The sequence below is a fragment of the Bufo bufo genome, chromosome 1 (assembly GCF_905171765.1).
Source record: "Bufo bufo chromosome 1, aBufBuf1.1, whole genome shotgun sequence".
In the NCBI taxonomy this organism is placed as follows: Eukaryota; Metazoa; Chordata; class Amphibia; order Anura; family Bufonidae; genus Bufo; species Bufo bufo.
Window position 1 is genome coordinate 752,588,024 of NC_053389.1, and position 72,089 is coordinate 752,660,112.

At 45.7% G+C, this 72,089-nt stretch overlaps 1 protein-coding gene and 1 long non-coding RNA gene across 2 annotated transcripts; one reads left to right on the forward strand and one right to left on the reverse strand.

The window, feature by feature from the left end:
• Nucleotides 1-1,727: 1,727 nt before the first annotated feature.
• On the reverse strand, nucleotides 1,728-59,910 carry SNRNP200 (small nuclear ribonucleoprotein U5 subunit 200). The gene is made up of 45 exons (XM_040414477.1): nucleotides 59,866-59,910; nucleotides 56,143-56,306; nucleotides 53,036-53,207; nucleotides 52,704-52,896; nucleotides 52,445-52,500; nucleotides 52,261-52,359; nucleotides 51,865-52,017; nucleotides 47,027-47,126; nucleotides 45,939-46,075; nucleotides 45,352-45,435; nucleotides 45,080-45,253; nucleotides 44,844-44,981; nucleotides 44,410-44,565; nucleotides 44,150-44,320; nucleotides 43,847-44,040; nucleotides 43,592-43,715; nucleotides 43,313-43,462; nucleotides 43,117-43,227; nucleotides 42,804-42,935; nucleotides 42,512-42,700; nucleotides 41,570-41,767; nucleotides 41,228-41,380; nucleotides 41,050-41,130; nucleotides 40,879-40,962; nucleotides 40,625-40,731; nucleotides 40,428-40,546; nucleotides 39,890-40,044; nucleotides 38,031-38,220; nucleotides 37,064-37,237; nucleotides 33,344-33,504; nucleotides 28,778-29,005; nucleotides 27,942-28,133; nucleotides 18,586-18,764; nucleotides 18,339-18,490; nucleotides 17,732-17,840; nucleotides 17,546-17,654; nucleotides 5,908-6,097; nucleotides 5,645-5,809; nucleotides 5,430-5,551; nucleotides 5,182-5,325; nucleotides 4,616-4,792; nucleotides 4,356-4,516; nucleotides 3,116-3,197; nucleotides 2,822-2,914; nucleotides 1,728-2,156 (listed from the first exon to the last, which is right to left on the reverse strand). The coding sequence occupies exons 1-45, from the start codon at nucleotides 59,908-59,910 to the stop codon at nucleotides 2,013-2,015; spliced, it is 6,411 nt and encodes a 2,136-aa protein (XP_040270411.1). The 3' UTR covers nucleotides 1,728-2,012.
• LOC120986128 lies at nucleotides 16,404-22,520 on the forward strand. The gene is made up of 3 exons (XR_005775644.1): nucleotides 16,404-16,413; nucleotides 21,714-21,720; nucleotides 22,297-22,520. It is a non-coding gene; the product is annotated as an uncharacterized LOC120986128 (long non-coding RNA).
• Nucleotides 59,911-72,089: the final 12,179 nt, after the last annotated feature.

The following is a 72,089-nucleotide window of genomic DNA, read 5'->3' on the forward strand; positions in this document are numbered from 1 at the left end:
ACTTAAAGTGACACTGGTCAGATTTTCAAAAAATGGCCAAGTCCTTAAGGTGAAATAGGGCTGAGTCCTTAAGGGGTTAACAAAAACTTACATAGCGCAGGATAGTAGGCAACAGGAGTGATAGGAGGTGACCGACCCCATATAAGATCACTGACATTAACCCGGTAGCCTTTCGTCTTGAACTTCCTCAGGCTTTGAAGATTCATAATGTGTTCCATAAGTCGTTGTTGAAGAGATATGTCAAACCTGTTGAACAGTCCTCCTTGCCTCCTGCTCCTGTCATGGTGGAGGGTAATCTGGAATTTCAGATTGCCAGGATAGTGGACTCCCGAATTCTCTGTAGATCCCTCCAGTATCTCGTTCATTGGAAGGGTTACAAACCAGAAGAGAGGATGTGGGTTCCAGCGGCCGAGGTTAATGCTAGTCGTCTGGTGAAAGCCTTTCACAGAGCTCACCAGATAATGTCGGTCCTGGGTGTCCGGAGGCCACCAGTAGAATTGGGGGTACTGTCACGGTCTCTCCTGTGACAGGGGTCAGAAGATCTAAGAGACTGGCTGCACGTGATGTGATCTGACAGCCTCTTTGGTTTCTCGTTTCTGTGTTGTTGCTGGTTATGACCACACCTCTTGTCTCAGGTGTAGCTTAGGCTACTGTCACACTCGCATTTGGTGCAGATCCGTCATTGATCTACACAAACGCTTCCGTTCAGATAATACAACCGTTCAGAACTGATCCGTTTGTATTATCTGTAACAGCCAAAACGGATCAGTCTTGAACTCCATTTAAAGTCAATGGGGGATGGATCCGTTTTCTATTGTGCCATATTGTGTCAGTGAAAACGGATCCGTCCCCATTGACTTACACTGTGTGTCAGGAAGCATCCGTTTGCCTCCGCATCGACAAGCGACACCAAAACGCTGCAAGCAGCATTTTAGTGTCCGTCTCCAAAGCAGAATGGAGCCGGAACAGAGCCAAACTGATGCAGAATGCATTAGGGCAAAACTGATCCGTTGTGGACCGCTTGCGAGAGCCCTGAAACGGATCTCACAAACGGAAACCAAAACACAAGTGTGAAAGTAGCCTTAAGTGGTCATTCTAACTCTTCTATTTAGTCTGGTCTCACCCATCATGCTATGCGGTTGATAGCTCCTTTCTGGTTTTGGTAGTGCTGGTGTTTGGTTCTCCACTGAGTTCCTGCTCATCCGCATACTTCGGAGTTAAGTGTCTTTTCCTATTCTCTAGTTTGTTGTATTCCCCTATCTTTTGGTATAAGGCCTGAGGAAGTCTCCTGTTCCTTCAGTTGGGAAAGAACAGGTCATCTTTTGTCCTGACACTATTTCCAGGGCCCTTTAGGGTCAGATAGGGCTCTAGGTTACGGCGTACGAATACATTCCAGACATTGAGGTCTGTTAATACTGATAGTAGTCAGGGCTCGGTTTAGGAATTCACTAGGTGGTGACCTTTCCCTAGTTTCCAGGCCTAGTACCTTTTCCATTCTGTCCTGTGTGGAGTACTTTATTGATTTTAATTCTTGCTCTTCTATGCTTATGAGTTGAGTGGGCACTCCCATCAGAGGCAGCCTTCCCTGTATGAGGGTGGATATATAGAGATACCCCTCAATCACCGGGTAGGACTGCCCACTGGACTCCCACTTACAGGAACAGGGATTGGGATATAGCTCTCCTCATGGTGAAATCAAGTGCAAAATTTTTCATAGAACATGAACACAACTTACAAAACCAAAGTTTATTTTATAAACTAGTAAAGAAACAGAACAGGAACACGACTTGTAAAGATTTTCCTCAGTCATTACATAACTACTACATCTTAATGGCATCCCTGCTGTGTTGCTCATTACATATTCACTTAGGTAACAATGTTCACGAAGGTCACATTTAAAAGCTCCTATATACATTAACATTGTCTCTAAGTTGTGCACACACTTTCTTCGTGTCAATTACTGAGTAACTTAGAAGAGACTGAAATCAACCCTTCATGAGATTGTAAATGTCCTAATCGGAGTCACTGTCACTTTCAGCCTCCTTTATATCTACACTGAACTTGTACTCCTGGTCACATCCCATGTAAGCGTCGCTCATGAAGTAAAGGGTGTAATTGTGTGTCCCTGTGGCTGGAGCCACAAAATCCAATTTCACCTGTGGGAATGAAAATAAAAAGTTCAATGTTTTTTGTGTATTAGATGCCCCATTAAACTTAAAGTATTATAACACCAGCAGATGTCCTATAAAATCACCATAAACGACCGAAGATATAGCGACAATTTTTTTTTTCTTATTATGCACATAGATAATAGTTAGTACTTGCAGTCATTACTCATTGGCTTTTAAATCGTTCCTTGTTATTACATGTAAAGATGGGGGACAGATGCCTAGTCAAAAAGCATGTACGAGATCGTTAGCGAGTAGATGACTCCATATTATACAAACTGATCTATTAACTAGGAGCAATGATTTTTTTCACATGCTGAAAGATTACGATGGACGAGAAACAAGAAATTTGTTGCTAGTCTTTGAATCGTTCATACTTATTACATCACACGATTCTCATTTCGCTTACATGCCTGAGAATCTGTATGATATTCGCTCTGTAATAGGGCTGTTAGAGTTTGGGTAGTATTTCAAGTAAAAAATACTTATATATATATATATATAAATTTAGTCATTGAAAACACAATAGGCCAGTTTTAAGCCAAAGCTCCGTGATGACATATTGCACCTAATTTGTTTCTATACAATCTCAGAGATTTCTACTCAAATATTCATGCCATATGTTGGTGTATATATGGATATCCAGTACTCACCTTGGCCTTCTGCTGAAGTGTGAGTCTCTTGATGGAAATCAGGCTGTTTGATTTAGCATCTCCAATGACAACCCACCACCCCTCTTCACGTTTCTGTATATAAATAAAAAAAAAAGTTATCAAACAAGATTACACAATAAAAGAAGCAAAAAAGCAAAATTAGGATTGTGTATTGTGCCGAGTCGTCACAGAAAAACAAGTTTATGTAGTACACACATACAGCTGTACAACAGATTCTGAAGTTGCTACAGTTTGTGGCAAAGGCTCTTGGAATTTCCCGACTGTAGAACATACCTGGGGGAAGAGGGGCGCAATGACTGGTCCTGTAACTTCCTCTTCTCTTTCCAGCTGCACAAGTACCACAACAGCTCCACCACTGAAAGATCAAAAACAAATCACACCTAAGACCATGACTATGTGGACATCAAAGTCAGCTACTAATACCTTAGGATTTGAAGGGGTTTTCTGACACTTTAAACTTATGACCTATCCTCTGGTCATCAGTATCTGATCAGAGGGGGGGTCCAACACCGGGACCCCTGACGCTCAGCTGTTTGAGAAGGCACTGGCGAGTGCTGCGGCCTACTCAGCTTTCCCTAGCCATGTGATGGCACAGTCATCGGTCACGTGGCCTAGGAGCAGCTCAGCCCCATTGAAGTAAATACCAAGCACAGCCACTATACAATGTACTGCGCTGTGCTGGGTAAACTGCGAGAAGGCTGCAGTACTCTCAAAAGTGTTGTTGCCTTCTCAAACAGCAGATCGGCATGGTTCCCGGGTTTCGGACTCGTGCCAATCAGATAATAATGACCTATCCAGAGTCAAAAAAAAACTTTAAACTGACCAGCCCTTCATGCAAGTCCTTGGAGGAAAGGGATAAGAGGCGCTATGTGCGCCTAGGTGAATAGGATTACTGTGACTATATCCAATCTGTATGATCTGAGTTTCGTCTGACAGGATATATAATGGGGTAGTTGGGCTATTCCCTTAGACAGGAGACAGGCAGATGAACCTCAAGTCTATAGGCAGAATGAAGGAGTTGTAACTTTCCACTCACATTGTCCAAGTTATACTGGACAGGGAGGTTAATTTGTCATCATAATTCCCTAATTCTGGCTTCAAAAATGTACAAAATTAAGTTTTTGTAACTTTTTGGGGACTACTAGTGAAAAACATCTGCAACATTGTGCATTTTACACCACTCACTCCAGTTTTGCAAAGTGAATGGGTATGGTTAGCCCATTGAGGTGATTTAAGCCAAATTTATGCACTGTAAATTTTAACCGCTTCCCCCCGTGCATGCACAGTGGATGTCGGGTCTTTAAATATGGCGCCTGCTCTGTAGCAGAGTGGGCGCCATACACACTGCGGGCCTGCTGTTTTACATAGCAAACATTCAGTGGCAAAGTCTATGTGATCACAGATGCCATGGTCAACTGCAACACTGAATACTCATGTTATCCTTATGATAAATCTCCTCCAGTTATTTTATCAATCCGAACTGTTGCATCTCTGCTGTATTACCAGCACTTACCTCCTAATGGATTCCTTCTCTGCCACCTCATAAGAGAGTTCAATATTGGGATACCGGTTACAGAACCTGGCCACATCGGCCATCTGACCATCGGAGAGTTGCAGCAGCTCTGTACGATCTTCGTCCTCCATCTCCATAATATCAAAAACACTCTCCACACCCTGCATTGCAAGAGAAATTAGCAGTCAGCAGTGTGCCCAGAATGGCATACGCTATGATAACACAAGGAGGCTGTAGTAGCGCTGAAAGTGCCATTTTACCTTATCGGTACACCTCTTGATATGCTCAGTAGTGAAGTGCGGCAGCTGTTTCAGATAAGAGTCCTTGGACCACATGGCTTGGGTGACCATTTGTGCCAATTCCATAGCAGCAAGAGCTGGGCTCAGCCAACCATTACTGGAGAGGACATCTACACATGCCTGGATGAGCCTGACTGCCTGGAGAAGAGAGAGTTTACAACCGGTAAAACATTATGATGAGTAGGGATGAAACATCCGAAGTCGATTCGCATAAAACTTAGTTCTAATACTGTACGGAAAAGGTACCTTGGAACCGAACCAGAGTTCGGGAAATGTTATTTTACTGTACAAATTAATCTATGAAGTTATTGCACGAAGTCTCGCGAGACTTCGTGAAGCAATAACTTTGGCTCATCAGAGCCAATACATTCTAATACTGTACGGAGCTGCTGCTCTGTACAATAGTAGAACGAAGTTTCATGCGAATCGACTTTGGCCGTTTCGTCCAAAGTCGATTCGCTCATCCCGAATTACAAGGAGTCGCTGTGGGAGGACTTAACGAAATTTCATTGCGGCTCATTTCTCACCTTACTAAGAATCTCCTCAGTGTCTGACTGCAGTTCTGCGCTCAACTGCATTCTGGAGAGGTGAGCCTGAAGCAGCAGGTTGGTCTTCACATGTGGGTCGTTGAACTTGGGATTAGTAAGTTTGTGTGGGACTTTCTGTGCCAGCTGGTTGTGGGAACGGTAAAAGAGGAGAATAATTTTAATCATGGCAGATTACAACACCATCAGAACTCCAGAACCAGTTTCATATGCAGTTATCCTGTGCTCACCTGACGCAGCAGGTTGTCTTCATGGTGGCGGATAGGTATGCTCTCATACTCTGCTGCATTAGAGATGATTTCAATTAATCCCCTCACTTTGGTCTTGGCGTTCAAGGACATGCTAAACAGTTCTGGGGAAGAAAATTAGAAAATGAATGAGACTGGGATGGAGCGATAGAAGTCTCCTCGAGGAAAAAAGTTTGGAGTAAGGAGGTTGTTGTCACCTATGGTGGTGTAGTTGATGTAATAATAAGCAGCTATCATGCCCAGATTAAGAGGAGCAACATCCATTTCATCTTCAATGCTGATACATTTGGACTGTTCCAGGTCGCTGAGTGTGTGTTCAACCAGTTCTGACAAATGGTCCGATAGATGTCTGTGTGACACACCTGAAACAAGCCCACAAATGACAGTGACATGTTAATTACATACTTGAGACAAAGTGGAGCCATAAGACAAATGATACCAATATTAATCCCGTGCTCACCCTGCAAATTGTAGTAATTTGGGTTCTGTGTCATTCGCCTGTACAGGAATGTCCAGGTCAGGTAATCCACTGCATCCTGCTTGTTTTCTATGGTCTTGGTGACAATCTCGGCATTGAAATGGTCGTGTAGGCAGTGATCCAAGTGAGATTCAACTGGCAGAGGCTCATAGAGGAATTTCTTGAAAAAGTCCTGGAAATTGATAAATGAACAGTTTGATAATCTTTTTTTTTTATTTCATATTGGCTAACTATATGTGAAAATTCTGTGTTTTTTAAATTAACTCCATGTATTCTATTTCATGTCCTGGCTCTTTTTCCTCTTTGTTTGGAATTTTAGCACAGCAGTTAATCTAGCCCAACTCTCAGTCAGGCTATTACTGCCGCCCCCTTGTAGTATCTCAATTACAACATTACAATATTCAATGCAATGTTGTTCTGTGGACATATTTATCTAGGCCCATCAATAGAACAATACATCTAAAACTGATATTCCAATTCTATACCCACTATTACAAGGAGGATCACTCTTCAGCTAAGGCTACTTTCACACTACATACATCATGGATCAGCAAAAACGCCTCAGTCATAATAAAACAACCGTCTGCATCAGTTATGAACGGATCCGATTGTATTATTCTTAAAATAGCCAAGACAGATCCATCTCAAACCATTGAAATTCAATGGGGGACGGATCCGTTTTCTATTGTGTCAGAGAAAACTGATCCGTCCCCATTGACTTACATTGTGAGTCATGATGGATCCGTCTTGCTCCACACATCGCAGACAGAAAAACGCTGCTTGCATCGTTTTATTCTGTCCGCGATGAGGATGCAACCAAACGGAACGCATTTTGGTGGATTCCACTTCGTTCAGTTTTGTCCCCATTAACCCCTTAAGGACCCTTGCCGTACATGTACGTCACAGCTGGACGTCACTTAAGGACCAGTGACGTACAGGAGTTGAGCCCGCCCGATCAGCGGCACAGGGATATGCAACAGGGAGTCACTGACAGCCGGGTCCCTGTTGCATATCCCGGCATCAGTGAAAACACTGATGCCGACGCATTAACCCTTGCACTGCCGCAGTCAACGCTAACCGCGGCGGGTGCAGGGAAGGCAGCCTTCCCTAGGCATCATGGCTGCCTTCCGTGAGAACCTGTGACATCCAGCCCCCTGGATCTCACAGGCAGGACACTAAGTGTATTACAGTGAGTAATACACTTACAGCCAATGCATTTCAATACAGAAGTATTGTAATGCATTGTAAACAGGATCAGACCCCCAAAAGTTGAAGTCCCAGAGTGGGACAAAAATAAAAAGTAAAAAAAACGAGATTTTTGTATAACTTACCAGTAAAATCTCTTTCTCGCTCTTTCCTTGGGGGACACAGAAGACCTTGGGTATAGCTCATCTCCATAGGAGGCGTGACACTAAGTGAAAGCTGTTAAGCCCCTCCTCCACAGCTATACCCTCAGCCTGGAGAGAGAGACTGCCAGTTGCGTGTCCAAGCAGTGAGAAAAGGCAAAGTCCAACAAGGAACCAACAAGCCAACTACCCAACGGGTAACACAAACTCGGAAACCGTGTAGAGAAAAACAATGAATGGGTGGGTGCTGTGTCCCCCAAGGAAAGAGCGAGAAAGAGATTTTACTGGTAAGTTATACAAAAATCTCGTTTTCTCGCCCAGTTTCCTTGGGGGACACAGAAGACCTTGGGACGTTCAAAAGCAGTCCAAAAGGGGAGGGACCACAGCTCCAAGGCGAAGCACCCGAAGGCATCAAGGAACCGCCGCCTGCAGACCCAGGCGGACCAAGGCAGCATACGCCGAAGCCAGAGTATGCACCCTGTAGAACTCTGTAAAGCGTGCACGGAAGGCCTGTGGCCGCCCTGCTCAAATGCATGGCCGAAGCCCAATGTCTCCGGCCCAGGAGGCACCGATCGCTCTGGTGAAATGAACGGTGACAGCAAAGGCAGAATCCTGCCCTCGGTGCGGTAACCTCAGCAATAGCCAATCTGATAAGGCGGAGGAAAACCACCCTGGAGTCCGTCAACTCTAAGTGCGGACCTCCAGGAAACCCAAGAGACCAAACGTCGACAAGAGTCGGAGATCTCCAAGTAAAACCGGCAAGGCCCAAACAACGTCCAAATCGGTGAAGTGTTGAAGCGAAAGGGAAACACCACCTTCAGAAGGAAGGAACGGGATGTAGAACAGCCCTGTCCTGGGAAAAGACATAAGGCTCAGAACAAAAAGGGGCCATTCAGGCACCAGTCAGAGACACGACTGATACGGAAACACAACCGTACAGGACAGACGGGGTAGAGAGAACTTCTGTAACGGCTCCAAGGACAAGATTGGAGCACCGAGAGCTCAGTATGAAGTTCCCAGGGCGATACCGAAGGACAGTACAGAGGAACCAAAGAGCCATTTCGAGTAAGAAGGTCTTGACAGGCCCAGAGGGCCGGGGAACGCTGGAAGAGGAAGAACAGCGCTGACACTTGACACCTCAAGTAAAGGAATCCCAGTCCAGGTCCAGGCCGGACTGGAAAAAAAGACAGAACCATGGGGAGAGAAAAGGTCAGAGTGGGGAATGCACAGCTTCCCACAGAACCCCAGACAAAAGAACCATAAGTCTTACGACAGATCCTGGACGAAATACAGCCAGGAGCGGACAGTAGCAAACCCGCTGGAGTCGCCTGGCAAGCGGGCGAAAAAAACCAATGTGATCAGGCGCAGACCAGTAACACGGGCAGAAGTCGACAAAACTGGTCCCGTCGGCCCCCGGGCAACGTTGTCCCGTATCCACCCTAGCGGGGGAGTAGAAGGACAGACTGAAAGGAACCAAAGGGCCCGCCCAGCATCCGCCAGATGCCAGGACAAGACAGGCTAAAGTCCATGCTGATGTAGCCATGTTCTACAGTCCCGGTGTGGGAGATCAAAGGACAATCTGGACCGAAAGGTAGTCCCCCCAAGTTACCGAGAAGGTAAGTCTACAGCAGGACCATTGACTTAGAATGGACCACGCAATCTGCACTCAGCGGGAGGACAGAACGCGGTAGACTCGGTAAATAGGCACAGCTAATACAGCCAGTGTGGACAAGGGAGACAGTACGAGGCCAAAAGGAACACCGGAACCATCCACATGAACAACCATGCTCTCCCCAGAGGGGAGGACAGTGAAGGAACAGCCTCTGAAGTCTGGCGGGACAGAAGCCACATCGGAGTGATCTGTTCCGAGCGGGAGCCAAACAGAGCCGGCGAGATAAGGTAGTCGAGACAGAGGCCGGCATAACACCCTCCAATCGAAAGGAGGAGTGGGCAACAGGGAAGCCATAGGACAGCTCAAAAGCAGAACCCTGCTACACTGTGAGATGCCCGGTTCACCGCCTCGCAGAAGGCGAATACCCTGAGAACCCAAGGTGGAGGTCCTCCGGACCTGGGTAATCGAGCACCCAAGAGAATTTGGGTGACCTTCCCGAGAAAAGCGGCCCGCACCTGGTAGCAGATCAGACTGAAGCGTAGAGGCGCCAAGAGGAAGGACTCATACCACACTACATCCGAAGAGGAGGAAATTGCAGCAGGCAAGGGAACCGCAGTCCTGCCAGAGCCAACGAAGAATTCGAGGGGCGCTCCAGACAACAGCACTCCCGACCATGTGACCACTAACGCAGGGAAGCAATACCGCGGAAGGACGAATGGGCACGCATCTAGGAACCACGAACACTCCCTGGGATGAAGGGCCAACTAAATGAATGAGTACCACCCAGCTCCGTGCAGCAGAGAGCAAGTAGAGCCCGTCCGGGTCAGGTGGACAGAATGAACTCCTTAGAGACGAGTGCAAGGCTTGCGGCCAGCATCGTATCCCAAGAAAACAAAAGTATGCCGCAGGAAGCAGGTGAGGCATACGTACGAGCAGCCCGTAAGCAGTGAGAAGGCCAACCCACCTACAGGAGGAGAAGGCATAAACGGCCCAAACAACGCACAAGAACGTTCGCTCACTGCAAAAAGGTTAATTCAGCGAAAAAGGGGGCTCGCCACAGAGTGCCACAGCATGTACGGAATTGCAAAGTGCAACCTGAAAGGGAGTTATGCACAAGCCTAGTATAGCATGCGATGGAACGCAAGCAGTCCGCCCCGAAAGGGGGGAAATTGTATCTGGCAAACTGCAGTCTGCAAGAGTGCAAAGGCCGGTCCCAAAAGGGAGTGATGCCTAAGGCCGTACCTACTTCAGAGAAGCAGGACATACCCTATAATCCAGCAGGAGGTCCACCTAGTGAAAGGGGAACATGCAAAGGGTTATCCTAGCATTAAGTGAGTGTGCAATAATACACCCAACACTGACTTAGCGAGAGTGCTACTACTCTGCCAATGAAGGGGGACATGTACAAGTCCAGCACAGCCATACGAGGACAGCCGTGAATCTCATGAGCGTGCCAAATTCTGCCCATGGAACAAGGGGTGGTCACGCACAAGGCCAGCACCGTATCCAATGGGAGTGCAAGCGTTCCACCCATGTTAGAGGGCCATGCTCATGGCCAGCAAGGTATCCGGTGAGAGTGTAGCATGCCGCCCAGAAAAAAAGGGGGGGTAATGCACATGGCCAGCATCTCATCCAGGGAGAGTGCGTGCACCCGCCATGTATGGGAGTCATACACATGGCCAGCAACGTACTGGTGAGAGACAAACACAGTCAGTGAGAATGTGTGTATGTCACCTGAGGAAGGAAGGCATGCCCATGGCAGGCAGCGAATCCAGCGAGAGTGCGTACACCGCCCACGGAATAGGGGTCATGCATATGGCCGACAGCGGATCCTGCGAGAGTGCAAGCACCCCGCCATGTATGGGGTACTTACACATGGCCAGCAACGTACCTGCGAGAAAACAACCACAGACAGAGGGATGTATTTATGCTGCCTGAATCATGCCTATGGCCGGCAGCGGAACCAGTGAGAGTGCAGCATAGTAACATAGTACATAAGTTCATCATAGCCCATCAGAGAGAGTGCAGCGTTCCGCCTATGGAAGGGGGTCGTGCACATAGCCAGTACCGAATCCGGTGAGAGTGCAGTATTCCGCCTAAAAAGGGGGGTCATGCACACGATCGGCAACAGATCCAGTGAGAGTGTAGCGTTCCGCCTAAGAAGGGGGTCACGCACATGGCCGACAGCGAATCCAGTGAGAGCGCTGCGTTCCGCCCATGGAAGGGGGTCACGCACATGGCCGGCAGTGAATCCAGTGAGAGTGCAGCGTTCCGCTTAGAGAAGGGGGTCACGCACATGGCCGGCAGCAAATCCATAGAGAGTGCAGCATTCCGCCTAGGAAGGGGGTCATGCACATGGCCAGCACCGTATCCGGTGAAGGTGCAGCATTCCGCCTAAAAGGGGGTCATGCACATGGCCAGCCGGCAGCCAGGGAGAGTGCAGTATCCCGCCTAGGAGGGGGGGGATGCACATGGCAGGCACCATAACTGGAGAGATGATGAATGCTGCCAACGGAAGGGCCGCATGCACTTGGCCAGCGCCGTATCCTGGAAGAGGGCAGGAAAACTGCCTAAAAGGGGAAATGCCCTAGCACCGACGCAGGTTGGGAGCGCAACACTATGCCGCCTGTGGAAAGAGGGCATGCAGACATGCAGCACTACTGATGAGGCTGCAGCGTCCTGCGCAGTCCAATAGAAATCTGTTATATATATATATATATATATTTTTTTTTATTAAAAACACAGCCTCTCTGAGGCTAAAGGGGGCCACCATATAGGGGCACAGATAGTCAGGAAAAAGGGGGGGGCCAGCCATACAGGCCCATTGGGAGCCGGCCTGTACCCAAAAGGGTTAACATGGATCCGGCCTGGAGGGCGGCGCTGCGATCCCCTGGGGGCGGAGGAACCTCCCGGCGGGAAAAATTCGCGCCTGGAGAAGTTCCCGCCCCCTCCACCAGAGGCCGGAATTTTGCGGCCTAGCAGGCCGTGAGGCCGGGGTCTAAATTTGCGGCGCCCGGCATGTACCGCCGGAAGCTGAGGCGGAGTGGCGCATCAAACCGGCCGCGGGTGCCCACCCCGCGGGCCGGCCGGAATTGCGGCCCAGCAGGCCGCGAAGCCTGGGCCACAATTTGCGGAGCCCCACCGACCGGCACCGACGGTCGGCCGGGGCCTGCTGAAGTCAAGCCCAAAGCCGGCCGCGGGAGCCCACCCCGCCGGCCGGAAGAGTCAGGGGCCCGGAATAGCGGCTTGCCGGCCGCGGGAGCCCACCCCGCCGGCCGGAAGAGTCAGGGGCCCGGAATAGCGGCTTGCCGGCCGCGGGAGCCCACCCCGCCGGCCGGAAGAGTCAGGGGCCCGGAATGGCGGCTTGCCGGCCGCGGGAGCCCACCCCGCCGGCCGGAAGAGTCAGGGGCTCGGAATGGCGGCTTGCCGGCCGCGGGAGCCCACCCCGCCGGCCGGAAGAGTCAGGGACCCGGAATGGCGGCCTAGCAGGCCGCGGAGCCTGGGCTAAGATTTTTGCGGCGCCCGGTCGCACCAGAGTACCAATGTCGGCCGGAGGCGAGGCCTCACTCCACAGCCGTCAGGAGCCTCAGGCCTTGAGCAACACTCCGGTAGGAGATGGGGGACCCAGAGACCGGGTGCCTGTGGTAGAAATAAACTATGTTGCCGCTTCTGTAGCTGGCTGTGGAGACAGCCACTGGCTGCATGTCTATGGGAGCCAGGCAGAGGAGGGGGGGGGGGGGGTAAGGCAGAAGGAGATTGCCGCTCTGCAGGTGCCAGCATAGATCCAGCAGGGGACTAGAGGCCCAGTATGGGGGTCAGGCATGCAGGAGACCGGGGGGGACGGGGACGTAGGGCTGGAGAAGCCTCTCTCTTACCACAGCCGTCTTCACCTTCGGTCCATTCCAGCAGGGTCGCCCCTTCAGCTACTGGCACCGTAGTGGCAGGACGCTGGAAGAGGGACTTGGCGTGCGGGCGACCCTTGCGCTGGCGGGATGCAGGGGAGCAAGGCTGCCCTGGTCCACCTTGCCTTCTGTGGGGGAGGCAGCAGTGCGGGTGACCGGCACTGGCGCAGCTCAACCCCGGGAGAACAGAGAGGTCTAGTGCGACTCTGTTATCCCTGATGATCTGGAACAAAAAGAAAATAAAAAAGTAAAAATCTAAAATTTAAACAAGGAGAATACAGCCCTGCAGAGCAGGGAGTGTCTTGCCTCCTTGGACACTAAGCAAAAAACTGGCAGTCTCTCTCTCCAGGCTGAGGGTATAGCTGTGGAGGAGGGGCTTAACAGCTTTCACTTAGTGTCACGCCTCCTATGGAGATGAGCTATACCCAAGGTCTTCTGTGTCCCCCAAGGAAACTGGGCGAGAAAACGGTTTTCCATAATAAAAAAAAATAAAGTTTCAAGTAAAAATAAAAAAGGCCCTTTCCCAAAATAAAACAAAAAATTGGAAAAACAAGTTATAAAAAAATAGGAGACATATTTGGTATCGCCGCGTCCGTAACGACCGGCTCTATAAAAATATCACATGACCTAACCCCTCAGGTAAACGTCAAAAATAAATAAAAACGGTGCTTAAAAAAACAAACAAAAAAAACTTTTTTTTGTCACCTTACATCACTAAAAGTGCAACACCAAGTGATCAAAAAGGCGTATGCCCCCCAATATAGTACCAATCAAACCATCATCTCATCCTTAAAAAAAAAAGGAGCCCCTACATAAGACAGTCGTCCAAAAAATAAAAAACTATTGCTTTCAGAATATGGAGACTCAAAAATATTTTTTTTCAAAAATGCATTATGATGTCATATTTGGTATTGTCGCGTCAGTAACAATCTGCTCTATAAAAATAGCACATGATCTAACCTGTTAGATGAAAAATAAAAACAGTGCCAAAACAGCTATTTTTGTTACCTTGCCTGACAAAGTGTAATATATGTCGGGCATATTTATATCTGCATATTAAGGTCTAACAATATTAGAACCAAAATGAAGATTCGCATTACCTTTAAGAGGCCGAACTCTGTTGGAATAAGCCAGAAAGGTCAGGATAAGTTTAACCAGTACGGAAAGTCACTGGCATGCAATGTATATTGTTTTAAAAGTTATTGCCAACAGATGTGGTATCTTAAAGAATATAATGGGTCTCACATAAACTGTCTTAACTACCGGGGTCAAGAGAGGTTATTGCTTAAGACAATGGTATGCAGCGTTATTCCATATAATGACCAGTATAAAGTATATATTCACGTGTGATTGCATATAATTTAATGTATTTTAACCAATGATATATATGTTTGTATATTCATATCCAGTTATTGATAATAGATATATATATATATAATCTATCTTATATTTATATCTATATATATATATATATATATATATATATATATATATATATATATATATTATGCCACATATGCATCAAAGAGTATATTCTTTTAGAGAAGAGCTCAGTTATCTTAGACGGCAATTAGTCAGTCATTTGGATGGCTAAGATACACAAACTGGATAAAACTTTGTAAGGACTATTGTATTCCTATCTGCCCCATAAATTCAAGGATTAGGGAAACTTCTAATACCGCCAGTCGGTCTGAGCAAAGTGTCAGAAAGAGTACCTCCTTGGTTGATGGAATGGGGAAAGGTTAAGGAAGTCATGGGAACAGGTTAGATATGTGTTCATTTGGCATTCCTGAACATTTAAATTTCATATATGAAACAGTGCCATCAAGTGGTAGATGGGCAGAAGTTTCTAAGGAATGCCAATTAAATGACATCATCCCCATGATTAACATACTTCACACCCACCTTATCTAATTGGAAATCCCTAATCCAAGAGGGGAGGGACATAGATAAGGATTAGAATATCTGATCCAGTTTTGGAGATCAGGGAATATTCAGATCATCATCATTACTTCACACGTCAGGAACGTACCATAGGACGTCACAGATCACAGAACATCTTCACCACTTCCAGTCCTAAAGAAAAGCTCCCTACACCCTAAGGAATTCTTCCAAGGACACAACTGAGACTCGCAAAAGAAACTGACAGATCTAAATCTTGGAAAGCTGGGTCCCTTCTAAAAGCTCTTTATCCCAAAGCCAGGGGTAATGTATAATTTATTTCATTTGCAGTAATTATAAATCGCTCCAATTGGCATATAGTTGAGACCCCAATATCAGTGGGTCAATAGTGTTAAAACAATAATTTTATGGGAAATTTTAATGAACATGCAAATCATTAGAATTCCTGTAATATTTCTATCAGAGTGGGATCTCTGATCGGATTTTATTATCCGTAGTTAGGCCAACGGGTCTTTGATTGAGCATAAGGGATTTTCCACAGATTCATTTCTATTGTTTTTCGTTGCATCATAATGTTTTGATAACCAGTATACTAATCGGTAATAATTTGATTAAAAAAAGGAGTAGCATTGTATTGTACTTAGTGTAGTAAATTAAGTGAGAATGGCGTAAACGGTGGAGCACCATCTTGTGGTCAATTTTGATATTGTCCTTGTATTAATTTGTATGCCATTTTTACTGTATTTATTTGCAATAAATTATATTTTATATAATTAATAGCACCCCGTTTCATTAGCTGCACGAATTGACTTTAGATCTCATCAATAAAAGAACTGGCGTTTATATTTCCGCCAATTAAATTTTTCATTTTTTATAAAAATATGAAATCATAATTTTTATGATTTCATATCTTATATGAAATAAATACTAGACATATAGAGCAACCAAAAATCATATGTACCCTAAAAATAGTATCAACAAAACTGCCACCATATCCTGCAGTTTCCAAAATAGGGTCACTTTTTTGTAGTTTCTACTCTAGGGGTGAATCAGGGGGTCTTCAAATGTGACATGGCAAATTAAAATGATCCCAGTAAAATCTGCCCTCCAAAAACCATATGGCGTTCCTTTCCTTCTGTGCCCTGCCGTGTGCCCTGTACAGCAGTTTACGACCACATATGGGGTGTTTCTGTAAACTACAGAATCAGGGCAATAAATATTGAGTTTTGTTTGGCTGTTAACCCTTGCTTTGTTACTGGAAAAAATGGATTAAAGTGGAAAATCTGCCAAAAAAAAGTGAAATTCAGAAATTTCATCTACATTTTCCTTTAATTCTTGTGGAACATCTAAAGCAGGCATGCTCAACCTGCGGCCCTCCAGCTGTTGCAAAACTACAACTCCCAGCATGCCCGGACAGCCTACAGCTATCAGCCTACAGCAGGGAACGATAGGAGTTGTAGTTTTACAACAGCTGGAGGGCCGCAGGTTGAGCATCCCTGATCTAAAGGGTTAACAAAGTTTGTAAAATCAGTTTTGAATACCTTAAGGGGTCTAGTTTCTAAAATGGGGTCATTTTTGGGTGGCTTCTATTAAGTAAGCCCCACAAAGTGACTTTAGACCTAAACTGGTCCTTATAAGTGGGTTTTGGAAGCAAGATTTGCTTTTAAACTTCTAAGCCTTCTAACGTCCCAAAAAATAATGGCATTCACAAAATAATCCAAACAAAGTAGACATATGGAAAATGTAAAGTAGTAACTATTATATGAGGCATCACTATCTGTTTTAAAAGCAGAGAAATAAAAATTTGGAAAGTTACAAATTTTTCAAATTTTTTGTAAATTTGGTATTTAAAAAAAATAAAAAATATTGACTGAAATTTACCACTAACATGAAGTACAATGTGTCACGAGAAAACAATCTCAGAATGGCTTGGATAAATAAAAGCGTTCCGAAGTTATTACCACAAAGTGACACGTCAAATTTCCAAAAAATGGCCTAAAAAATTGCAGGGTCCTGAAGGGGTTAACAATCAATGGGGACAAAACAGAAGCGTTTCTTTCCCCCCCCCCCCACTATTGAGATCTTATGACGGATTTCAATAGCAGAAAGGAAAAGCGCAAGTGTGAAAGTAGCCCAACATCATCCCTCTCACAGCAGCAGTAAACTGAATTAGGTTACCCTATCTATATAAAAGTTCTCTCCGTACTGACTGATACAGTTAAGTATTCCATTGTCAATGGTACAGTAATGCAGAAATTCAATTCAAAAAAGTATTCTATGACTATTGAGTTAAAAAAAAAACTGACGGAAATGTCCCTTCAAAAAGAATAAAAAAGCAACGAATATACCAATACTGGCAGATAAAAGGAGAAATTGTAACTAAACAAGTTGATGTAATAAATGTGATATATGATACATATTATTGATAAGAAACTTTGGTAAAAGCTGCGGTTTTGCATTATAATTATTCATCAGGATATCCTCAAATCTCTAAGGAATATAGTTTTTCTACATGTCTGCTATGAAATGGTTTAATGTTTGCGTTCAAGTTCTGTAACTTTCTAATATTTCTCTTTCTCACTGCCTCACTATTTTTAAAATCTACAATTACTGTGAGTGACTGGAAACATTTGGTTAACGGTCATGGGCTGAAAGGCCTAGTTCTGCTTACACAGGTGCCGGCCTTGTTACACAGAGTGCACCTGTTTCAGTCTGATACGGCTTGGACAGCCTTGTATTAGCCTCTGCCTACAAAACCAGAACGATAACATTCACTGACAACAAGCAAACATACTGAAGATGATGAGACAGTGAAGCAAAGTATATTCGAATGTAACCGGCAAGGTCCATTTTCTCACCTTCTTTGATCCTTGACACATAATAACACAGCGGCCTTCGTCATCTTGTAACGGTCGATTTGCATATCCCACCATTTGAAGAACATCATAGATTGGATAGTCCACATACCTGAGAAAGGGAAAATATTAGCGGGCAAAAGGCAATTAAAGAAATAACCCTCAAATTGAAAAATCTGCGATACGTACGCATGAATCTTCCCGTTGTAATATTGAGAGTCCATAATGATAACCAAATGAGCAGAAATGTTCAGACCCCAGCAAAGGCTGCGAGAAGCTACGATCACCTGCACCGCCCCTATTGTGGACGACAAAAAGAGTGGTGGTCTAAGATAGCGGAAAATATCAACTGCATATGGTATGGGAGAAAAGAAACGGAAGACTGGCGAAAAATCCTGAAAGAAAGCAATTACACATGGCATTCATGGACAGTTCTTACAGGTAAATTGCACAGGGCAAAGGCATTTTTTGGAGATCCGGTGACGTACCGGGTTCTTCATTGGGCTGCCAGGAAGCCCGGTGACATCACCGGCACTGATAGGCGGGCTTTAGCGCTGCCCTACCCAGTAAAACCGCCCATCACACAACCAGGACAGATTTATATACACTTGACGTAACCAAATGGGAACAAGGAAAGAGACTGAAAACTGAAGAACTTAGAGGTATTGCAGCAAATTGTACAATTTTCCGATTTTCTGTTTTACGTTTTTCACAGTACATACCTCTAAGAAAATTAAAGCTACAAAAAATTTGATTAGTAGGAAAATATTAACAAAAAAACCCCCTGATATATTACCGGAATTAAAGAGCTGTTCCACAATGCGCCTCTCTAAAGAAGAGAGCCCTTCGTGCAGATATCCCACACCATTCAGCAAGGTCTCCTTCAATGTGTTATCACTGAGCTTCTCCAGGTATGGTGCCAGATCTTTTTCTGTGCAGTGAAGGAACCTAAAAAAAAATAAATAAATAAAACACACAAGACTCAATCAGTGACGTATTACATAAAGCATCTTCTATGCAAAAGCATTGGATACTAGCCATACCGTTGATGCTGGACATCGGAGGCGCACGTAGTGAGTATGTCAATGGCCGTGAGCCGTGTCTGCTTCCGAGATGGAACAAAGACAATGATGGGCTTTTTGGGAGAGTGCTTCACGATGGCGTGGTAAACTGGCTTGGCCATGGAAAGCAGTCTGGTTTGTGTATGACTGATGTTAAAACCCTAGAAGGTAGACATGGAGTTATTAGTAGCGGGCAGCTTAAAAACACCATACACATAGGAGACCACTAAATGTACACCATAAAGTAAAGATCACCACACCACTACTAGATTACTACTACAATAGTCTGGCACAGATCTGCTGCAAGCCTAATATCTGAGGGCACCCTCGGATCCTGTCTGCTGTCCATACTTGGCCAGTCCTCAGTTTTTTCTGTGTCTGGCAGAACATATTGAGGCCCTATTAACACCGCAAGTCCGCCACATATCCTGCGGCAGAAACCCCTCTGGTTTCTTAATGTGAATGCTTCAGACTCTCTTGCAGTTTAGCTAAAGCACAAGTGTCCACCCGGCACAGTTCCCAGCAGCGTCCACCGCAACTAAAATGGACATGTCCACTCTTGGCATAGTCCTGGCTATAAACGGTGGCCGTATAAAGTGCAGCGTGGCCTCGCACTGATTGGAGGCAGTTTCATCGCAGCAGACGGTGGCTTTTTGGCGAGAACTCTGCACCAAATTCCACCAGCAAAATATGTGAACAAGGCCTAAAGGCAAGTGGGCGACCACAAATCATACATCTACAGCTTTTGGGCAGAAATCATGAAGGCACATCTAGAAGTTGATGATAAAAGTAAACTCTTGTCAGTCAGTGCTTGCCTGCAGAGAACTTAAAGTAAACCAGCAACTGGATCTGAATACTTCTGTAATTGCATGTAATTAAACATTTATTCTAGGCATTGAGTTATTCAATGACATCTATCTGTATATGGCCAGCTGAGACAGGAGCACATGCTCAGTTCCATCCTTTAACCCTTAGAGGACCCTGAGATTTTCCATTTTTGCGTTTTCGTTTTTCACTCCCCGCCTTGACATAGTCATAACTTTTTTTTTTTTCTGCTCACATAGCCTTTTGCGGGGCGATCTGTACTATTTAGTGATAACAATTTGAAGTGTGTGCGACTTTTTGATCACTTTTTATAAAAAAAAAAAATTAGGGAGTTGAAGTGACAAAAAAAAAAAAAATTGCAAATTGGCTATTCTCTTTCCTTGTTTCGCCATTATTATATTTTAATTGTATGGGCATTTTCACACACAGCGATGCCCATGATGTTTATTTATTTTTTTATTGGTTAAGTATTTTTATTTTAAGGAAAGGTTGGGTGATTTGAACTTTTTTTTTAATAAATGGATTTTTTGTACTCACCGTAAAATCCTTTTCTCGTAGTAGGCATTGGGGGACACAGCACCATGGGTATATGCCCAGCTGCCACTAGGAGGCTGACACTAGAAACAAAAAAGTGTTGGCTCCGCCCAGGTGGGCTATACCCCTCTGCAAGAGCCGAGATACACCAGTCGGTACAAAAGCAGTAGGAACGCCATACACCTGAACAAACAGAAAACTGAACGCCAACAAGTCTTTAACTGGGGAAACCCAACGACCACAAATCGCCGGGACCACAACAAGAAGAAACTCAGTAAGAAAATGGGAGGGATCTGTGTCCCCCAATGCCTACTACGAGAAAAGGATTTTACGGTGAGTACAAAAAATCCATTTTTCTCGTGCATGGCATTGGGGGACACAGCACCATGGGACGTCCCAAAGCAGTCCCTGAGGGAGGGAAGAAGAACGCCATGTCGCCAATCTAAAGCACAGCTGCTTGCAGAACCTTGCGCCCCAGGCTAGCGTCAGCGGAAGCCAGAGAATGAATGTGATAAAACTTAGAGAAAGTGTGAACTGACGCCCAGGTGGCGGCCCGGCAGACCTGGGAAGCAGATGCCTGATGACGCACCGCCCAGGAAGCCCCAACTGCCCTAGTCGAATGAGCGGTCAACCTGGAAGGGGGAGCACGGCCCTTTGCGATATAGGCCTCCTTGACAGCCGACCGAACCCAGCGAGAGATGGTGGCCTTGGAGGCAGGCAAACCCCTACGAGGACCCGCCGGGACCACGAAAAGGGAATCCGAACGACGGAAAGGTTCCGTGAGGCGAAGGTACAGGCGAAGGGCCCGAACAACGTCAAGGCAATGGAGGGATTTCTCCCTAGGGTGAGAAGGATTAGGGCAGAAAGAGGGAAGGACGATCTCTTCATTGATATGAAACGAGGAGACCACCTTTGGAAGAAAAGAGGGAACGGGACGCAACACCACCTTGTCCTGATGGAAAACCAGGAAAGGCGAACGGCAAGAAAGCGCCACCAGTTCGGAAACCCGGCGGATGGAGGTGACTGCCACTAAGAAGGCCACCTTGAACGAGACAAACGACAGAGATATCTCTGCCAAAGGCTCGAAGGGAGAAGACTGAAGGGCGCCAAGGACGAGATTCAGGTCCCACGGCTCCACTGGAAAACGAAAGGGGGGGGCTCGGCGAGCGACACCCTGTAGGAAAGTCCTAACCTGAGCCCGCGAGGCCACAGGACGTTGGAAAAGGACTGAGAGGGCCGAAATCTGTCCTCTGAGAGAAGCCAGACGAAGACCCTTCTCAAAACCGGCCTGAAGGAAGGCCAGAACGTTAGGGACGGAGAAATGAAGAGGGCGGAAGCGCCCAGATTCGCACCAGGCAAAATACGCTCTCCAGGTCCGGTAGTAAATACGGGCTGACTGGGGTTTGCGAGCGTGAAGCATCGTCTGAATGACAGAATCCGAGAGGCCACGGGACTTCAAGACCGCGGTCTCAACGGCCACGCCGTCAAACGAAGCTGAAGTAAATTCGGGTGGTACAGAGGACCCTGAGAAAGGAGATCGTGGCGCAGAGGAAGTCGCCACGGAGCGTCGGCGAGCAGAAACACTAGATCTGCGTACCACGCCCTGCGGGGCCAATCCGGAGCCACCAGGATTGCCGAAACCCGGGCTGCCTTGAGACGCTTGAGCACTCGGGGCAGGAGGGGAATGGGGGGGAACAGGTACAGAAGGTTGAACTGAGACCAAGGCAGAACTAGGGCGTCTACCGCGAAAGCCTGAGGGTCTCTGGACCGCGCGACATAGCGCGGAATCCTGTGGTTGAGACGTGACGCGAAAAGATCCACGTCCGGAGTTCCCCATCGGTGACAAAGTTGGAGGAACACCTCTGGGTGAAGAGACCATTCGCCCGGGTCGACAAGCTGACGACTGAGGAAGTCTGCCGCCCAATTGTCGACCCCGGGAATGTGCACCGCGGAGAGGACGGGAACGTGGTTTTCCGCCCAGCGCAGGATATGGGAGGCTTCCTGCAAGGCCATCACGCTCCTGGTGCCCCCTTGGTGGTTCAGATAAGCCACGGCGGTGGAATTGTCTGTTTGAACCCGGACCGGGAGACCGCGAAGACGTGGGGTCCAGTGAGACAGTGCCAGGAAAATTGCCCTGAGCTCGAGTACATTTATCTGCAGGGAGGACTCCTGAGCAGACCAAAGACCCTGGACTGTGAGGGAGTCGAGGACAGCTCCCCAACCCGAGAGGCTGGCGTCCGTCGTGACCACCCGCCAACTGGGGGGAAGAAAGCAACGGCCCAGGGACACCGTCCGAGGAAGAAGCCACCAGGAAAGGTCCTGGCGAAGCTGGAGAGGGAGACGAACCAGGCGATCGAGACCTGCCTGGGACTTGTCCCACCTGGATAGAAGAAACAACTGAAGGTCCCGGGAGTGGAATTGGGAATAGGGAATGGCTTCGAAGGAAGCCACCATCCTCCCCAGGACGCGCATACACGTCCTGATAGTCAGGGTGGACGGGCCGCGGAGAAGCGTCACCCCCGCCTGAAGGGAGGCAATCTTTTCTGGGGGGAGAAACACCCGCCCGAGGCGAGTGTCGAAAATCATGCCCAGGAAGGGCATCCTCTGGCATGGGACGAGGGAGGACTTGGAGTGGTTGACAAACCACCCGAACTGGGCAAGAGCTGAGAGGGTGATGTGCAGGCTGGACAGGTTGTCCTCCAACGACGGGGCCCGAATCAGAAGATCGTCCAGGTAAGGTATCAAGGCGACCCCCCTGGCACGAAGAAGGGCCATGAGAGGCGCCAACACCTTGGTGAAGACCCTCGGAGCAGAGGCCAGGCCGAAGGGCAGGGCTACGAATTGGAAATGAAGAGAACCTACCGCGAAGCGAAGGAACCTTTGGTGGGAGAGGGCAATGGGGACGTGGAGATAGGCGTCCTGAATGTCTATGGACGACAGGAACTCGTCCGACTCCAAGGAGGCGATCACCGACCGGAGGGATTCCATACGAAAGTGACGGACCCGGACAAAGCAGTTCAGCGCCTTCAGGTCCAGGATAGGACGGAGCGAACCGTCCTTTTTGGGAACCGTGAACAGATTCGAATAGAACCCCCGAAAGCGTTCTGACTCTGGAACCGGAACGATGACCCCTAGAGAGCGAAGGGAACGAATGGCCTGAAAAAAATCTTCTGCCCCGGAGGGGGACCTGGGGGGCGACGTCAGGAAGAACCGACCCGGCGGAAGATCGGAAAATTCGATCCTGTATCCGGAGGAGACTACCTCCAGAACCCAAGCGTCTTCTACACTTGCTTGCCAGACGTCCTGAAAGGCGAGCAGACGCCCTCCCACCTTGACAGAGTCATGCGGAAGGAGGTTTAGTGGACTGGGGGCGAGCAGGTTTGGGCTTGGCATGCCAGGAGGGCTTGGTCTTAAAGGAAGGCCTGGAGGCCTTCTTGTCAGATCGGGCAGGGGGGGCCCGAAAGGACTGCGCCCGAGAGGACGACCCAGGAAAGCGACGGCGGCGAGGCTGATTCTGGGGAAGAAGAGAGCTCTTACCGCCAGTGGCCTCCGAGATGAGCTCCTCCAAACGCTTCCCAAAGAGCTTCCCGCCGAGAAAGGGAAATCAGAGCCTTCTTGGAGGCGGCATCTGCCGCCCAAGAACGAAGCCAGATGGTGCGGCGGATGGCCACAGAGTTAGCGGCCGCACGGCCGGATCGGCGGGCCGATTCCATAGAGGCATCGCAAAGAAATTTGGACGCCTGATAAATTTGAGAGGCAAGCACTGCCAGTTCCCCTTGATCAGAGTCTGGGGGTAAAGCGCGAACAAGCTGTTTTGCCCAGATAGCGCAGGCCTTAGCCACCCAGGAGGCGGCAAACGCAGGACGGATGGCGGCACCCGCTGCGATGAAAACAGACTTGGCCAAAGAGTCGACCCGTTTGTCAGCGGGATCCGACAAGGAAGCCGCGTCAGCCAGGGGAAGGGTAGTAGCCTTCGCCAGGCGAGCAACCTGAGGGTCTACCTGAGGAGGAACCGTCCAAGTATTGACAGATTCCTCAGAAAAAGGATAGGGGACGTCAGAGGCCTTGGTAAGATGAAGGCGCCGATCAGGATGACGCCACTCTTTAGCCAGAAGTGCGTCCAGGTCCTCGTGATTCGGGAAGACCACAGTGGAACGCCTAGTCCGGCGGAAGGACACCGACTCCAGGGAGGAGGAGGAGGGAACGTCCTGCACATGGAGCGCGTCACGGACGGCTTTGATGAGGTCCTGAATGGCCGCAGACATCGCCGAGCACCGCTCTGATTCAGAATCAGAAGCGGAGGAGTCCCCAGGAACGGCGGAAGCGGCTGAAGAAGAAATTTCGCCCGACTCAGACCTAACCGGGGAGTGATCCGGGGTAGCTGAGGAAGAATGGGACCCAGCCGAGGCTGTGCGAGGTCGCTTGCCGGACCTCGTACCAGAGCGGGAACGGACATCCCCGGCGGGGGGGTCCCTGCCCGAGGCGGCCGCAATCTGAGCGGGCAGACGGTCCAGGGACTGCGCTAGGGATTGGGAGAGGCTGGCAAGGTTACCTATGGCCTGGGACAGGGTAGCAGCCCATTCCGGAAGGACCGACAAAGAGGGGGCCGCAGGGGCGGACTGGGTGGGCCTGGGGGGAAGGCACTGCACGCAGAGAGAGGAAGACTGACCGCATGGGAACTTCCTATTACATACGGAACAGGCGTAATGAGTGGAAATGGCGGCAGGGGGAGTGGGGGCCCGACCAGAAGAAGACATGAGGGCGATGGAGGAGCCTGCAAAGCAAAAAAGTGTCAGCCAGAGGCTGCCTACCAGACCCAAGGTGCTGTGTCCCACAGAAGCACGTCCAGAGAGCCGAGTCGCAGGAGAGCAAGATGCGACAGCTGCAGGCAGGACAGGAGCCGGTAGCCGAGAAAGACACGCCCCCCCAGCAGCCCGCGCTGGTGCTGGATTGGTAGGAAAAACACGTCTCCCAGGGCACCGCCCACGGAGGGGAGGGAGGAGAAAAAAGCCCGGGAAGGCAGAAGGCGGAGACGGAGCTCCGCCCCACGTGACCTGCGGCCTAGGCTGGAGAAAAGCCGGGGCCTCGAGTAGAAAAAAATGCTGCCGGAAACGGACGCCCGCGATCGCGGTAACGCCCGGAGGCAGCAGCAGAAGCGGGGACGCAGCGCCGATTCTCTGGGAGTGCGGGGGCCCCGAAGGCCAGGAGTTAGCCGGAAGAAACCCGCAGGTACGGGAAGGAGCCGAAAGAACAGAATCGGCCGTCTTAAAGGGCCAGGCCCTAGAAACGAGGGTGCCCAAGGAAGTTTTCCCCCCGCAAAAAGGATGCCCAGGCAAGCGTGCAGTGCCCCCAAGAGCCATCAGCCTCCCTAAACTAAAAAGGGGGCCAGGACAAGAGGTGGTTGTGGTGGGGCCTAGTCCGGCGTGAGGGGGTGGGGGTGAGGGTGAGTTACAGGATACTGCCATACTCACCTTCAGACGTTTTCAGGCGCAGCAATAACCACCCCCTCGGCGGACTCAACACGGGAGCCGTGGGTCCGCCGGAATTCCGCTGCGGAAGCAGATTAGTGGGGACTGGGTGGCTGCCGGGTACCTGAGTACGCGCCCGCAGGGGGGCAACTAAAGTGGAACACGATGGAGCCACCCCTGCGTCCGGAAGAAACCTGTGAAAAAAATAGAATAAAATAAAAAATAAAATTAGCAGGATGACCTGCAAAACAGGTCATGTCTGCCTCCTACGGACACTAGAACTAGACTGGTGGATCTCGGCTCTTGCAGAGGGGTATAGCCCACCTGGGCGGAGCCAACACTTTTTTGTTTCTAGTGTCAGCCTCCTAGTGGCAGCTGGGCATATACCCATGGTGCTGTGTCCCCCAATGCCATGCACGAGAAATATATATATATATATATATATATATATATATATATATATATATATATATAAACTTTTTTTTAAGTTACCCTGGGTGACTATAGCTGGCAATCATTAGATTGCTCTGTGTTTATTGATGGCTATATAGCAATCATTGAACACTTAAAGGATAACTGTCACACTTAGACCCTAATTTTAATTTTCATATATGTAGTTACTAATAACATGATATTCCAGAATCAGTTACTATTAGACTGACTTACCCCATATTTAATAAGATTCAGCCCTTAGCAACCAGTCTGCATAAAACGGCAATTTCACTTTTCAGTTAAGATGGCCGCCACTGCCCTCACCCCGAGGCTAATCCCGCCTGCCCTCACTAGCCAGTAACAATAGCCCCCCAAAAGTGTCAGTAACCAGAGCCCTCCCCCCCTAAAGGGTTAATCTCCTGCAGCACAAAGGGGTCCTCTTACCACATGTTGCTCTCATTTATACATTGAGCAGAAGGCAGATCTCCCTTCCCTGGTCTGTGCTGCTCCAACTCTGCATCCTCCAGCTCTGCTGAGTGAGGGAGCGTCTGCCAAGCGCAGGGACAGGGAGAAGTGCACACAGCCCAGGCACTGTTATCAGCTGCTGGGGAGGACCTGGCTTTAATCATTTACTTACAGTCCCTGGCTGTCAGTAATCTGAGACGGACTATGCCTAGCAACAGGTAAAAGTAGGCAGTACAGGGAACAAAATTGTGGAATTAAGGGGTAATTGACACAGTGAAAAGTTAAAATAGGGCCACCAAGGAGATATCACCACAATCCAACACTCCAAAAAATATATATACGACAGTTATCCTTTAATTTTCAATATAACAATACAGTGCTGCCACCTAGTGGTCTGTATTGGTATATTCCTCTAATAGACTCCAAAGCCTGCTTGAGGCTTCCGTCTATTAGATTAAGGTTCCCCGATCTCAGCCAGTGACCCGCGGCTTTCGCTTCCGGACTGATCAGATGCCGTGGTCAAATTTGACCACGGCGTGTGAAAGGGAAAATGTATGCGGTCAGCCTTATGGCTGATCGCATACATGTGCCGCGGGTCTCTGCTATTTAAAATAGCAGAAACCCGGCGGCTATAGTGCCAGCTGCACGTGCGAGAGGGCGCCATGTTTAGAGACCGGACTTCCGCCGTACGGCAGAAATCTTCAAGGGGTTAACTGCCACTACCTGCAGCAGACTGTACTCGCCCACTGAGAAAGGGCACGCACCCTAAGCTGACAGCTTGAAATAAATCTAGCAGAACAACTGGATCAATTAATGGGGAGATCTCTGGATCCATGTGAGGTACAGGGCCGGTTCTAGATTTGTTAGGCCTCTTGCACACGAACGTATGTATTTAGCGGTCTGCAAAAAACGGATCCGCAAAAATTACGGATGACGTCCGTGTGCATTCCGTATTTTACGGAACGGAACAGCTGGCCACTTTTGCCGAACGGAAATGGAATGCACACTGAGTACCTTTGTTTTTTTTGTTTTTTGCAGACCCATTGAAACGAATGGTTCCATATATGGAATGAAAATACATTTGTGTACAAGAGGCCTTAGAAAGAGGTTGTCATGTACTGTATGAGGTCTGATTTTCATGTTTTAGGCTCCATTCACACATCCGCAATTTCGTTCCGCATTTTGCGGAACGGAATTGCGGACCCATTCATTTCTATGGGGCCACACGATGTGCGGCCCGGCTCCGGAAATGCAGACCCGCACTTCCGGGTCCGCATTTCTGTTCCTGAAAAAAATAGAACATGTCCTATTCTTGTCCGCAATTGCGGATAAGAATAGGCATATTCTATTAGTGCCGGTGATGTGCGTTCCGCATTTTGTGGACCGCACATTGCCAGTGTCCGTGTTTTGCGGATCTGCAAAACACACTGCGGACGTGTGATTGGAGCCTTACATTAGTCATGGGATAAACCCCTTTAATATCCTATGATCTTGAGTCTAGAGTCCTTTTAATATCAAATGGAAATTAGGTGCCTGAATTTTCCCTCCCTTCCCACTAAAAACACTTGTGGACAACATGGAAACAGTCAATTTTACATACATAGAACATCTTACCTGTATGTGTAGCTCCAGTGGGACTGGCCTCACGTTCGGATGGAAATTAAAAGTTGATGTGGCACTGCACCCAAGCCAATGAGCCACATCTTTGGCATTAGACAGAGAAGAGCTGAGAGCCACTATACGGATCGGCCTTTCTATCTGGGAGGAAATGTAGCGCATGCGGGAGCAGATAACCTCTAACACAGGCTATGGGAAAAGAACAGATATAAAGGTCTTACATTCACCAACCTATTAAAACTGAATGCAAATCTCTTATATCATACAAAATATAGTACACAACATAACAAAAATGATAACCTATGTGTAACTTAAAAAGGACCTATCACCTCTCCTGACATGCCTGTGTTAATAGCTTCATGCATTTCCCATGTAATAACAATTCTGAAGCATCTATTCTTATGGCTCTATGTTGTACCATTCCTTTATTAATACTATTATTTATGTATGAATTGCTAGCAGTCTGCAGTAAGGGTACAGAGGGGAGGTAACCAGTTGGGGGTGTGTACCTGCACAGACTCACTATCCAATCAGTGATGCCATTTTCAGTCTATGCAGGGACACACCCCCAACTGGTTACCTCCCCCCTGTACCCTTACTGCAGACTGCTAGCAAATCATACATAACTTCTAGTAGAAATAGTAAATGAATGGCACAACATAGAGCCATAAGAATAGATGCTCCAGAATTAAAATTACATGGGGGATGCACGAAGCTATTAAAACAGGCATATCAGGATGGTGACAGTTCCTCTTCAACTGGAAGAAATGTAGTCTTGGCCATGGAAAGTGGCACAGAAATAAGTGAATTATCAGACTAACAAGTCAACTCACCCCGTTGGCTCCACCAATAAGATGAGTCTCATCTACAATAAAGAGACTGACGTTCTGCACGTTTTTACGTTGCTTCCAGCGTCTAGATAAGATGTCCCACTTCTCTGGTGTGCTGATGATGATATTTCCTTTGCCAAGTAGCTTCAGATCAGTGCTGGTTTCACCAGTCAACAAAACAACCTTCTTATACAATCTGTCTTGGAACTTCTCAAACCAATCCATGAACACCTAACACAGAAAACCAGAAGAAGAACAAACCTGTTAGGAAGCACTGCTTGTATCATCTCCAATAAGATTAATATACACCCAGTAACTATGTGCATACTGTATGCGAGTTAATTTACTGATATCTGAAATATTTCATCATCATCTTTAGAGGGAGTCTGTCAGCAGCTTACAAACTGCTAAACTACTGATAGCACTAGATAGGAGCTGAGGAGAGTGGGACAAACATACTTTTTGTGGGGCTTTCATCGTTAGGAATACTGTGAAACTCTAGAGCGAAAAGAGAAGCCAACATGTCCTAAACCAAAAAGAGGACCAATATCGAAGAGTCCCGGGAGACCCGGTAACCCAGCGAAGAGAAAAAACAACAAGGGTGGGATTTGTGTCCCTCAATGTATCCAACGAGAAAAGGATTTTACGTCAAGTGCAAAAATAAATTTCTCGTGAATGGCATTGGGGGGGGGGACAGCACCATGGGACGTCCCAAAGCAGTCCCCGGGAGTGGGAAGAAACATACATGCAAAAAAACTAGCGCATAGCCGCTTGCGACCCAAACTGGCATCAGCAGAGGCCAAGGAATGGATGTGGTAAAACCTTGAGATGGTGTGAACTGAGGCCCAGGTGGCGGCCTTGCAGACCTGGGAGGCAGAGACCAGACCGCCCAGAATACCCCAAGCGCCCTAGTGGAGTGAACATTTAACCGGAAAGGGGGAACACGACCGTTCGCCACATAGGCTTCCTTGACAGCAGACCGAATCCAACGGGGAGATGGTAGCTTTGGAGGCTTGTAAACCTTTACGTGAGCCCTCAGGGACGACAGAGTCAGAACGACAGAAGGAATCCGTTAACTGGAGATATAGCTGGAGCGCCCGAACCACATCCAGACAGTGGAGAGACCGCTCTCTGGGATGAGCGGGGTTGGGACAGAATGAAGGCAGGACAATCTCCTCATTAATGTGAAAGGAGGAAACCACCTTGGGAAGAAAGGAGGGAACTGGGCGCAGGACAACCTTGTCCTGGTGAAAAACCAAAAAGGGAGACCGTCAAGAGAGTGCCTCCAGCTCAGAAAAAAAACTCTGCAAATGGAGGTAATCGCAACTAGAAAGGAAACTTTAAAAGAGACGTATGATCGGGAGATCTCCTTAAAGGGCTCGAAGGGAGAGGACTGAAGGGCATCTAAGACCAGATTCAAATCTCATGGTTCCGGAAAGGGGAGGGAAGAGGTACAGGAGGCAAGGCAGAGACCTTTCTCAAGGCCTGCCTGCCTTTCTATACAATTTTCGGTAGTCATTGCAAAAAGGTTGCACTGGTATGTCGTAAACAGAGCTTGATCAATGTTGGCAACTAGAGCTCCAACAAAACCCTCGCTCTGCAGGCCTTGGAACAGCAATCAATAAAACTCATGTCTTTGCATTCCAAGAATACATATTCATTAGTTTACTATATACTGAAACACAAATGTGCTGAAAGTAGCTTTGTGAAAGTGCAGAGAGGGGTTATTAGCATAGATTTCCATAAATGAATCATATCTAGCAGCTGACACATACAGCTAATAAATGCGCAAAAAGCAGTAATGGGATAATGCAGTCATTTTAACGCGTGTGGGGGAAGAGGACTGTGTACCGATATCACTAGAGAACTAAAACACCAAAAAGACACAAACACCCTAATTACTTGAAGTAAGATCTTTTTAGCGGCTCTTCAGACAATTTTTAAAAGGGAACAGAGTATTAAAAAGGTAGATTGATACCTCAGCAGCGCTAATATGCTTATGGGAGGCAAATCTATGCTGGGAACTTAAGTGGGAGGATGGAAAAGTTTCTGAAGGAACATGCAGACAATTACTAGAAGTACTCACACTGTACAAACTAGAGAGAACACAACTACAACTATCATAATGCTTCTTTGCAGGGGCAGAAGGAGAGCAGTTAAAGGGGTTCTCCAGGCTTTTAATTAGGGATGAGCGAATTTAATATTCTGAAATTCGTTTAGTGGTAAAAGCAGAATTGCGTTATGGATTCTGTTACCACGGACCATAACGCAATGCTATGACGGAATGCCTTTATAGGCATTCCGTTATTCATTCCGTCATAATAGAAGTCTAGGGGCTGCATAACGGATGCGTCCGGTTTCAGTTATACTGGAGTTCTCTCCTGCATAACGGAAACGGGACAGATCCGTTACGCAGGCGAGAAGACTTCTATTATGTCGAAATGAATAACGGAATGCCTCTAAAGGCATTCCGTCATAGAATTGCATTATGGTCCGTGATAACAGAATCCATAACGCAATTCTGCTTTTACCAAAAAAAGTGCCAACGAATTTCATAACATGAAATTCGCTCATCCCTACTTTCTAGGTCATCAATATGAGATCGGCAGCAATCAGCTGTATGAGGAGACGGCGTGCGCAGTGTGCACCCGTCGTCTCCCTTCTCTCTTCCTGCTCGCTGCTGCTTTGCCATAGACATTGCAGCAGTGAAGTTAAACCCTTGAATACACTGTACATCCAGGTGAGAACTTACTCTGTGCACCTCGACGTACAGCTGTTACAGTTCCAACTGTGCCATAGGCAGCAGCAGACAGCTATTAAAACACAGCCAGGCTCCTGCTGCAGTAGCTGAGATCTGAGATAGCTCTGATCCTGGCTGTGTAACCCAATAGATGAGTGATGGCGTACCTTTTAGAGACAGAGAACCAAAACTGCAACCCAAAACCCACTTAGTTATCACAAAGTGCCAACATGGCAATGTAACCTTAATACTACAGTCCAGTATAGTCTATCTTCCATGTACTTTATCATGTAGCTATAATCTGCCTACATTCAGCTGCCTGTGCCATTCATAGTGCGCCCTGTGCCGAGGAGTGGCAGGAAAAGTCTAAAGCATATTGGTACACCATAGACTTTTTCCAGGGCGTGGGTGCCCACAGAGAGGGCTCAGAGCGCCAGCTCTGGCACCCATGCCATAGGTTCACCACCCCCTGCATTAGATGACGCCATCTAAGAGGATAGACCGCGGGAGGAGGCTCCTTCTGTCACTCTATTGCTCTGAAACGTCCTAAAGGCCCAGAAGAATAAAAGTATAGAATAAATGGAAGCTGAAAACTCTACAGCTACTCACTATAAAAAGCTGCACAGGTGAAATTGGGACAGACTTACCTGAAAACACAGATTAGCTCCACAATGGAGAAAGGCTTTAGCGTTCTAGTTCAGATTTCCTTTCACCCAGGATAAAGATATTTGCTGACCTAGCCATGCCTTGGTCAAGGTAGAGTGGCTTATTGGCAACTCTGCCTGATACGCAATACCAGGGACATGTGCCCACTATGCCCCCGTAGTTATGCATCTGCTTTCCATCTTATTAAGGGATTGCATATCACTAGAACATGCCACCACTATGATGGTGGGGGGTCCACTCAGAGACCCTGGCAGTAAATCTGAGAATGAAAGGGCTGCAGTGCTACAAGCGTAGCTTCATTCAAAGCAATGGGAATGGCTGCAGTTCCTTGTACACCTAGTGGCTACTGCACTGTTGTAAAAGGAAAACTTAGAAGAGGACGAGGTTCAACACTAATGCTGCATCGGATTTATTTTCAGGATGGGTGAGGCTCGCAGGGGTCAGTTCCCCACCAATTACTTTAGGAGATAGAATGAAGCCTTTAAAAGGGGGTATTCCGGTTGTTTCACGTTATCCTCTATCCACAGGATAGGGGAAAACTATTAGATCAGTGGGGGTCTTACTGCTGGGACCCACACCCATCAAGAGAATGGTGGCCCCTCCACCCCCCCTGAAATATTCGGACCGGCAGGTCGCACATGCTCTATTTATTTCTATGGGAATTCCGGAGATAGTCGATAATAGTTAACCCCTGTGGATAAGGGATAACTTGAAACAATCAGAATACCCCTTTAAAGAGGTTGTTCACGAAAAATATTCTACATTTTTCAAACCAGCACCTGGATTAAAATACTTTTGGAACTGCATGTAATTAAACTTTTATTATAGCCACAGAGTTATTCATCGAACTCTATCTGTATAGCGCCACCTGCTGTTCACCCTCCTCACTAAAATGGACACACATGCTCAATTACAGTCAAATGCCACCAGCTGCAGCAGAAAGGACACGCACAACCTACTCAACCAATTCAGAAAGTAGACTCTACAAGTGCATGGGAACGTATTACACCCATCCACCCACTGGAGATGGATTGAAGAGTTGTATAGTGGCACCCTTAGTGAACCCTCCAGCATTTAATGTTTAAAATGCAGCCTCCCATGGCAGAGGCATTTTAAAGCAGATAGATATTAAGTGAAGTCAGATAGCAGCGTATAGAAAATACCTGTTCAGCCAGAGCCTCCATAGGAGTAATGTAGACGCAGCGACTTTCTGAGTTCTGTAACAGCATACGAAGAATGGCAAACTCTGCACAGATAGTCTTCCCGCTGCCTGTAGGGGCTCCCACGAAAACATTGTCATCACTGTTATACACGGTGTTGAATACTGGGAGAAAAGGGAGGGAAAAGCACATAATAGAAGTTTCTCTCTCTGCTCATCTACTGCACAAAAAGAACCTTACAGATTAGATCGAACTTTGGTAAATATTTTTTCTGAAAACCTCTACTCCTAAACGGCTGTATTCTACAGCTTTGTATCAACAGAAACTGTTCATTCTGCCACCTATGGACAAGTAGGTCAACTGCAAATCACAAATAAACCGCTGGCCAGTTGGCGGTCTTAAAGGGAACCTGTCACCGGGATTTTGGGTATAGAGCTGAGGACATGGGTTGCTAGATCGCCGCTAGCACATCCGCAATACCCAGTCCTCATAGCTCTGTGTGCTTTTATTGTGTAAAAAAAACGATTTGATACATATGCAAATTACCCTGACTGATCTCCAGGACAGGACACATCTCAGGTTAATTTGCATATGTATCAAATCGTTGTTTTTTTTACACAATATAAGCACACAGAGCTATGGGGACTGGGTATTGCGGATGTGCTAGCGGCCATCTAGCAGCCCATGTCCTCAGCTCTATACCCAAAATCCCGGTGACCGGTTCCCTTTAAGCACAGAGAAATAATAAGCACAAGAGAGACGATGACCCCTTTACATCAGGATAAATGCTGTAGACAGCCACAGAGCTCGTACACCATTTCTACAGGGCCCTGATATCCCAGGCTCCAGATCAATCCTCTGCACGCGCCGTGGCCTCCTGTAACATGGGCGTATTTAACGGTCCATATTAGGGATGCAATTTATGGCACGACAGTGGGTCTCCTGATACGCACAGCACTATACACATTCATGAGGCTGTAAGTTCAAGTCATCAAAGCCACAGTTGGGTCAGGAACCGTGACCGTAAAATAGATATTACAGGGGTATTCCCATCACATACAATGTGGGGGGATCTTGCTAGGATGTGCTACCATTGTCTGATAGGCGTGTCTCCCACCTCTGGGACCCGCACCTACAAGGAGAACATAGCGGGGAGAGCTGTGACTGGATGCCCACCCACCAAGCGCCGCTCCCCGCTGCGCCAATACAAGTGAATGGGAGCGCACAGCACACGCGCAGCCCCTGCTCCCATTGATTTCTATGTGGCAGACGGAAATATCCGAGCCAGCTGGCTTGGCCATTTCAGGCGGCCCCATTGAAATCAATGGAGGGCGGCTGTGCATTAGCCGTCCATTAATTTCCCCGCTCCGTTCTTGTTATAAGTGTGGCTCCCAAAGGTGGGACCCGCACCTTTGAGACAATGGGGGCATATACTAGTGATATGCCCCCATTGTATGTGATCGTAAAAACCCCTTTAAAATTTGCACATATCACAGTCGCCTGAATTAGCCCTTTGTTAAATTGGTGCTCCCAAATCCACCTCGGGGACTTCCCTCCAGCCTTTGTGTACTGTACTGCTATTTGCCTGCAGTAACCTACATCTCCATATTTGCAATGCTGTACACTCCTTTTTCTTGTTGTACTACTCTTTAGGGGTTGTCCGGGAATAAATAATTTCCAACCGGTGTCGGCAGCTGAAAGTATCATGCTTACCTGCTCCACACCTCTCTGGTACTCCGCGCTGGATCACGCATTCCCATCTTCCGGTCTGGTGTTTGTTTTCTTCCTTCCCACCCATGGTCACCTGATCCCCTTCAGCCAACAGTTTCAGCGGTGATGTGTCCACAAGAGACATGTCGCTACTGAAGTTAGGGTACTTCCACACTCTATGCCAGAAAATCAAACCGCTAGTGTGAAAGTACTCTTAGCGATTGGCTGAAGAGAGAATCAGGTGACCATGCCCATGATGGAGAGGAAGATAACAAACCCCGGACAAGAAGACGGAGATGCGGGACCCAGCGCACAGGACAGGAGAGGCATGGAACAGGCGAGTATAATCCTTTCAGTAGGGAAGACAGGCTGCCGGCCGGAAATTATGTTTTCTCCTCAGACAACCCCTTTAAAGGGAACGTGTCATGTTGAACATGGTGTCTGACCTGCAGGCAACAGGTTATAGAGCAGGAGGAGCTGAGCAGATTGATATATAGTTTTGTCTGAAAAGATTCAGTAAAACTTGTACATTATTAATTTAAAGTCCTGCTCCTTCTGAGCTTTGAGGCAATCCCATCAGTGATTGACAGCCTTCCCTCTATGACTGTGTCTACAGAGAGCTGTCAATCACTGAAAGGACCGCCTCCTGGACTTCAAAGCTCAGAAGGAGCAGGAATATAATATTTTACTTAATCTTTTCCCACAAACCTATAATCAATCTGTTCAGCTTCTACTGCTCTATAGGCGCCTGCAGCTTACATTGCATTTTAATGTTGACAAGATCCGTTTAAATGAGAACAAAAAAATTAGACGTTGAGAACATTTAATTCGTATTAAAATGCCACAGATTTTATGTACACTATTACAGGGAGTCTGTCGCCAGCAACCTTCCCATCAAACAATTTGCATACACACACAGGGGGAGAGTTATTCAGCTTGCGCCAGAAAAAAGGCTTTAAAAAGTCGCAAACACATGTGGTTGCGACTTTAAAAATAAGAAAAAAACGGCAAAGGAGACTTTTCAGAAAGAGGGTGTGACCAGTTACCATAAACTTTTCATAATTTACACCAGTTTTAGTGCAAATGAAGCCAGAAATCTATGGCAGCTCAGAGATGCCTCCAGGAGGATGTGCCTCATTTATGAAGACACATCCTCTGACCGAAAGCACCAGTCTTTATGAATCTCCCCCATGGTTGCTTTGATTGACAGGGTCAGGCAAAGCAACCCGGGAGGGGCTGGCCACAGAAAGGAGAGACGCTTGGGTGCAATGAGAGCAATGGTTTGCACTAAACGCATAACTTGCATATTAATAATAAGCATCATCTCGGATCAACAAAAGAAAAAGCGCTTCATTCAGGTGAGCGACAGCTGTGTGTCTATGCAACGAGCTGGAAAGAGATGTCTCTGGGGAAAGGTTCCCTGTTATATAAAAACTGATCTGTACATTAACACCACCCATGGTTACAGTTAAATATGCCCAATATAAGAGAGGTACACAGGCAACAGTGAACACCACAGGTAAGATATTCACATAGGCCACTGAGGCAGCAGGAGGAATAAGCTTCCTAACACAATGGGGCACGTCTTTCACACACAAGGTCTGCTGAAGTAAGATGCACTAAATTTATTAACAGGTTCAGGCCTCAAAGGGTTATATCAAGTTATATGGGATAACTATTAGATCGGTGGGGGACCGACTGCTGGGACCGCGACTTTCAAAGAACAGAGGCCAAGTGCCCACGGGATCCCTCAAAATGAATGGAGCGTCTGGTTGACTGTGTTGTTCAGCTCCATTAATTATGGGACTCCTGGAAACATCTGGGTGCTACACTTTGTTATCGTCAGCAGTCCCATAGAAAATGAATGGAGCAACACAACACAAGCTTGACTAGCCGCTCCTTTAATTTTGTGGGTCCCAGTTCTCTTGATCAGTGGGGGTCCCAGTGTGCCCAACTGATCACAAACAACCTTGGTAGCAAGTAAGCTGGGCTGACAGATCACAGGAAACTCACCTTGGGTCTGAATAGGGTTAAAGAATGGAAACTTGTCTTGGTAAAGGCTTTCAAAAGCGCTGTTTCTCAATGCAGAAACAGGCAGAGGCTGCAAATCCAGCAGTTCTGTGGGTGGTGGGTATTTCTCAGGCAGTATTAGGTGACGGAAAGAGACTGGAAGCTGCGTTTCACAGGCTGCAAACAGTGGAGAGAAACGTAGTGATCTTAAGTTGGATAGTGTTAAGAGTAGCACACAGTAAGGCCTATTAAACACGATCGTATGGCTTTTTCAGTGTTTCGCGGGCCGCAAAAAACCCGGATGACATCCATGTGCATTCCGTTTTTTTGGGGCGGAATGGAACATCTGGCCCCTAATAGAACAGTACTATCCTTGTCCGTTATGCGGACAATAATAGGACATGTTCTATCTTTGAACGGAAAAATGGAAATGCGTAAACGGAATGCATACGGAGTACATTCCGTTTTTTTTTTTGGCGGACCCATTGAAATGAACGGTACTGTATATGGAACACAAACGAAAAAAAAACAAAAACCTAAGGGTCCATTCACACATCCGTAGTCCGGACACGCAATACACGCAGCAGTCGCCCCCATAGAACTGCCTATTCTTGTGCTGTGTGCCGTCCACATCTCTTCCAGCCCCATAGAGAATGAATGGAACGTTGCAGAACGGATCCGGACCCATTCTACGGACGTGTGAATGGATCCTAAGGCTGCAAAACATTATATGACTGGTTCATTTATTCCAATCTGATCCTATGTGGGGCAGGGAAATGATACACCTCGCATGTCTTGCTGCAAAAATGCTGAATGGCTGGATTTACCCTAACCCCCCACCCCCCTACCCAGGATGAAAAATCTTAAAGAAATATTAAAGCATCCAATGACTGAACAGTCTGCTTTTGGAAGAAGAGATGAGAAACGTGTCAACCATAGAATTTTGATTGATGTTGTGCAGGTTACTTACAAAGCCAGCGGTCTGACACCACCCTAATGAAGTACTGGGGAGGCAGGGGCTCGAAGACTGGCACAAAGAAAGTGACCAGATGCTCATCCTGGGCGTATTTGGCTTTGAGAAGGAAATACTCATGGTGCAAAATCACTTCGCTGTCCACATCTTCTACCAATATCCAAAAAGCTTCAGAGGAACCATGGACCTAACAATAGAACACAATCAAGATAAGAAAAATTAAGTGTTTACTTGTAAAAACAACCTACTGTGTTAATAGAAGGGAGCATTACTTGCTATATGGCTAATGAAAAGCTATTTCTGAAAATCTGGGACCACTGGACATTGTACGCAGACATGAAACTTCCTAAACACAGTAGGCTTATCTCATTTACATTGTCACAGGCCCTTTTTCTGTCCCCATCCTCCCCTACTCGGGAAGGACTCTCTCCCCCACCTACACCCCTACATCCATTGGTTATGTGACTGAATGTTTAACAGGTTATCTATTTGGTTAATCACAATTACTACCGACTCTAGAGATAATTAACAAGAACCATTGCAGGTTGGTTAACTGTTCTCCTATGTCAAAATTAAAGAATTGTGACTGAAAAGCTGTTCGTCTAACAGCTATTCCTTACGACTGCCCCATACGAATGTCCCATGAGCGTGTTCAGTCCAGGAAACGTGCTGTGTGACAGCCACATTACCCAGACCGAACACTGCTCCTCTGACCTGAACTCACAGCAATCTAATAACTTAGCATCCTGTGATTTCCTGCCCGACTGTGGGAGTTCTGGACGGAGGAGCAATGTTTGGTCCCAGAAAAGCAGCAGTCACATGGACTAAACACGTTAGTGTGAAACTGCTGCCAGACCCCTCAGAAGAGTCGCTTCTCTTCTCTATGAACAAAAGTACTGGGCAAGAAAATACATCAGGCAGGATCCTTCCTTCTCCTGACCTCTGTCAGGAAGGGGGAGGGGGACTCGTTAGGCCACCATACACATCAGATACTGGCCCTGCCGAAATCGGCATGTTAAGCCAACTTTCATGTACATTCAGCCATAAAAGACTTAGCCCACAATTCTAAATCCATCCACAGGGAAGGTTATAAGTATTTGATAGGTGGAGTGGATAAGCTGGAAAACCCATCGATCAAAATTAATGGGGGGTCCCGTTCCACCAAATGGAGTGCCAATGTATTCACTCGCTACAGGACTGATTGAGATAGCGGAGTTCAGCGCTTGGTTATTTCCAGCAATCACACGGAGTGTCAGGTCACATGCTTGCATGGATTTATACCGAGGGAAATCCTTTTAAGGCCTCTTTCACACTACCGTATGGTTATTTCAGTGTTTTGCGGTCCGTTTTTCACGGATCCGTTGTTTCCGTTTCGGTTCCGTTTTTCCGTATGGCATATACAGTATACAGTAATTACATAGAGAAAATTGGGCTGGGCATAACATTTTCAATAGATGGTTCCGCAAAAAACGGAACGGATACGGAAGACATACGGATGCATTCCGTTTTTTTTGCTGACCCATTGACTTTAATGGAGCCACGGAACGTGATTTGGGGCCAAATATAGGACATGTTCTATCTTTCAACGGAACGGAAAAACGGAAACGGAATGGATTTTTTTTGCGGACCCATTGAAATGAATGGTTCCGTATACGGAACGCAAAAAACAGCCCGCAAAACGGAAACAAAAAACGGTAGTGTGAAAGAGGCCTAAATGTCATTTTCATGTACTGACTGCACAATTACTGGTCATGGACACGCTGTGCATAAGTCGTCTTCTTGGTATATGCAGCCCTCGTTTTAAGCAATTCTATAGATTATATAATATGACGTTAAAGACTGGATACGAAACGCACCTTCTCATCCCACTGGAAGTCGGGGGTGATGGTCAGCTCCACTTTTAACGTGGAACGAGTAATTGGCTGTAAGTGCACAGACAGGTCCAGCTTTGGGAATAAGTGCACGTATTTATGAATGGTTTTACCCATTTTCGGCATGCGAATCAGTTCACCTATGGAAAAAAAAAAAAAAAAAGTGTGAAATGATCAATGAGAGGAAATAAAGTGGAAAAATACAATCTGAAACAAGGAGGAAAAGAAAGTACCATGAAATTGGGAAACGTACTAAGGGAAAGTTACAAAATAGGAAAAAGTTAAACCTTTGCGCCTTTAAGACAAAGCTCAAGACAGCAGCACAGAAGGCCCAGCCCCTGCTGTGGAAGACTAAACCTAGCCATGTTTTCCCTGAATGGGTGCCATGTAATACAACATCAAAAGTACACCGCCATCTTTCTCCACTGAGAACAATTGGCTTGTCGTCGGTTTTAGCAGCTGGACCTGAAAAAGCTACTGCGGCCCAGTCCAGACCACTCCTGTAAACAGAAGATTTCCTTACCTATTTCATTATGATTCAAGTCATAGAGACGTTCAAATGGGAAGTTTTTCTTTTCAATCTTCTTAACCACTTCCTCTGGGAGCTTCCTGAACTGTCGAAGGGGGCACATAGACTGCCACCTGAAGAATGGAGATGAGAGCTTAGTGCTGTAACAGAGAGGTTGGAGACAAGTGACGACACCTATCAAGGTCACTTACATCCTCTTATCAATCATCTTGCAGAGATTTAGAGTCTTGTCAGTGAGCTGTGCCCATCCACGGTTCAAAACTACTTCAAAAATTGCTCGCATGAGGCGCCCGGCAGACTAGAATAGAGAAAAGAAATAAGCAAGGAGAAGGACATGCCGAATAACACGGTCAGCAGCTCTGTATGAGTGACTGTGGCACCCAAAAGTTATAGCGTCTGCTAAAAGGTATACAAATAAAAAAGCCATTTAGATGTCCCATCATACCTGTGTGACATACACCATGTCCGCCATCAGAGCAAACCCTTCTAGTTTCAGCTGTGAGATATAGGCTTGGAGTAAGACATTGATCTATGGAATATGAAAAGTGCAACCGTTAGTTGGTGGCATAAAGCGATGGAGCCTTGAGATCACGTCAGACATGGAAAATGGTCTCACTTTTGCACTTGGCTCCTCTATACTCTCTTTTACAGGAATTGGCACTCTTTCCAAGAGCTTCTGTAATTCCAGTTTCTCTTCCTGAAAGATAAATCAAACGGGGGAAAAAATAAATACATAAAAATACTAAATTACTTATATTCCATACACAGCCACAAATCTTCCCCTAGTCACCCACCTCTCTGACTGTGATGTTTTTGAACTCAGAGGACAAGGAGAAAACACGGAACAGTTCAATTTCACTGAGAGTTGGCTTCAGAAGCTGGTTGTAAGTCTGCACGGATTCATTGGTAATGTAGTAGTGGCTAGCAATACGACCCAATTCAGTGACCTTAAAAAAAGTAAAGAAAAATAGACAAAATTGAAAAAATAAAAATAAAAATGGGGATGTCAAAGCCTGGGACCCAGATCGGAAGACCCTTCCATTAGCCAGAAAGAAGAGCTGCTCTATATGAGATAACATGACGGCAACTGATTCTATTACGAAGGCTGCCAACACACAATTGAGTCATATTTTTACCTGAAAATTACCAGTCTTCTTGTCGTATTTGACCAAATTGTTTTTGTCCAACATCATAGCTGCTGTGTGGATTAAGTCCAAGCGTCTTTGCTCCAGCAAGGGATCAGATTTAACATCATCGTGGGAGATCCCATAAAGGTTTGGTGAGCGAAGCATGCGTATATACAGGTATGTGTAACCCAGCCAGTTCACAGCATCCTACAAAATGATCAACAGTGTAATTACAGGGATTATTCACTTAACCTTTAAAGAGGACCTGTCACCACATAGAGCAGTGTAACCGGCAGGCAGCATGTTACAGAGCAGGAGGAGCAGAGCAGATTGATAGATTCGTTTTATGGGAAAAGATTTATATCTTTTCCTTTTTCTGACTTAAAGGGGTTATCCAATATCATACCACAGCCCCAATACCCCCACCTGTGCCGGGCCCCTAAGAGGAAATATAGGAGCGGCACATGGAGCGGGCAGTTTATGATATTGTATAACCCCTTTAAGACCAGCTCTCAGTACACGGAGTCAGTCTTATCAGTGACTGACAGCTATCAGTGCAATCTGCAGGGAGCATGTTATACAGCAAGAGGAGCTGACCAGATTGATATATAGTTTTGTGGGAAAAGATTCTGTAAAAATTCATACAGTTAAATATCTGCTATTTCTGATTTCATTGTTCATAGTGACTGACAGCTATATATGTATACACACTTACACAGAAAATGCTATCAATCGCTGATCACACCTCCCCGTGCACAACTGAGATCAGAAAAAGATTTAACTGTATAAATTACAAGTTATACTGAATGTTTTCCCATAAGCTATATCTCAATCTGCTCAGCTCCTCCTGCTTTATAACATGCTACATGCAGATTTCATTGGATTTGGTGCTTTTCAGCCACTATTGTGTAAGGATTCCATAATTCGAGGCATACAGGCTAACAAATTCACCTTTGCGTTTTGAACATTTCCAAGGACCACCTCTGCATTCAGCATGTCTGGGAGTTTGGCCACCATTTGGCTCTCAATAGGGAGCTGCTGATTGAGCAGCGAGAGATAATACTGCAGTTCTCCGTGTGACGTAATGAGGATACCTTCACCTTTTGTGTCATACTGAGGACGCCCAGCTCTACCCAACATCTAATGGAAAGAAACAGCAGTACTTTAGTGGTCAGATTTGGTGTTTGCTACAATAAAACGTTATCCAAAACCAAATGTCATGTCATCAACCAAGCATACTGACTTGCAAGATATCCAGGGCTCCCAGCTCGGTCCACCTGCCTTTTTCTGGGCTGTAAACCTGAGTCCCCTTGATGATGACAGTATGAGCTGGGAGATTCACACCCCAGGCCAATGTGGCTGTGGAGACCAAAACCTGCAACCAACAGTACCAGGAATAGATCATCAGGGAATTACTCAATCCATCTATACATACATATTATTACATTAACATTATCATCATTCTAAAGTATTATTTTACCCAAAAACATCAACAGCCCCGAAGCAGATGGTAAATATCTGCTTTTTGTAGTGTTTTAATGTGCTCTTCTTATCACCTGAATGTGCTTGTCAGCAAACAGATCCTCCACTAGAGTCCTGTCCACACGAGTCATACCCGCATGATGAATAGCAAATCCATACGGAAGGAGATCCTTCAATTCCAGGTTCTACAGATATCAAAAAAAGCTGTTAGATAAGAAATGACAAGGTAACAGGGAGGATGGAACACGACATATTAGGAAGGCAATTCACCTTGCACTGTTCAGCCTCTGTACGCAGCACCTCAGTTGATGCTGAACCCTCACGGAGGAACAGACCTAATGTATCCTTCTCCAAGCACATATCTCTGATGGCACGGGAGGTTTTACCAGTTTCTTTCCTGGAATGGACAAAAACCAGTACCTAGGAGGAAAAAAGTGAGCCAAGCTCAGCAAACACACAGCAAACTGTTGTTCTGGGTGAACTCTACGCAGCGGAGAGAAAATAAATCACACAAGAGATTTATTTTTTTACTTTAGTCAGAAAACACACCTGGTTTTTCCCAGCATGCTCCATAATCTTCTCATAAACTATCTCATTCATGATCTGGAAACGTTTGATGGCCTTCTTTTCTGTGATCCCAACATAGGTTTGCTCTAGAGGTACCGGGCGGAAGCTATAGAAGCAGGAAGGGTGATTAACAAATGTTTCACTCAAATTTAAGGGCATAGAAGGGTCAATGATAGAATATCATGTACTGCAATTAGTCAGCAACCAAGGAAAAAAATAAATAAATAAAAAAAGTACCTGTTGTCAAAATAGAAGAGACCTTTGGCTGGATCAACACGAAGGAAAGTAGCAACGTCTTCATAGTTGGGTAGTGTGGCACTGAGGCCCACCAACCTCACATCTTCTTGCGTCATCTCTATGTTACGGATGGCTCGGGCAACTAAAGACTCCAACACAGGACCTCTGTCATCATGGAGGAGGTGAACTTCATCCTGAAAAAAAACAAGAGATGTCAGGAGTCAATCTTGTGTCAACCTTAGGAAGATTTAAAATCGTGAAGGTGGTGCAGGGCAGAGAGCTGCTCCATGTGTAGGGACTGACCAGGATGACAAGGCAGACAAGCTGAGTATACGTTCTCTCGCCTCCTTTGCGGGTGATGATATCCCATTTCTCTGGTGTGCACACAATAATTTGGGTAGCGTTGATCTCCTCTTTACACAGTTGATGATCACCAGTCAGCTCTGCCACCGTGATCCCATATGAAGATAATCTCTGAACAGACAAGAAGAGACGCAAATGCTGATCCAGTAGCAGGGAGATGCATGAATGGGTTAAAGAGGTACACAGACTTGTTTTCTTACCTTGCTGAAATTGCCAACCATTTCCTGGACCAAAGACCGCATGGGAGCAATGTATATTATTTTAAAGCTGTCAACATTGATTGTGCCATCCACGTTGATGTGCTTCCCTATCTCCCTCAACATGCACATGAGAGCCACATTGGTCTTACCGGCACCCTAAGGAACACAAAGATTAGAGCCAAGTCAAGAACATGTCACTGAAAAATTAAAGGGGTTTTCCGGGATTAGAAAATCATGTCTGCTTTCTTAAAAAAAAAAAAAAAAAAAAGCACCACCCCTGTCCATAGTGGAGCCAATAGGGCAGAGCTCCAATGTTGCACACAGCCTGTGGAAAGGGGTATTGATGTTTTTTGGACTAAAGCAGCAATGTTTTTCTAATCCAGGACAACCCCTTCATGTACTACTATCCTCTGTGTTTTACATAAAACACTCACGGTTGGGGCACAGAGCAGCAGATTTTCATCAGTTTCAAGTGCAGCTTTATAGAGTTTGCTCTGTATCCTGTTTAAAGTTTTAAACCCGTCAAACCCAGCCTGGGCATATTTTGGAAGTTTTTCAAGGGGCACAAGTTGCTAGCAAAAGAAAGGGGGGTAAAAAAACAAAACAAAGATGATGTTTTACATTCTCCCAATTGAATAGGTACTAAAATTTTCAATCACCCTTAATTTACCTCATCGTTGGCAAAGGGTTTTGGTTTCAGCGCGGGGACATGAACTTCTTCATAGCCCTTTCTCTGTCGCCTGAAAGAGCCATCGGGAAGCTGGCAACGTTTGTTGGCCATGAAATGGCAACCTTGGGCAAACACCAAGTCCTCCAGGTCCAAGACTTGACGTGGGGTGAAAGACTGCGAGAGAAGGCAAATTCAAGACTTTCCAGCAAAATAACACATCTGTCCTTCAATTTACGTTTATTTCTTCCACTTTATCAAGGAAAGGAACTTACCTCTCCACCTTGCTCCATCTCCATGCTTTCCAAGTCTGTATCTACTCGGGACTGTCTCACCCTCTCCCTACGGGTACGCTCCTCCTGAACACAAAGTAACACAGGTAACATAGTATCTCCCTGCAGTGATGGGGTTTGAACCACGTGTAGTCGAACTAGGACCTTATCCACCAATAGTAGTCAACCCCAAACCATCTTTACTGCATTTTCCTCCCATGTGAGGACTAAAAAAATCAAGGGATTGGGGGCTTAAAATAAAAATACCTGTCCTCCCAAACCAGTGCCACACCCTAATCTGCCATCTTTTATTAATTGGGTAATGGGTCAGTATCCCCCCACCTATAATAACGCCGTGCCAAAGAGCTAAATTACGTCTACAGTCCGGGCTTCCTTGATACTAAACCTTGGGACACAGATCATATAGAGCCAGATTTGGCATAGCTTATATGCCTCTCACTGACACTATTTTCATAGACTAATACGACTACTGGACTTTTTGACTTATCCCCAGTGCTTTTTGCAATCTTTTTGAAAGGAACCTAATAAAAATCCCCCAAAAAACTATCCCATAGGTCATCACAACTCACCCGAATCAGATCCTCCTTTTCGGTTTCCTGCAGCTGGTACAAATATTTGGATAATTCTGAGTCGGACTCCATTTTGCTCATAATTCTCTCTTTTTCTGCTTCACTCTGAGCACTGGCCAAGAGTGTACAATACAGAACTGAGAAAAAGAAACAAGACTCCAGTGTTGTAATCAGCTTAGATATAAAGCAAGCAACCGATGTACCTGTAGTAGGACTAATTAAGTACAGGACATCCTAAACAGGCTTTAAAAAAAAAACAAGGGTAGATTCACATGAGGCTGAATGGGGCTTGTAGAAATCCACGCGCTTGCTACAAAAACAACCCCACTGAGATGAGGGATGAGAAACAAATCTGCCGCATGTGAGCATAACCTAAGTGAAGCTGTCCTTAGGATAAGGCCTCATGCGCACGAGCGTTGTTTAGGTCCGCATCCGAGCCGCAGTATTTGTGGCTTGGATGCGGACCAATTAACTTCAATGGTGCCGCAAAAGATGCGGACAGCACTCCATGTGTTGTAAGCATCCGTTGCGTGGTCCGCAAAAAAAATATAACCTGTCCTCCTCTTGTCCGTTTTGCGGACAAGAATAGGCAATTATATTAATGCCTGTCCTCGCCTTCTGCAAATTGCGGAACGCCCACGGACACCATCAGTGTTTTGCGGATTGCGAACCATAAAAAAAACACAACGGTCGTGTGCATGAGGCCCAAGTCACCAATGTCAGATCAGTGGAGGGCACATACTGGTACCCCACCAATCTGCTACTTGTGGCAGATGCCAGCACCAGAAAATTTGTGGACGGAGCCACAAGCAGAAGGCGCAGACCGTGGTGTTGTTCCTGGCACCTGCCTCCACAGCTGATCAGCTCGGGTCTCAGACCCCCAACGATCTGATATTGAATAGGTCATCAATACATAGAAATTGGAAAAACTCATTTAAAAAGACAGAACAAAAGAATCATCTTTTGAAAGAAATCTTCATATTAAAAAAAAAAGGGATTTTTACAGGACTTTTAAATGTAAATGATTATTAAAGTGCTAAATGACAAGTTTTATAAAACCAGGGATCCAGCCCTAAGGGAATACTCACTCATCATGCGACTCTGTCTCAGAACTTTAATAAAATCGAATGTGTTGAATCCTAGCAGCAGGACTAGCTGATTTTCACATTCACGATCATCTCCTGCAGTCTGAGGAAAGAGGGTGACCATTATTATTCACTATGAACATACTCAATGACCGCCATCCATACTGTTTACTAAAGCAGCACTCAATTTAAAAGGGTCGTCTGTTTTAGTAACTGTTGTATCCACCATGTAATTATTCTGGAGCAGCTTTTCTGATGACTCTATGAAGTGCCATCCTGCTATTATTGGTATTATATAGTTATAAATAAAATCGCTTTGACAAAGGGGTATGTCCCTGAACATACACAGGTTGCCACTAGCAGCGCTGACTGGACCGTGACAGAGGGCGCAGGAAGAACCCCCCCCAACTGGTAACACCCAGTTGGCAATACACTCCTAGTAGGAATAAAAGAGCAGGGGTCAGCAAACCTCCAGCACTCCAGCTGTTGTGACACTACAACTCCCAGCATGCTCCAATCACTTCTATGAGTTCTGAGAAATCCAAGCAAGTGTGTATGTTGGGAGTCGTAGTTTTACCACAGCTGGAGTGCCGAACATTGCTGATCACTGACAGGGTCATTAAAATAGATAATGCGGAATTGTTATTTCATGGGGCATACACATATTTACTAAAATAAACATGTCAGGAGAGGTGTCGGGTTCGGTTTAAAAATCTCGGGACAAGCCTTTTAATTGCCTAAAATAAAATAAATAAAAATGTTAAACTTAGCCTGTTCTCCAGTACTGCTCTCCATGGCGCTGGTCCTCCTAACATAATGCATCACTGACATGCCAGTATACTGCATGTGACTGCTGCCGACAATCGCTGCCCTCAGAGGTCTAACGCTAAGGACAGGGGTTGGCTGCATCTGATGTGCCATTTATAAACGGGAAGTCTAATCAGTGCTTCTAACAGGAAGAACGGAGTTCATGGAGCACATCATAGAGTTATATGAAATGATGCTCCACAAGTGTTACTGCCTGTGGAAAGCAAGTAGCTACGGAAACAGAGATGTCAGGAGACGTGTAAGGTCCTCATAAAACGATACACTTTGGTTTTAGTTTATAAAGTCACAAATGTTCTTACGTTTTGGAAATACTGCAAATGACAGTAGGAAAGATAGGAAACATGTTTCCTAACATATCAGTCTCATGACTAGAGTTGTTGCGATACCAAATTTTTGATTCGGTTTCGATACCATGAAAAAGTATTGCGATACTCGATACCATTCGATACCACGCGAAAAAAATAAACAAAAAAAGCCACGTGCATTCCTCATTTTTAAAAATGGCGAATCGCGCCGTTTTTATTTTATTTTTTCTGTTCCGGCATTCACCACCTAGATTTTTTTTTTATATTTTAATAGTTTGGACTTTTCTGACGTGGCGATGTAATATGTTTATTTATATATTTTATATGTGAAATTGGGAAAAGGGGGGTGATTTATACTTCATATTTTAGTGTTTTTTTTTTTTTTTCACTTTTTATTTAATAAAGAACCTGGGATCTTTCATCCCTTTTCCTATTCACCCTGATAGATCTCTATCAGGGTGAATAGGACTCCACACTGTCCCTGCTGCTCTGTGCTTTGTGCACACAGCATCAGGGATGTTACCATGGCAACCAGGGCTTCTGTAGCGTCCTGGCTGCCATGGTAACCGATCGGAGCCCCAGGCTTACACAGCTGGGGCTCCGATCAGAAGCTGCCACTGCACCACCAATGAGGGGGAGTGGAGAGGTCCCTGTGGCCACTGCCACCAATGATTTTAATACTGGAGGGTTGAGAGGGGCCGGCGCACTGTGCCACCAATGATTTTAATGGGATGGGGGGATTGAGGGGGGGGGGCACACTGCACCACCAATGATTTTACCCCTTTATACAGGAGGCGGGTACTAGCAGATCAGCGGCAGTTAACTGCCGCTGATCGCAGCTCCCTGTCAGGGGCAGGGTGCCGGCAATGCGATTCTGCTGCCGGCACCCGCCTCCTGTATGTGTTAAAGACTGACTACTGTATATGAGTCCAGACTTTCACTATTAGGCCACACAGAGCGGCGCCCAGCGATGTCTCAGCACTCACCATTTAGTCCTGGGCGCCGCTCCGTTCGCCCGCAGTGCCCCATTACTGTCTCCTCTCCTGCTCCACATGCTGCTGATTACTATCGGAGCGATGGGAGGAGACATCAGCTTCACTAGTGGGCGTTCCTTCTCCCTGGCTGTAGCGCTGTCCAATCGCAGCGCAGGGAAAAGGAACGCCCACTAGTGAAGCTGATGTCTCCTCCCATCGCTCCGATAGTAATCCTATCATTGGGGGCGCAGTGCGCCCGCCCCTCCTCCGCCCCTCTCTTCTCATTGCCGCCCCTCCTCCACCCCCTCTCTTCTCATTGCCGCCCCTCTCTTCTCATTGCCGCCCCTCTCTTCTCATTGGTGGCAGCGGCAGCAGCACAGGGGGAGGGAGGACAGCTTCCTTCTCCCCGTGCTGCTGAGAGAGAACATGAGCGCGCCGATAGCAGCGCGCTCATGTTCAGAGATACTAGACTGCGCAGAAGCGCAGCCCAGTATCGAAAAAACGGAAATCCCGGTATCGTATCGATACCGGGACAAAAGTATCGATTGGGTATCGAAATTTCGATACCCGCAACAACCCTACTCATGACCCAAAGCGCATTGAGACACCAAACATTTATGGATAAAAAAACCTTCAGACAGGCCATCAGATGATTGGGGTTCGACACTGCACCCCCGTCAATCAACTCTTTGAAGGAGCTGAGGCAGGTGAGCTAGTGCTAAAGCAGGCATCCTCAAACTGCGGCCCTCCAACTGTTGTAAAACTACAACTCCCACAATGCCCTGCTGTAGGCTAATACCTGTAGGCTGTTCAGGCATGCTGGGAGTTGTAGTTTTGCAACAGCTGGAGGGCCGCAGTTTGAGGATGCCTGTGCTAAAGCATCTTGAATGGTTACACCAAAACGTCATACTTTGTAGCAGCTGTTCTGTGTATTGCAGCTTTGTCACATTCACTTGAAGGACAGGCCATCAAATTGTGATCTCAGATAACTCCTTTAAGGGAGTAATTTATTAGATAATGTTACTCCGCCTGCAATATTTTTTACATTAATTGCAAGGAGCGTATATGCAAAAGTGAAACACAGTAAGGCTACTTTCACACTAGCGTTCGGGGCTCCGCTTGTGAGTTCCGTTTGAAGGCTCTCACAAGCGGCCCCGAAAGCATCCGTACTGCCCTAATGCATTCTGAGTGGATGCGGATCCGCTCAGAATGCATCCGTCTGGCGGCGTTCAGCCTCCGCTCCGCAGGCGGACACCTGAACGCAGCTTGCAGCGTTCGGGTGTCCGCCTGGCCGTGCGGAGGCAAGCGGATCCGTCCAGACTTACAATGTAAGTCAATATTGAAGATAAGGGTCGGCACTGCCTTGTGGTGGCTGCGGTGCACGTGTCAAGAGGTCGGCGTCCCAGCAAACAATGTAAAGAAGAGGACCGGCACTCGCAAATGGAATTTTCACTGCTGTGGTTTATTCAGTCACTCTTAAAGACATAGTGACGCGTTTCAGCACATAGAAAGTGCTTTCATCAGACCATCTAAGTGTGTAAGTCAATGGGGACGGATCCGCTTGAAGTTGACACTATATGGCTCAATTTTCAAACTGATCCGTCCCCCATTGACTTTCAATGTAAAGTCTGGACGGATCCGCTCAGGCTACTTTCACACTTAGAAATTTTTTTTAAACTATAATGCAGACGGATCCGTTCTGAACGGATTCAAACGTCTGCATTATAGGAGCGGATCCGTCTGTGAAGACATCAGACGGACCCGCTCTGAACGCAAGTGTGAAAGTAGTCTAAAGACCCCTTTACACGGGACAATTTGGCAGGCAATTCCTGCCCGGCAATCGCCTGCTCGTCAGTGAAGGAGTCCGAGGCTATCACATGCAGCGATCTCCTCCACAGCATGGGGAGGAGCAATAGCTAATGCCATCGCTCGTACCCATACAGACTTGTTGTTTGCCGGCAGCAGAGGTTGTTTAGACACCACGATCTGCTTCTGGCAAACAAGGATTTAAATGCCTGCACAAACGAGCATATTACCCAACGAACACTCGTTCTACACCGCCAAATATTCGTTAACGAGCGTTCCTACGAATGATCGTTAGTGATTATCTGGTGCCTTGGTATCTCCGACATTGGTAAAGGGGCCTTTGAGTACCGATCTACAAGATAATAGTTTCCAAAGATGGGAGAACTAGTAGAGTTGATTAAATCCTGCATCATAACCGCATAGTAAGATTTCAAGAATTTTGTCTATATGGCTTATGCACATGGGCAAATTTAAACTCGATCAAGTACAAAATGGACATCTTTCTGCTCAGTTTTGTTTCAGTGTTTTCTGCAAATGTTAACTTCTTGCATTTTTTGCTAAGTGGATGTTGTCAGTTTTCATGGACTTTTCACAATCATGAAATAAAACTGACACAAAGCATCTCCTCGCATCTATCAGTGGAAGACGTACAGGTTTTTTCATTAATTCACTTGAATAGGCAAGTCATGGGTGAAAAACGCAAAATATGAAACAATCAGCATTTTTTCCCCCCACACAGCGATCTTGTATGAGAAAATGTATAAACTTATTGACTTAAATGGGTAATTTTCACTGTGGGTGCAGTTAGTTTTAATCACTCGTGTGTGAAAATCACTCATGTACTTAAACCCTTAGAATAGGAAATACATCTATGGGAACATTTGTATATCATTTCAATCAAGTACAAAGCGGCAAGAGTTTTACATACCTTTAAGATTTCCAGAACCTCATCTGCTTTCTTTTGGGAGACAATGGCATCATCATAAAATCTGCTCAGCTGTCTCTGCAACCAGAAAGCATCAATGTCTCGAGGGTGAAGGTCCTTCTTCTTAGAACTCATGAGCTCTCCAGATGTCACAAGCTGCAGGAAGGAAAGAAAATATGCCATCAACTGTACAATGGTGCAGTGGCCTCCTGCAGTGACCAAGCCTAGGACCATCTGCTTGGAAACGTTATACTCTTCGCAGATTAACATTTATCCCATATTCCAAGTCAGACTGGCAGAGACTAGATAATGAGCTCAAGCGTGTTCAAGTATGAAAGAGGTATAAAAGTGTTCAAGCATCAGCAAAGTAATGATAGAAAGAGCTCCTTGGCTTCTTACATTTGCAGATAGTGTTCCTCTGACAACAGCTTCATCCCCATCCATATCGTCATCGGAAGCTTCGTCCCTCACCTCGCCATAAACATCTTCATCCCCCACCTGCAAGACAGGAGACAGACATAAATTATGTCTAACCTGGGCCAGTGGGATATAGTCTACTCCATCTGCTGCATGTGTTACTCACCTCTTCATCAGATTCAAACTGTACATTCACTCCATAGGTCTCATCTATATTATCATCTGGAGATGTACAAACGGAAAAAAAATATATTAATAATTACGGTACAAACTTTGAATACACTTTAGGATTAAGAATTTTTGTGCAACCATAGAGGAAATATTGGGACCATTGCAGAACATCAACTGAAGTCTCCTCCAAGTCAGGATACTGCCGGGATGTTACCATGACCTGTAGGCAATAAAATATATATCTGGATACTCACCCATATTCTGAATTTCCTTGTCACCTCCATAATCGGTTATCTTTTTGCCCAGGTTTACTAGCACATGGTAGCGGGTGTCATCTGTCTGTCCGAGGAGCTGCTCAATTTCTCGTCTCCTTTCCTTGTCTCGCAGTTTGTCATTTTTCATCACCGCTAGGACCTCATCCGCGGCACCACACAGGATGTCTCTTGGCTGATGTAAGAGGGCACAACACAAACATCTACATTAGGAGATCTATCTCCCAGGAATTACACGGCTATATAACATATAGAAAAGAGAGCAGCATGAACCTAAAAAGGTAGTAAGAAAAATGAGGACATAAGAAATGTACCTGGTCTCCCAGTGCTGCCTGTATAAAGCTGAGCAGGACTTCGTAGGTCTCACGAGTCTCTTTGGTTTTGGGTTTATATATGATCCCCACCATCTCATCAATTCCTTCTGACAGGAGAGTGAAGCCTTTCATCTTGTTTATGTCATGTCTGTCTTCATCTCTCTTCCTCCTCCTACGAGAGAAAACATTATACCATTAGAGCAGCCGCCTGTCATATCACACGGAACTGAGAGGGGAGGAATACCAAAGTAAGAGAGAGATCACCGACTGTGTGAACACAAAGTGGCAGATTTATCAATCCCGTCTAATATTAAAGGGGTTCTGCACTTTGTTTAAACTGATTATCTATTCTCTGGATAGATCATCAGCATCTGACCGGCAGGTAAATAGTGCGGTAAATAGTGAGGAGGCCGCGGCGTTGCTGGAGCACCGCTGCCTTCTCAAACAGCTGATTGGCGGGGGTCCTGGGTGTCGGACCAGGACCCCCGCCAATCAGCTGTTTGAGAAGGCAGCGGTGCTCCAGCAATGCCGCGGCCTTCTCACTGTTTACCGCAGGCCGAGTGACATCATGACTAGTATCACTGACCTGGGCGGGGCTAAGCTCCCTTCAAGTGAACGATCAGAAGCCAATGATCTATCCAGAGGATAGATCATTAGTTTAAACAAAGTGCAGAACCCCTTTAATAGACCAGCCCCAGTCTATAAAGCTGCGCCAAACCTATCAGTGACTCACGCTGTACGATAAATTTGCTGCATCTTGCTGGATGCTTTTGTGTAACTTTGCACTACCTAATGGTTGGCCTACTTTGCACCAGAATTACTGCCATGCCCCTTGTCTAGCGAGGCATAAACGTGTCTAAGACGCATAATAAAAATGGCGTAACGGAGCCAGAATTTTGGCAAATTTAGCTGACTAAATCTCCACCAACATTTCCATAAGATATAATAAAGTGAATGTAGCTGGGGATGAGAAAGCAGTCAGAAACAAGATGCAAAACAGGAGCTGTAAAAGTAAGGCTCGGGCTACGCGGCGGCACAGGGCGTCTGGTTACAACTTCAAAAGTTTTGTATGGGAAAGGAAGCTGCAAACAGCTTTGCTGATACTGCAAACCAAACCGACAGGCCGCAATTTTTGTGCAAATCTTAAATTTGTTTGCATTATCTTTCCCCGAAGAGTAACGAATGAAGTCGCGCTGTGAAAACTATTTGCATGAGACTTCGTGTCACCATGTAGCCCTCACATAAGTTTAAAGGGGTTTAAAGAGATGGACAAAAAAATGCCACTAAGTATCACTATGCAAACAGGGCATTTCAAATGAATATTACAATATTTTTAACGTTTTCTAAGTACATTTCCTCTCAGGCAGCGCCCCCTGCAGTCAGAGTGTGGACTAACATGCTCAGTATCTTCCACCTTTCAGTGCTCGCATAGTGATCTCATAGAAAAGAAGATGGTGTGGCCCAGATGACTTCCACTGATCCTTACTTCTATATTCATAGAAATACGTACCTAAAGTCCTGGGGGCTTTACACACCATATGCATCTCTGGGCCTATATGTGAGGGACTGATTTGTACACGAGAGGATGGGGTTAACAAGAGCTAATTGCAGGTGCTTGATTGTCTCATGTGAGCTGCTGTCCACCCACAGAAGTCAGCAAAAAGAAAAATAAAAAATAAAAAGTTTGACATTTGTCAGATTTTTCTCCTCACCTACAGGTCTGTTTATTACATGCAGCGGTGACAAGCCTTTATATACACGTGACTGTTGCAGCCATCCACTGGCCTCAGCAGTACGGATATGAGGCCAGTGACCGGCGCGTCCCTGCTTCAGCCAAGTAAACAGACTGGCGGCAGGGAGCCAATGGGCAAGTAATGCTTGTTTATTGTTTTATCACATTCCACCCCTTTTATCCAACTTGAACCCTTTTTAAAAAAAGACTGTGGTTTAAAACAGTATCACGATGGATCAACATACATGTCAAATTATTTCTGTTGGATTCAAACAAAATGTTTCAGCTCTATATGGTCGTTTGCCAAAATCATTATAGAGATGCAAGCTTGTCTTACATTCTGCAGTGATTAAGTGCTTTCCTCAATTTACAGTTAATTTGCCATAAAGGGGTTGTCCAACCCCTATAATGAACCCCTCCCCCAATGCCTGGGCCCCTCCTATACATCATATTTACCAGCTCCTGGCACCTGCACCTCCAGATCCCCGCACAACCACTGCTGCCTCTACCCGTCGCATGGATCAAAACATCCCGCAACGGGGAGGAGCAGCCAATAGCCTCCCTAGAGTCACCTGCGATGTTAGGGGGGCTCGTCCATGTCGCGGCCTGCTATTGGCTACTGCCCCCCCTTCCCATATTGCTGGATGGTTTGATCCGAAGAAGTGACGCGGATGTCGGGGAGCTGGTAAGTATAATGTATACGAGGGTTCAGAATTCTCGCTTGAAAAATCAATTCCTACTTTTAGTTGCAATCCCTATCCACTAAAGAGATAGCAGTTTTTTTTGTTTTGTTTTTTAGAGGTCTCCCAACATTTACACTTTTTGATTTGAAAAGCAATTTCACAAAAAAAAAAAAAAAAAAATTTAACTTTTTATTTTTCTTTCTATCCTGGAGTGTAGTGTAGTGTGTGTGTGTGTGGGGGGGGGAGCTATTGGTAATAATGTGCTTTTGATTATAAACTAATGAACAGAAAATTAAAGGAGGTATTCCGGTAATTTCAAGTTATTCCCTATCCACAGGAGTCCTAGCACTGGTGCCCCCCAGCTAATCACAAGAATGGGCGGACACCCCGCAGTGCCCCTGAAATGAACAGGGTTGGGCATGGGCTCTGCCATTCTATTCATCTCTATGGGACTGCCAGAGATAGCCGTACACAGCAATTGGCTATTTCCGGCAGGTGCCAGAGAGATAAAAGGAAAGGCATTGCACAAGCTCAACCTGGCGCTCAGTTTATTTCAGAAAGACCCTGCAAGGTACGGGGCCCCGGCGGAAGGACCCCCACAATCTAATAGTTATTCTGTGGATAGGAGATGATTGGTAATTACCGGAATACCTCTTTAAATATAAAATTAAGTATGTGGTCACAGCACTCACTTTGCTCTTCTCTCTTCCTGCATTTGTGGCTTGGTTTTTTGAGCTTTGTCTCCCATGCGAGTCCCTTCCAGTTTTCCCACCAGCGACAGCACCTCCCCGGTGGGCTCATCTCGGCGGGTCCTATCGATCAAGGAACGATCTGCTTGAAGTACGAGGTTAGAGTTCTAGAAAATAAGACATTTGATTAGAAAGAATAAGGATAACAACGCCCAGAGCTCCGGCTTTTCCCATCACTGCAATCACACAAGCATCCTCATGTACACCAATTACAGGAGCAGGAGGAAAGAAATTCCAGATAACATGTAAGGAATGGTATTAGAAAAAACTAATCTAATGTACTAAGGCTTGTGTATACACCACACCCTGTGACTAGTGGTGTAGCGTGTGTGTGTGGGGGGGTGCAGGCATTTCAATAAGGGCCACGGGAGCCTATGGCTCCTGTCCCCTCCGTCATGCCTCATAGGCTTCAGGGCACTAGGCCTGAAGCCTATGAGGCAGTAGAGCGACGCAGGAGATCGCGATTACCGCGCTGTGACCTCCTGCATCGGGTCTCGCGAGATGACGCGGCAGGAGGGCACAGTGATGTGTACATGACCGCCTGCGCCGGGACGCCTCAAGTGGTGACGGGGAGCGGAAGAGAGGCAAGTATTACACCACAGAGGGGGGCCACTATACTAACACCACAGAGGGGGGCCCCACTATACTAACACCACAGAGGGGGGCCACTATACTAACACCACAGAGGGGGGCCACTATACTAACACCACAGAGGGGGGCCACTATACTAACACCACAGAGGGGGGCCACTATACTAACACCACAGAGGGGGGCCACTATACTAACACCACAGAGGGGGGCCACTATACTAACACCACAGAGGAGTCTTATATACAGAGGGGACCATTATACCTATAATACAGATGGGGCCACTATGTCAATAATGGAGAGGGGTCCATTATAATTATAATAATAATACAGGGGGACTATCTGTCTGGCTCTAGCACAGTGTTGGGGGGCAGCAGGATGACAGTGTTGAGACACCAGGAAGGAGAGGATGGAAGTAAAGTGAGTAATCTAAAAAACATTCAGTGAAACTCTGCAGAGACGCGGCTGAAAGAAGCTATCATGGCGGTCTTATCTCTGAATGAAGACGTTGAGGAAAGTCTACATCCTAGGAGACGTCACTGGATGTAAGAGGTATGGGGCGGTATTCAAATGTATATTTCATAGCGATGTATGTTATGTCCATCCAAATATCTGTTTCATGGTCGGGGAGGAGATTGAGAATTTGGTCACACTGTGCGTGTTCTGAATTCTGATACCTCACACCCATCTACTACATTATCTGTACTCCGAGTTATCACTGTTATCTGTGGTGTTACATAGGACTGCAGGTGACATCTACTCATTATAGGCAGTATAGGGGCGTGGTTACAGGTTGTGGGGGAGGGGCGCAATACTTGGCTTGCCCCGGGTGATGGGTCACTCTCCACACTGCAGAGGGTAAAATCTGCAGAAAATCCACAGCATGAACTACGTTCCACATAGATCTCTTCTGATATGAGATTTTTTTTTTTTTTTATTAAACTCCATCCACACAATCTGCTGTAAGTTGTCACACATTTTCTGTGAGGAATCGGCAATGTCTTACCGCACCCCATGGGCTTTTGCTTTCTTTTATTATTCTCTCGACTTTTTTTATAGGCTGTCACTATAAGGATCTAAAAGGGTTTCTCTCACTTCAGTAAATGACATTTATCATGTAGAGAACGTTAATACAAGGCACTTACTAATGTATTGTGATTGTCCATATTGTCTCCTTTGCTCGCTGGATTCATTTTTCCATTACATTATACACTGCTCGTTTCCATGGTTACGACCACCCAGCAATCCATCAGCGGTGGTCGTGCTTGCACAATATAGGAAAAAGCGCCAACCCGTCTGGTGGCCGGGACTGGGGGAGCTCACATAGGCCGGAGCTTTTTTCTATAGTGTGCTAGCACAACCACGGCTGCTGGATGGTCGTAACCATGGAAACAAGCAGTGTATAAAAGGGTGGGAAAATGAATCCAGCCAGCAAAGGAGGCATTATGGAGAATCACAATACATTAGTAAGTGCCTTGTATTAACTTTCTCTACGTGATAAATGCCACTTACTGAAGTGACACAACCCCTTTAATAATTTAAAGTATTTCTAATGTCATAAAAATGTTTATACTTGTCAGTAAGACATGTCAGAAATCTTCCAGATGCCAAGACCTTCAACTATCATTAAAAAAGGGGCAGAAGCATTCAGCCAAGTACTGTGCCCACTCACAGAGGAGGGTGGCCTATGGGTTCATCACAAGTCAAGTCTATAAACAGCAAACCCTCCCCAAGGAGAAACAAGCAGAGAGACGCAGCCAAAGGGGCACAGCGCTCGGCCTAGCAGTTCCGTCTAGTGTTGAGCGAACGTGTGCTTTCAAGTTGGGCATACAAGGTTCGGGTTATCTAAGAATTCCGCTACCAGGGACTATAAGTTATGCTCCGTGGTAGCGGAATACATAATGGAATATCATTTTCAGATTTTAAAGCTTTTACTTCATATTCTAGAGAGCCAACGGACTTCTGTATGACAGTAACTCTGTCTCGTATCTTAGGGTACTTTCACACTTACGGCAGAGGATTCCGGCAGGCAGTTCCGTCACCCCAGATCCAGCAATACGTATGCAAACTGATGGCATTCGTCATACGGATCAACAACCTGATCCGTCTAACAAATGCATTGAAATGCCGGATCCGTCTCTCCGGCATTTTCTATTTATTTTTTTACATTTTTTGCGGTCTGAGCATGCGCAGACCGGAAAGCCAGATCCGTTTTGCCGGAACACCCATAGGGGCCGGACCCAGCATTAATGCATGTCAATGGGAAAAGATGCTGGATCCGGCATGTGTTCCGGAATTTTGGACGGAGATAAAACCGCAGCATGCTGCAATATTATCTCCGTCCTGAAAAGGCAAAAAGACTGAACTGAAGACATCCTGATTGCTCTCCATTCAGAATGCATGGGGATAATCCTGATCAGTTCTTTTCCGGTATTGAGCCCCTAGGACGGAACTCAGCGCCGGAAAAGTATAACGCAAGTGTGAAAGTACCCTGAAAGGGGTATTCCCATCTCAGACAATGGGGGCATATCGCTAGGATATTCCCCTTATTGTCTGATGGATCCCACCTCGGCTATTTCGGTCTGGCCCGTAGAAGTGAAAGGGAGCGGGTGGCAGGTCATGCACGCTGCGCACCTTTTCACCTCTATGGTAAGAGTGCCTGACAGTGGCCAGACCCCAAAACACCCATCACCTGCCCGCTCCGTTCTCCTACCTCTGGGACCCCCACCTATCAGACAATGGGGGTATATCCTAGCGATACGTCCCCATTGTCTCAGATGGGAAACCCAGTCACTAGAATAAAGAACAAAACTGCTACAATGTTACATGTGGAGGGCTGTGCGTGTAGAAGTCAGCAAGGAGGACACAAATGTCTCAAGGTTGCTTCCAAGTTTCCATATTATCGATAGGAAGGTGGAGCTTTATTATACCTAACACCAGAGATAGCAATGGGTGATTAACCCTATGAGGAGACTCGTGTAGAACTACAAGTCTCAGCACCTAGACTGAGTCAGCCACCGTCCTCGCTACTGTCTGAAACCTCAGGACGATCTACCTGACGACATCGCGTGTACTTACCGCCTTGTACTCGTACTGAAGGCTACGGGCTGTTACATCCGCCATTGCGACGTCTGCTGCCCGGTCTGGATCTCACACACGGGGCAAACAACGCGCTGCAGACGACACTTCCGCCTGAACACTTCCGGTTCCGGGGCGCACTGCCTTGTGTTTTTTTTTTTTAAATAAGCTTTATTTAGACTTGCTAACAGTAAACAGTGGGATAAAATGCAGGATTGTGAGATTTATTATCACATGTAGTTATATGAAATCCTTATTTCTAAAATAACACAAATGCTTATAAAGTAGAATATTTGTACAGGACCACCTGTCACTGACACTAATAAAGCGAAGAGAATGGATTTCCGGATTAGCAGATTTGAGGGTCTATTATAGCAGAGGTTAAACTACGACTCCCAGCCTGTTGCATTCACTTTGGGAGTTTCGAGAAGAGCAGAGCAAGAGTGCATGGTGGGAGTTGTAGTTTCACAGCAGCTGGAGAGTAGCAGAGGTTGCTAAACCCTGATCCGTAGAATACAAATAAACCGTGTGATTATTATTCTCTTAGATTCACCAAAATTGAATCGTAAATCTTACAAATCTACTCTACGAAACGTACCTGTCCGCGATCCTCAGCTCCGGCACCTGCGCATCGGGAGAGACGCGCTGCTGAGCCACGCCCCCAGTGACACGGCCACGTCCCTTATTTCAGAGCGCAGCACGCGTGCATAGGGGGAGATAAGCAGTGGGCTGAATGACAGCCCATCTGATCCGTTCCATGCTCTGCTGTTAGGCTGACCTATGGGAGAGTTCTGGTCCGGTTCTGGTCCGGAGACATGGCTCTCTATTTAAACTCCCTATTGCATTTTACCATTGCAAGTGATCGTCTAGTGTTTACTCTATTCTCCCTTGTTCCTGATTGCTTCCTGTGTTTCTGACCTCAGCTTGTATTGGACCCTTCTTTGCATCACGTTTTGGTACCTTTTTCTGCACGTCTGGTTTTGACCCATTTTCTGTCGACTCTGCCTTATTGGGTTTGTCTGTCTGCGTGTTTGTTTGTCCGTCTCTGCACTTAGCAGTGTACAGTCGTGGCCAAAAGTTTTGAGAATTACATAAATATTGGAAATTGGAAAAGTTGCTGCTTAAGTTTTTATAATAGTAATTTGCATATACTCCAGAATGTTATGAAGAGTGATCAGATGAATTGCATAGTCCTTCTTTGCCATGAAAATTAACTTAATCCCAAAAAAAACTTTCCACTGCATTTCATTAATGTCATTAAAGGACCTGCTGAGATCATTTCAGTAATCGTCTTGTTAACTCAGGTGAGAATGTTGACGAGCACAAGGCTGGAGATCATTATGTCAGGCTGATTGGGTTAAAATGGCAGACTTGACATGTTAAAAGGAGGGTGATGCTTGAAATCATTGTTCTTCCATTGTTAACCATGGTGACCTGCAAAGAAACGCGTGCAGCCATCATTGCGTTGTATAAAAATGGCTTCCAAGGCAAGGATATTGTGGCTACTAAGATTGCACCTCAATCAACAATTTATAGGATCATCAAGAACTTCAAGGAAAGAGGTTCAATTCTTGTTAAGAAGGCTTCAGGGCGTCCAAGAAAGTTCAGCAAGCGCCAGGATCGTCTCCTAAAGAGGATTCAGCTGCGGGATCGGAGTGCCACCAGTGCAGAACTAGCTCAGGAATGGCAGCAGGCAGGTGTGAGCGCATCTGCACGCACAGTGAGGCGAAGACTTTTGGAAGATGGCCTGGTGTCAAGAAGGGCAGCAAAGAAGCCACTTTTCTCCAAAGAAAACATCAGGGACCGATTGATCTTCTGCAGAAAGTTTGGTGAATGGACTGCTGAGGACTGGGGCAAAGTCATATTCTCCGATGAAGCCTCTTTCCGATTGTTTGGGGCATCTGGAAAAAGGCTTGTCCGGAGAAGAAAAGGTGAGCGCTACCATCAGTCCTGTGTCATGCCAACAGTAAAGCATCCTGAGACCATTCATGTGTGGGGTTGCTTCTCATCCAAGGGAGTGGGCTCACTCACAATTTTGCCCAAAAACACAGCCATGAATAAAGAATGGTACCAAAACACCCTCCAACAGCAACTTCTTCCAACAATCCAACAACAGGTGAAGAACAATGCATTTTCCAGCACAATGGAGCACCGTGCCATAAGGCAAAAGTGATAACTAAGTGGCTCGGGGACCAAAACGTTGACATTTTGGGTCCATGGCCTGGAAACTCCCCAGATCTTAATCCCATTGAGAACTTGTGGTCAATCCTCAAGAAAGGATGGACAAACAAAAACCCACTAATTCTGACAAACTCCAAGAAGTGATTAGGAAAGAATGGGTTGCTATCAGTCAGGAATTGGCCCAGAAGTTGATTGAGAGCATGCCCAGTCGAATTGCAGAGGTCCTGAAAAAGAAGGGCCAACACTGCAAATACTGACTCTTTGCATAAATGTCATGTAATTGTCGATAAAAGCCTTTGAAACGTATGAAGTGCGTGTAATTATATTTCACTACATCACAGAAACAACTGAAACAAAGATCTAAAAGCAGTTTAGCAGCAAACTTTGTGAAAACTAATATTTTTGTCATTCTCAAAACTTTTGGCCACGACTGTAGAGTCCGTCGACCAGTTGAGGTTCTGCCGCTTTGGGCTTGTACTAAAAGTAGGTAGGGGCAAAGGGGAGGTTCAGTTCAGGGCCTCACTGTCCTTGTCCTTTGTTACTCGACAGGAATTATATTTAGGCTACTTTCACACTAGCGGTTTTGCTGGATCTTGCAGGGTTCAGCAAAAACGCTTCCGTTACTGATAATACAACCATCTGCATCTGGTTCTATTATCTTTAACATAGCCAAGATGGATCCGTCATGAACTCCATTGTAAGTCAATGGGGGACGGATCCATTTTCTATTGTGTCAGAGAAAACGGATCCGTCCCCGTTGACTTGCGATGTGGGTCATAACAGATCCGTTTTGCTCCGCATTCCATGACGGTTTGCTCTCCGCATGACGCATGCTGTGGTTTGCTCTCCGGTATGAGAACGGAATGGAATGCATTTTGGAGCACTCCGTTCTGTTCAGTTACGTGAATGAATGGGGACAAAACTGAAGCGTTTTTTTCCGGTATTGAGACTCTATGACGGATCTCAATACCGGAAAATTGAGACGCTAGTGTGAAAGTAGCCTTAGAACCCTAATTCCAAAAAAGTTGGGAAGCTGTGTAAAATGTAAATTTATGTAGATAAAAACAGAATTCAAAGATCTGCAAATCTCATAGACCCATATTTTATTCATGGTAGATCATAGAACACATCAGATGATGAAAGTGAGACATTTTACCATTTCATGAAAAAAAGTTAACTAATTTAGACCTTGATGGCAGCAAAACATTTCAAAAAAGTTGGGATAGGACTATGTCTACCATTGTGTAGCATCTCCTCTTCTTTTACTAACAGTCTGTAAATGTCTGGAAAGTGAGGAGACCAATTGCTGGAGTTTTGGGAGAGGAATTTCATCCCATTCTTTGCCAGATTTTTCGTTTCATGGTGAGCCAAATGTTTTCTGTTGGTGAACGGTCTAGATCTAGGCAGGCTAGTTCAGCACCTGGACTCTTCTTCTGAGAAGCCATGCTGTTGTGATGGATGCATTATGTGGTTTAGCATTGTCTCGCTGAAATATTCAAGGCCTTTCATGAAAAAGATGTTGTCTGGATGGAGCATATGTTCTAAAACCTTTAGATACTGTTCAGCATTGATAATGCCTTTCCAGGCACTAATGTAACCTCATACCATCAGAGATGCAGGGTTTTGAACTGTGCACTGACAACAATCTGGATGGTCCCTCTCCTTATGAGTCTGCAGAAAATGGCGTCTGTAGTTTCCAAAAAGAATTTCAAATTTCCACTCACCTGACCACAGGACAGTTTTCCATAAAAAAAAAAAATATAAACGATCAAAAACAACTAGAGGACTCCCAAAACTATAAAAGAATTAATATCTCAATGTATTATAAATACAAAATATAACAAATAAGGCATCAGGGGAGAGAAGAAAGCAGGCTAGATGAAAAAGCCAATACGGAAAATAGCTGGGGCATGTACATAATACGGTAAATACACTTCCACAGTAAGATAAAATAGGATAATACAGTGATCTAAGAGCTGAACTGGACCATTTGTAACATATCCATTCCATAGCTTATTGTACACCCGTATATCCACTGTACATGTCACATATAAGGAGGACCAAGAAAAAACTCAAGAATGTATATAGCAAATTAGGCCCAAAATACAAGTCTGCCTAATAAAGGAAAAATGCCTGACAAGACCTAACACAAGTACTGAATCAAATCTACAGTACATACCCCGTGACATGACTATACACAAGTATAGCCTCTAGCGCTGGACACCTCGACACATGTTTCACCTTTATAGGCTTCATCAGGAGGTCAGTTTTCCATTTTAAATGAGCTTTGGCCCAGAGAAGACAGCGGTATTTCTGGATCATGTTGATATATGGCTTCTTCTTTGCATGATACAGCTTTAACTTTGTCAATTACATGGCGAACTGTGTTCATAGAAAAGTGTTCCTGAGCCCATGCAGTGATTTCCAGTACAGAATCATGCCTGTTTTTAATGCAGTGCCACCTGAGGGCCTGAAGATCACGAGCATCCAATAGTGACCATCAACCTTGTCCCCTGCACACATGGATTTCTCTGAATCTTTCGATGATGTTATGTACTGTAGATGGTGGGATATTTAAAGTCTTTGCGACTTTACATTGAGGAACATTTTTCTGACACTGTTCCCCATGTTTTTCTACCCTGCAAAGTCTGGCAAAAACCGTATATATTAAAGAGGACCTTTTACCTCTCCTGACATGCCAATTTTAATAGCTACATGCATTCCCTGTGTAATAACAATTCTGGAGCATCTATTCTTATAGCTCTATGTTGTGCCGTTCCTTTATTATTCCTGCTAGAAGTTAAGAATGAATTGCTAGCAGTCTGCAGTAAGGGTACAGAGGGGAGGTAACCAGTTGGGGGTGTGGACCTGCACAGTAAAAAAGCCATAAGAATAGAATGTAGCTATTAAAATAGGCATGTCAGGAGTGGTGACAGGTCCTCTTTAACCCGTAGAGGACCCGCGTCTCCTGTACCCGCCCGATCATGTCCTGTGATCGGGCGGGTGCAGGAGACGCGCCTGTACCATCCGCGGCAGGGGTCCGGCAGTCACTGATAGCCGGGCCCCTGCTGCATGCGCTGACATCGGTAAAATCACATTAAAGCGCATTAACCTTTGACGTGCGATGTCCGTGCGGGGATCGGCGCTTTCATCGGGTCCCCGCGCTGCTGTGACAGGGACCCGATGGCAGGGAAGGTAGCCCGATGCCTTCCTTAGGCATCGTGGCTGCCTTCCGGGAGAGCCTGTGAGATCCAGCCCCCTGGATCTCACAGGCAAGCAGGCTGTAAGTGTATTACAATGGTAATACACTTGCAGCCAATGCATCACAATACAGTATTGTGATGCATTGTAAAGGGGATCAGACCCCCAAAAGTTGAAGTCCCAGAGTTGGACAAAAAATAAAGTGTAAAAAAAAAAAGTCAAAAAAATAAAGTTTTACAAAAATATTCAAAGTTTCAAGTAAAAAAAAAGCATCCTTTTACCAAAATAAAGTTGAAAAAAATGGAAAAAAAAGAAAAGTAGACATATTAGGTATCACCGCGTTTGTATTGATCGAATCTATAAAAATATCACATGCCTAATCCCTCAGGTGAACACCGTAAAAAAATAAAAATAAAAACTGTGCTAAAAGAAAACATTTTTTTGTCACCTTGCATCACTAAAACTGCAACACCAAGCGATCAAAAAGGCGTATGCCCCCCAAAATCATACCAATTTACCCGTCACCTCATCCTGCAAAAAATTAGCCTCTACCTAAGACAATCTTCAAAAAAAAAATTTAAAAAATGGCTCTCAGACTATGGAGACACTAAAACATAATTTTTTGGGTTTCGAAAATGCTTTTATTGTGTTAAATGTAAAAAAAAAAGTAGACATATTAGGTTTTGACGCGTCCGTAACAACCTGCTGTATAAAAAAATCACATGACCTAATCCCTCAGGTGAACACCGTAAAAAATAAAAACGGTGTCAAAAAAGCAATTTTTTGTCACCTTACATCACAAAATGTGTAATAGCAATCGATCAAAAAGTCATATACACCCCAAAATAGTGCCAATCAAACCGTCATCTCATCCCGCAAAAAAATTATACCCTACCTAAGACAATCTCCCAGAAAAAAACCATTAGTCTTACCTCCAAACTTTCAAGGAATGCTAACAGGGACAAAGTTTTTGGCACGCTCAGAATGCATTGGCATTTTTTAAGCCATGCCTTTCTCCACCCAATTTCTCTCCATACACACATAATCCTGCATAGTCTCCTCTGTGCCCCATCTCAGTAAGTGTCCCTTTGTGCCCCACACACTTAGACAGTGCCATCTTTGTGTGACACACTGGAATAGTGTTCTCACACAGAGATTGTGCTTTCTTTGTGCCCTTAGAGTAATAATACCTCCTTAGTGCCCCTTTACAGTAGTTATGCCCCATTAGTGCACCCTGACAATAAGAATGCCCCCTTTGTGCCAACACAGTAGTTATGTCCTTTTAGCCCCCCCCCCCCCCCCCCCCCCGACAGTAAGAATTTACCCATAATGCTAACCCTGCAGTAAGCCCCCTTTATGCCTCAACATAAGCTGCCTGTATGCTGCCTTAGTTCCTCAACACAGTAGAATTCCCCCTTAGTTCCCCCTATAGTAGTTATGACCTCTTAGTGCCCCTTTGTTGCCCAGCACAGTAGTTATGCCCTCCTTAGTACCCCTCACAATAAGAATGCCCCCTTAGTGCCCCCTCACAATGAGAACTTCCCCTTTCTGCCCCCTCACTATAGTTATGCCCCCTTTGTTCCCCAACACATTAGTTATGCCCCCCTAATGTCCCCTCACAGTAAGAATGCCTCCTTAGTGCCCCCGTACTATAGTTATGCTTCCTTAGTGTCCCTCTCATAATAGTGTTTCACCCTTAATGCACCCTCACAATAGTGCTGCCCCCTTAGTGTTCTGCTCACAACAGGGTTCCGCGTGTAGTTTAATATAAAAAAGTAATACTCATCTATTCCTGCTCCCCTAATGATGCAGAAGAAGAAAAAAGATGAACCTTTGGATGGCGCTGTCAGCAGGAGTCAGAAGCAGGTAGGTATTGATAACACAATACTTTTTTATTTTTAGTCAACGCGTTTCAGGGGCGGAGAGCCCCCTTCATCAGGACAGGATACAATATAAAACAGCATTCACATGTGGCGGTTATTTAAACACAAAAAAGGCGCGTGAGGCCAAACAGAGGTGGAGCAAGGGGAGGGGGAGGGGGGCGGGGAGTAAGTATGTATCTACAACTATAGAGAGCTGTCATCGGGCATTTCGCTGCTTGCTGATCTTTTATATATATATATATATAAAATGAACCCGATTTGTTTTTGGAAAAAGAAAGTGAATATATTTTCTTTTAAGTTGCTATGGGATATGGCAATACTGTAATGGTTAAAATTTGGCCATCTTTAAATTGCTTGTGGATGGATCAGTCTGGTATTAATGATTTTTGGGAAAAAAGACTGGGCATGGAGTGGTATAAAGCATGGTGGTTATATTGAAAGTAAAGAATATATATAATAGGACACCCATAACCAAAAGTATATATATATATATATATATATATATATATATATATAAATAAATATATATATAGTATATAAAAATACAAAAGCATATATATATAAAAAAAAAAAGGAGAATATAAAAATATATATATATGATAATATACATCCTATATCAAAATGAATGGATAAAATGTAATAAATGGTACAGGGGATGGTGTAAAGCATGGTGGTTATATTGATTAAAGATAAAAATAATTTTTTATATAAAATATGTATATCTTAATAAATAAATAAATAAATAAATTATATTATATATATATATATATGTATATATACACCTATATACACGAGCTTATACACACATATACATCAGCATATACATAAAATTGTACCATGATTTATATGAATATATATAAAAATCTTACTGTAAATAAAATTCCATATATTGGTAGATAAAAATGGGGGAGGGGGAAGGGGGTTGTTGGCTGATTTTTTAGAAAGTTAGTGGGGAAAAAAAATTTTTTTGTTGAATAGGGGGGAGCAATATCAGGAGATTAACCTGATTAGAATCCAAGGGAAATGGCTACTGATACAATGTTGTAGTTATTTCATGAGGCTGTATCGATTGTCCGTCATAGACACAGTTTCAGAAATGTAGCTAGCAGAGATTTTTTGGGCAGTAATGTAGGACTGCAGATGTTTGTTACATAAAGATAGTATTTGGGATATAAAACTGAGGCCGCCCTTTGCCCCGGTCGACTCCAACATTCAGAGAGATATATAAATATAATAACCTAAAATATTGTAGAGTATTCTGTTGTATGCGCCCCTTGCATAAAAAAATCTTTTAATATTCAAGGTGGAATACCAAGCGACGGGATGTTAAAGGTTTTTCAAGGATGTCCTTTGAAAAAGTTTATACTAGAGGATGGTCTCATTTATTTCATTCAGCCCTTGGGGCGCAAGGGTGTCCAATTGGTACATCCAATAGACTTCTCGTCGCTGTAATGTACTGAACCGATTGTATGGGTTTTCTGGTATGTAATCTATTGGTGTGATTTTGATAGGATGTTTTTCTTTATCTGATGTGGAGGCACAATGTCTGGAGAGGCTATGTTTTTGATAATGTTTTTGGATGTTGTGCCTATGTTGATTTAGCCTGCAATGTAACTCCTGGGTGGTGCGGCCTACGTATTAGAGCCCACAGCTACACTCAATTAAATAAATTACATAGCTAGACTGGCATGTCAGATGGTGTTTTATCATGAAGGTGGTCCCATTTTAATTAGACGAAAAATGTGTACATTTGTTGGTTATAGTTTTACTGCATAGGCACCGACTCTTTCCACATTTGTAGCTGCCTAGTTTTTTGGGTGGTAACTGTGGTCCAGCCGAACTGGCTTTTTTATGTTGTTTCGGCTTGCTAGGGGCAAGTAGGTTCTTAACCGTCGGGGCTCTCCTGTAGATCATTCTAGGCTTAGGGGGCAGGTGTTTTGCAAGGTATGGATCCTGTAGTAGGATATACCAGTGTTTTGAGAAAATTGTGCGTATATTATTGTTTGATGTATTGAACTGTGTGACAAAGTTTATATTCATTTCTGTGTGTGTCCCTTTTCTGCTTGTGGGCTGTAGACAGGTTTCTTGTGTGTCAGTGATGGTTCGACTGTAGGCGTTTTTTATAAGTTTCCTTGGGTAGCCTTTCTCGATAAAACGTTTTTTAAGGATTTTTGCCTGATTTTTAAAAACACTATCAAGGGTACAGTTTCGCCGGATTTGTTTGTATTGGCTATATGGGATGTTTTCTAACCATTTTTTATTGTGAAAACTTGAAAAATTAAATTGAACTATTTGTATCAATGGATTTGAAGTATGTTTGGGTGGCCAGTTGATTGTTTTTGGTGGAGATAATGATATCTAAAAATTCGATCTCACTTTTACTGTATTTCGGGGTGAATTTGATTCCCCAACCTGTATTGCTTATATTGTTACAGACATGGGTGTAGGAACCCCCAAAAATCTGGGGGGGACAGCATTTTTGCTCACCGGGTATAAACTTACAGTTCTGAAGACTCAGGGGTGCTGGCTTGGCCGGGCAGAAGGAGTGTGGGAGACTGTGAGGCCTTTTTCTCCAAGCTGCTCCGGATCAGTGCTCTGGGCTCCGGGCTGGAAGTGTGCACAATAAGAAAAAAATATTTTTCATTACACCTCAGGTCAGACCACCAATCAGACCCCCAATGTTAATCAGACCTCAGCTAACAGCCCCAATAAGATCCCCAATGTTAATAATACCTCAGATCACACCTCAGCTCAGACCCCAATATGAATGACCCCCAATCAGACCTCAAATAAGAGCCCCAAATTTCCCAATCATGTGCCAGTCCAGTATAATACCAGGGCCCCCCCAAATTCCCCAATCATGTGCCAGTATAATACCAGACCCCCCAATCATGTGCCAGTAATACCAGACCCCCCCCAAATTCCCCAATCATGTGCCAGTATAATACCAGACCCCCCCATCACGTGCCAGTAATACCAGACGGTCCAGACCACCCCATGTGCCAGTAATACCAGACCCCCCCAATCATGTGCCACTATACCAGACCCCCCCCCCAATCATGTGGCAGTAATACCAGACAGACCCCCGAATCATGTGGCACCAGTAATACCAGACACCCCCCCAATCTGTGCCAGTAATTCCAGAGCCCCCCAAAATTCCCCAATCATGTGCCAGCCCAGTATAATACCAGGGCCCCCCAAATTCCCCAATCATGTGCCAGTATAATACCAGTGCCCCCCTTTTATGTGCCAACTAATTATTGCATATAGTAAAAAAAATAAAAAATGAACACTTATACTTACCTCGGCTCTTTGGAGCGATGCGATGCAGGCCTCTTCCAGCCTGTGTCCTGACTCCAGCTTTGTACGGCTCAGGCTGGCGCGATGACGTCATCACTACGCCGGCCTCTGATAGGCTGCCGGCCTAGTAGTGCCGGCAGCCTATCAGAGGAACAGGAAAGGGACACACCTCCCTGCCCTGCTCCTCCACAGCCTTCTGTTTGTATCGCTGTCCTGAGGACAGCGATATAAACAGAAACGGATCACCATGGAGATGAGCGCTTCGCTTCCCCAATGGAAGCGCTCATCACAGTGCCTGCCCCGCCGCACACTGCCTGCCGCCGCCGGCCGGCCGCACACAGACACTGCCGCTGGCCTGGCTGGAGCCTGGGGGGGATTTAACCAAACCTGTCCCCCCCGCATTATTTCCTGGGGGGGATCCGTCCCCCCCGTCGTCGTCCCCGCTTCCTACGCCCATGGTTACAGAACTGTAAAGCAGTATTTTCATCACCGTCCCATATGATAAAGATATCATCAATGTACCTCTTGTAATACACGAGTTGTTGGATCCGGGGTGTGATGTTTTGGATGTGTAGCCTTTCAAATTCCCCCATAAAAAGATTTGCGAAAGATGGCGCCACTTTCGTCCCCATAGCGGTACCCCTGCGTTGATGGTATGTTACGCTATTATAGATGAAAAGATTGTTCTCCAAAATGAAGCGGAGACTGTCTATAAGAAAGGTTACTTGGGGTGGTTTCAGGGTGGGATCTCCCTCTAAAACGGTTTTTATACACTGTATGCCCAAGTTATGTTGAATATTGGAATAGAGGGCTGTGACGTCCATGGTGAATAGTGCGTATGAATCTTTCCAGGTGATGTCTTTTAATTCCCGAATTAGCTGACTAGAATCATGAAGATAACTGGGTAATGTGCGTACATATGGTTGCAAAAAAAGATCTAGATAGTGTGAGAGATTGCTCGTGGCGCATTTTGTGTTTGACACAATTGGTCTGCCAGGCGGGTGTGTTCCATTCTTATGTATCTTAGGGAGGTGATAAAAATAGGGGGTGCAGGGGGCTCTTGGCATTAGGAAGTTTTTTTCTTTTTTGTTTATATAATTTTTATCATGGGCATCCTTTATTATTTTTATGAGATCTTTATTTATACCTGGAAAGGGATTTTCTGACACTTTTTCGTAGTAAACCGTATCATTGAGGATATTTAGTGCCTCCTTCTCATAGTCCGCAAAATCTTGGATAACTATCCCACCCCCTTTATCTGCTGCGCGGATAATTATATTTTCATTTACACTGAGTTTTTTCAAAGCATTTTTTTCTGGTTTACTAAGATTATCTTTTCTATTTGGCATGATTGGTATAGTAGTCATTGTTTTGATATCGGAAGATATAAGGTCAAAAAAAGTGGGGATGTGGTGTCCCTGACTTTGGAGGGGAAAGAAATTGGACTTTGGTCTAACATCTTGTTGTGTAAATGAGGATAATTCCGTCTCTATTGGTTGGTCTATTTTTTCCTTGGGGGGAAATTTAATATGTTCAACCTCAAAATGCCTTTTGATTGCTCCCCTAATGAACACAGTACATCATTCCCCGGCCTGTGCTCTGTCCTGCTCAGCAGAATAACTGCATTGCTCCTGTTTGCAGGGGAGAACACAAGTAAGG

Bases quoted from the DNA above. Each gene is read 5' to 3' on its own strand.
- SNRNP200 (XM_040414477.1), bottom strand. From the start codon at position 59,910: ATGGCGGATGTAACAGCCCGTAGCCTTCAGTACGAGTACAAGGCG. The intron at 43,228-43,312 runs GTGAATTGCCTT...TGATATCTGTAG, and splicing joins CAGAGGCTGAACAGTGCAAG to AACCTGGAATTGAAGGATCT. The intron at 2,915-3,115 runs GTATGTTCTACA...ATTTATATACAG, and splicing joins TTGCGCCCCTCTTCCCCCAG to AAACGTGAAGAGGGGTGGTG.